At 45.9% G+C, this 72089-nt stretch overlaps 3 protein-coding genes across 3 annotated transcripts; 1 reads left to right on the forward strand and 2 right to left on the reverse strand.

Moving 5' to 3' along the window:
* Positions 1-1651: 1651 nt before the first annotated feature.
* LOC147990061 (F-box protein At5g07610-like) lies at positions 1652-3541 on the reverse strand. The gene is made up of 2 exons (XM_087522036.1): positions 3278-3541; positions 1652-3169 (listed from the first exon to the last, which is right to left on the reverse strand). The coding sequence occupies exons 1-2, from the start codon at positions 3278-3280 to the stop codon at positions 1985-1987; spliced, it is 1188 nt and encodes a 395-aa protein (XP_087378162.1). The 5' UTR covers positions 3281-3541; the 3' UTR covers positions 1652-1984.
* A 7747-nt stretch (positions 3542-11288) lies between these two features.
* Positions 11289-12512, reverse strand: LOC147990062 (F-box protein At5g07610-like). Its single transcript, XM_087522072.1, has one exon. The coding sequence runs from the start codon at positions 12447-12449 to the stop codon at positions 11289-11291; it is 1161 nt and encodes a 386-aa protein (XP_087378198.1). The 5' UTR covers positions 12450-12512.
* A 3907-nt stretch (positions 12513-16419) lies between these two features.
* On the forward strand, positions 16420-22505 carry LOC125546996 (D111/G-patch domain-containing protein). Its single transcript, XM_048711059.2, has 6 exons — positions 16420-17769; positions 18787-18878; positions 19536-19610; positions 19921-19982; positions 21317-21386; positions 21489-22505. Exons 1-6 carry the CDS (start codon positions 16557-16559, stop codon positions 22224-22226), a joined length of 2250 nt encoding a protein of 749 aa, XP_048567016.1. The 5' UTR covers positions 16420-16556; the 3' UTR covers positions 22227-22505.
* Positions 22506-72089: the final 49584 nt, after the last annotated feature.

Below are 72089 nucleotides of genomic sequence, written 5' to 3' on the forward strand. Positions count from 1 at the left end.
TTTGAATGAATTCGGACACCACTTGCACATTGTGTCATGTTTGGCCATTTATCGACCATTTTCACCGAGTAAACTCCATAAAATATAGAACTTGGCAAAAAATAAAACAACTTGACATAGTGACATGAATTAGTGATACAAGGTGATAGAAAAAAAATTAGGGCCATTTGACGGATGTGAAAAAACTGGTGCTCACAAACTGACTCTTCTGACCTACCCAAACATCCTTTGTCTAACATGGTTTTTGCTGGACATGTGAGGAGTGACCACAAATTTTGCCACCAAGGGTGTGTGCCCGTGGTAGGCAATCATGCCTGGTTTGAATGAATTCGAACATCATTTGCACGTTGCGACTGGTCCAACCATTCATATATTGACCCTTGTTGACTCGAAAGCTCAAAATATTTTTTGTTTCAAAAGCAAAATAAATATCTTGCACATAGCATAGATTTTAAAACTGACAGTACAATTTATTTATCAACCAAGTGAACTGCACAATGATAGTAATGAAACAATGTAATTCCACATAAACTCCTTTCCTATGTTTGAACAATGGGGACTTCATTTTGTTCTACAAAACAAATACCCCGTTGAACTGGTTGCTACTTGAAAATTTTGAGTTACCATTAGATAAGTAGGTAGCACTTGTAAGTACATTTGTTTCTGGATTCTTCACAATCCGTCATGTTCTTCACTCCAAAATTCTTCACCCGGATAATAACTTAGTTCTGCCCAACTTTTTGGTGTGGGATTGGAAAAGCTTGTAACAAAAGCAGTACACTTTGCTAAAGAGGCACTTCATAGCGACACTGGGAACCGAATTCAGATTGATAGGCAAGGAGCCTTCTTTTTTTTTTGGCCAAAGGACAGGCAAGCAGCCTTCAATTACTCATGTCCAATATCCAAGTTAGTTAACTCTATAAGCAACATGCCAACTTTCTTTCTGACATCATTCACACTTTTCTGTGTGTATATCATGTGCTGCTTCAATTGAATATATACTTCCCACTGACGATCAAACGATACGGTCTAAAAACGGTTTCTTCACACACATTAACTTTCCCTCCTGCCCGATGTTTCTTTCTTTAAATGTTAATCAAATGAAATAGTCTACAAAGCGTTCCTTGATAAGGGTTCTTTAAATAACAGTTTCCAAAGATTCAGTAAAATTGCTTGTTTGGTCAGATTGTTCTCCAACACAAGGTTTGATCAATGATCACTAACAAAGGTATGCAGTGTTTACTCAGCACTGCACTATCTTCCGCCAAGGTTAATTCATCATGATGTTCATCTACTATTTTCGATAGGAAGTTATTATCAATTCATAGAAATTAAAGCTCGTTTACAACTTTTTTTCCTCTGCACTCTGAGGTGTCCAAATAATTCCATCTTGAACAAGAGAGCCCACATACGTACTAAAAAGAAACAGAGGGCTGACGGAAGAGAAGTAACCTCAGCCCTCGGGAAGGTTCTAAAGAATGGCGGGAGACGTAACTCGTGGTTGTTAACCTCAAGAAGACATGGACTTATTTTCATCCAAACTCCAAAGGGTATGAAAAAGTAAACAAAATCAACCTCACATCATATGAATAGCAAATAAGTAGTAATACTTTTACTAGGCCTGTCAACAAGATGTTTATACATCCCACAACTGCAAATAAAAGACCCAAATTTAAAGTTACAATGATATGCACAGGAGACATGCCTTTTTCCAATCATGATGATGATCCTAGAATGTTTGCTTAAATACTATGGAAACCCAACATGTATGGACCATCTGTGTGAAGAGGCAAGAACACAGAGCAGAACGCTCATACAAATTTCGAATAACAACGTAGGAGCATTAGCCAAGTTAGGTCTAGAATAAACCAACTTTGCTCCAAAAACAAAAGCAGGTAGGCATGCAAAGCCCACTGCTAAATGGCAAGAAGAATTGACTCCTGTTGAGGATCCACTTGGTATAAAGGCACCAATAACCTATGTGTCATGTGTGCAAAGTTTGTAACTCTGAGAACAATGACACATATGGAAGATATGTCTCCCGAGTGTCCTCTCCAAGAGTGCAGATCTCTTGGACTTGCCGACGATCTATATCATAGGACATCAATGTTTTATCCCACTCAACAGTGTAAAAGATCATGTTACAGTCTGGATGAATTGCAACCCACTCAAACTTTTCTGCAAGATTAATATAACTTACCCATCCAGGTTCATATAAACCATGTGATCCAACTACATGTGAGGCTTCAGCAGTATGCTTCAATGTCCATTCTTGCTTGTCATAGTCCTCAAGAACATAAACCACCAGTCGAACCACCTCGTCTTCATGGTCTGCCTCAAAATTGGCGTAATGCAAACGTCCCTGGGACAGCTGAATGAAACCAAACCACTGCTCACCAGGGACAGGGACAGGTATGTTTCGGCAAACTTCCCCCTCGGTGTCCACCACAACTATAGAAGGCTTGTGGGTGAGATAATGCAGACAGTCGTTGAAAAAGACACCTGGCAACCTATCGGGAAGGCTAAAATCATTATCCAGTTCATGCTCTTTACGAACCCGTTCTCCTGTTTCAGATGAATATACTTCCACTCCAACGACCGAGGGGGCTAGGGGCCCAAAGTCTTTGAAGAACTCAAACACGTAGAAGTGGGGTGCCATGGTTGGATTAAAACCCAGACATGAACACCGCCATTTTTCAGCCTGGTTGTGGTCCGGTAGTGCAACCCACTCCTTTGTGGTAGGATTACACACAAACTGATGGTAATATATCATATCCAATTCCCCGGCAGCACAACAGCTGCAGAGGAGAAGGCCGTTGCAGCTGTCCAAGAGAAAAATGCGTTTGTGGACTGGCAGGAAGTCAAGTGAAGGGGAGACAAACGGGAGGCCTGTGCCAGAGACATTGGTGAAATGGGGGACTGACCACAATACAGTTTCACTATCGTGCTTTGTGAAGAAGCCGGCCAGGGTCTGGGGAAGCTTCATACGGTGAACAGGGTGCGAGATGAGGTCCCGCCATGTCGTGGACACGCACTTGAAGCGGCAGACTGATCTGGCAGGGAGGCGAGAGAGGATCTCAACGACGAGGTCATCAGTGAGGTTGGCCGCCGACGCCGAGCACCTCCGTCTCTTGGACCTTCTCCCCTTAACCATCCCGAGCAAGAAGTTCTGAGAAATGCAAATGGAGAAGAGTATGATATACGAGTGACCAAGAAGAAAGGAGCTAGGTCTGAGATCGAGGATGCTATTTTGCTTATCGTAAACAAGTTTGCATACCATTTGCAGAAGAGTGGTGGTGAGGACCTCCCAACTGGATGGTAGAGCAACTGGAACAGAGGCCACGACCAGCAGGGAAGAAGAAATCACTTGGAGCGAGCGAAGAAGACGCCTATGCTCGACAAGAAGGTCAACCCGACCAGTTGAATGCTTCTTGCTCGCATTGATGGCCCATGGCACTTCCGTGCATCACTATTTGAGGGATACCTGTGCCTTCCTATGCACGATTTGAGCACCAATATGATGACGTGCATATGCACGCTATGCTGGAAAAACAAATGTAGTTTGTAGGTCTAGGCTTCGAAAGAAGTTCATTACTTAACTGAAACGTATGACAGGTGACCTAACAAATAAAACTGGGGGCAATAATGGAGATGATCAAGAGCATCAATATGATGAGATGCCTTGGTGGAGTAGGAAATAAACTATTTTGAGGGTCAACTCTTTTAAATAAAGAGAAAAGTATATTTTTCGTCCCTCAATTCTTGACGGAGTCTAGATTTGGTCCCTCAACTCCAAAACCGGACAACTTGCACCCTTAATTTCTAAAACCGGACAAGATTCATCCCTGGTAACGGTTTTGACCGGTTTTGATACTGTCCCACCCCGGTTTTGACCGTTCCGACTCAAATTTGGATACCTTTTCCAAGTCCACGTGATGTTTTCAAATTCGGTTATTTTTTCAAATACGTGAACCTTTTTAAAATTTTTGTACTTTTTTTAAATCTGCGTACTTTTTACAAGTTCATGTACTTTTTCAAATATGCGTATTTTTTTTAAAGTTCATTTAGTTTTTTAAGTTCATTTAATTTTTTAAAATTGATGTACACTTTCAAATTTGAGTACATTTTATTGAAAGAGTTCATGAATTTGAAAATTTTATGCGAACTTGAAAAAAGTACGCGGATATGGACTTCTTTTATGCAAAAATATGTGGATTTCAGAAATTGTTTCATCTTGAAACAAGTATGTGAATTTCAAACAAAGTTCATGGATTATAAATGGAACACGGATTTGAAAAAAATGCGGACTTTGAAAAGCATGTGGATTTGAAATAAGTATGCGAATTTCAAAAAAAGTTCATGGCTTTGAAAAATACTTGGATTTGATAAAATTACACAAACTTGGGAAAAATACGGGGATTTGGAAAAGGTACGTAAATGTTAAAAAATCACGGATTTGAAAAAAGTATGTGAATTTTAGAATAGTTTGCTGATTTGAAAAAAGTATGTTTATTTTTGAAAAAAATATGTGACCTTGAAAAAACTATGCGGAGTTGAAAAGTGTATGTGGATTTCAAAAAGTTCACGGATATAAAAAAATTACAGGAATATGAGTGAGCACGGGTCAAAACCGGGGTGAGTCAACACCAAAACCGGTCAAAACCGAGTCCGGGGACGAACCTTGTCCGGTTTCGGTAGTTAGAGGTGCAAGTTGTCCGGTTTTGAAATTGAGGGACCAAATCTAGACTTCACAAGAGTTGAGGGACAAAAGGTATACTTTTCTCTTAAATAAATAGTGCGCCGTCTTACATTTAAGAATAGAGGTAGTACATTTTTGCTTCAAGTCAAACGAAATCTTCTTTTTAGAAAAAGGAAGATCTAACAAAGCCTGAATGCTAAGATTGGAGTGGAAAACTCTGAATGTATATGTTGATGCATACCTGTTCCCTTTTTCACCATGGAGGTTCGCACTGTTTTCTTATGGAGTAGCTGCTCGGTAGCAAAAGGCCAAAAACAGAAAATCTGGAGTCCTTAGGCTGTCAATGCCCTTTTGAATTCGAAAGAATTCACGGTCCGCGAGAAGGGACCAACCAAAGAATTCTTACCTGGTACAGTGTCCTGGGTCAGTACATCATTCCATTGACTTTGTTGAATTGTTCTTTTTCCTCACAACTGAAGAGTAAAATTTTCTTTTTTGAAATAAGACTGAATTGAATACGACTTGCTCGCACCAAATGATGCATAGCGCTTTATTCTTGCAACCAACTGCAACTTCTAGCTGTTGTTAGGAGTTGGGCACCATCACAAAAATAAAAGGACCTGACAGTCCGACCCACATTTGTCTTAGAGAAACATGGCTAGGCAAAGGCATCTTCACTATTTTAATCTTGCTGCATCGGTGGTCTCGACCAACAAGATACAAGCTTGGAACCAAAACGAATGTATAAGGAGACTGTCAAACATATGTAGCTTAATTTTTCTGGCGTTTTTAGCAAATTGAATTTGAGCAGTGACGCGGGGATTTTACCGCGATTTCTTCAAGTGATAGTCACCAAAGATTCAGTAATATTGGTTGTTTGATTAGATTTTTCTCCACGGCAAGGTTTGATCGATGATCAGTGACAAAGGGATGTAGTTTTCACTCGGCACTGCAGTATGTTCAGCTAAGGTTAATTGATCATAATGTTTTCATTTACTATTTTAGATGGGAGGTTATTTACCAATTCATAAAAATTAAAGCTCATTTATAACATATCTTTTTTTCTTTACACTCCAGGGTGTCCAAAAATTTCATCTTGAACAAGAGTAATACAAAGAAACAGAGGGCTGACGGAACAAAAGTTACCACGGGAAGGTTCCAAACAATGGTGGCAAACTGAGCTCGTGCTCGTTACCTAAGGAAGACATGAACTTGTCTTTATCCAAAGTGTATCGAGAGGCAAAGAAAATCAAGTTCACATCATATGAATAGCAGACAGGTCATAATTTACTAGGTCTGTAAACAAGATGCTTACACATTCCACAGCTGCAAATAGAAGATCCAAATTTAAGTTACAAGGATAAGCATAGGAGACATGCCTTTTTCCAATGATCATCCTAGAATGTTGGCTTAAATACTATGGAAACTTTGCTTTATTTAAAAAGCGGGGCGAAAGCCTTTTTCGGTAATACTATGGAAACCCAACATGTGGATCTACTGTCCTGACAAACCATTTCTGTGAAGAGGCAAGTACATAAAGCAGGTAGTTCATTCCAATTTCGAATAGCAACACAGGAGCAATAACCAAGTTAGCTCTGAAAGATAATGAGCGATCCCTTAACTCCCTCGATGAGGAGCGGGTCGTATATATTGAGATCGGGGCAAGCCTGCTTTGGCATACAAGGAAAGAGTTACAAGAGTTGGAGAAGGATATGAGAGGGGGAAAGTCGGTTGAGATTATACACGTTTTCTCTAACACCCTTCCTTAATCTCAACTATCCTAAATTAAGATTATTCTTGAACTCTTCAAATGGTCTTGCTGAAAGTGCCTTTGTGAAGCCATCTGCTACTTGGTCCTTGGAGGGAATAAATGGTATCTCAAGTTTCTTTGCGGCAACTCTTTCTCGCACAAAGTGAAAGTCAATCTCTATGTGTTTTGTCCTCGCATGAAACACTGGATTTGTAGACAAATACGTTGCTCCCAAATTATCACACCATAAGCACGAGATATGATTTTTCTTCACCCCCAACTCATTAAGAAGTGACTCAACCCAGATAATTTCAGCAGTTGCATTTGCCAAGGACTTGTATTCTGCTTCTGTGCTTGAACGTGACACAGTGGCTTGCTTTCTAGCACTCCAGGAAATAAGATTAGATCCAAAGAATACTGCAAAACCTCCAGTTGATCTTCTATCATCACTGCAGCCTGCCTAGTCAGCATCAGAGAATGCACTAATAAGAGAGGAATTAGACCGTTTGAAATGAAGTCCTATTCCCATAGTATGCTTCACATATCTCACAATTCTCTTGACAGCTGCCCAATGTGCAGATGTGGGTGCATGTAGGTATTGGCAGACCTTATTAACAGCAAACGAAATATCTGGACGTGTGAGAGTTAGATATTGCAACGCTCCCACAGTACTCCTATACCTTGTGCTCTCCTCCTCTTGAAGTGGCTCACCTTCATATGCAGAAAGCTTTTCTAAGGAAGATAAATGTGTGGGCACTGGCTTACAATTCTTTATTCCCATGCGAGACAGAAGCTCGTTTACATATTTCAAGGCAAACTCTGAGCTCAAATCATGTAACAAAGCATTAGTAGCATTTTGTGAAGAACTTGCAACTATGATATTATCCACATATATGAGCACAAAAATGACTACTCCTGCCTTGTTATAAATAAACAAGGACGTATCAGCCTTGGAAGCAATAAAGCCAAGATATTTCAGTTGTAAGCTCAGTCTGGAATACCATGCTCTGGGTGCTTGCTTTAAACCATAGAGTGCCTTATCAAGCTTGCAAACATAATGTGGTAATTTCTTACTCTCATACCCAGGTGGTTGTCTCATAAACACTTCCTCTTCTAGAACACCATGCAAAAACGCGTTCTGTACATCTAGCTGCCTTAGGCTCCATCCTCTGGACACAGCAATAGCCAACACAAGTCTCATAGTTGCAGCTTCACAACAGGACTAAATGTGTCCTCATAGTCAATGCCATAACGTTGCTTAAAGCCTTTTGCAACTAGACGTGCCTTATACCTGTCAATGGAGCCATCTGCCCTTTTTTAATTCTACACACCCATTTACAGTCAATGATATTTTTACCTTTCTGGTTTGGTACAAGATGCCAGGTTTTGTTCCTCATGAGTGCAGAATATTCCTCATCCATCGCCTTTTCCACTTAGGATCATCAAGTGCACTATTCAATGTTGTTGGTTCTCCTGAAATACACAACATCCCATATGGTATAGTTCCATCTTTTCTTATTTTAGGGTTCCGTATACCTTTCTGTAGCCGAGTCATAACTCGTGAAGAAATTTCTGGCTGAACCACTGGAATGCTTGCCACAGAGGATCCGGGCGAATCTGCACACGCTGACACAGCAGGCGAATCTGTCGCCATATGCGCAGGAGATCCTGCGGCCATCAGTATGGCCGCTGCACCTGCAGACACACGGGTGTCACCCGTTCGACCTGGCGCAGGGGATCCGCTGCCCGACCGCACCTGGGCGCGCGCGCGTGACGAGGGGGATCCGGCCCCGCTGCTGGTCCCGCCTGTAGGCGACGTGGACGCGCGGGAGTGGCCCTCCCTGGAATCTGGAGTGGAGCTGGCTGGAGCGCGATCCGATGACGATCTTCCCGCGCGATCCGAGGCCTGCGCACGCACAGGAGTGCCAGGCGCCGCCGGATCTCCTTCGTTATCTGTGCCGGGTTCGTCCTCTTCCTCAGCATGCAATATTGGATCAAATTGAGCCATATCTTCGAAATTTTGATCATTTTGAGCACCGTTTTCTCCAGAAATCTGCACAGGCATAAGAGAAGAACCAGTACCAGCAAAAACATCATCACATTGATTAGTACAATTGTTGTCGCCCCCATGATCAAAAGACCGAAGATGTGGAGGAAGAAGGAGGATTTCTTTACGGAGAAGTGCACCGGCATTTGGATGAAGAGATGCAAAGGGAAACACAGACTCATCAAAGACAACATCTCTGGATATGTAGACCCGACCAGTGGGAACATCAAGGCATTTGACCCCTTTATGCATGGGGCTATAACCTAAGAAGACATATTTTTTCGAGCGGAAAGCGAGTTTACGTGTGTTGTAGGGTCGAAGATTGGGCCAACATGCACAACCAAAGATGCGAAGAGATGTGTAGTTAGGTGTGACACCTAGGAGTCGTGTAATGGGTGTTTCAAATTTGATGACTTTGCTTGGAAGCAAGTTGATAAGATATGTGGCAGTTAAAAAGGCTTCATCCCAAAATTTGAGTGGCATGGACGCATTTGCTAATAATGCAAGTCCCATATCAACTATGTGACGGTGCTTTCTTTCGGCAGACCCGTTTTGTTGGTGAGCATGAGGACAAGAGACATGATGGGATATGCCAAGTTTTTGGAAGAAAGAGTTCAATTTTTCATACTCACCACCCCAGTCACTTTGCATAGCAATGATCTTGGAGTTCAGTTTGCGTTCAACAAGATTTTGGAAACTAATAAAAACTTAGAATACATCAAATCTTTTTTTCGGTAAATAAATCCAAGTAAATTTACTATAGTCATCAATAAAGCTTACATAATAGGAAAATCTACCAACTGAAGTAGGAGCTGGCCCCCATACATCTAAAAAGATAAGTTGTAGTGGGGCAGTAGACACACTAGTAGAAATAGGGTAAGGTAATTGATGACTTTTTGCTTGTTGACACGAATCACAAACTGACTCAACACTAGGCTCATAAGCGAGTTTATTTTTGCTAAGAACATATTTAACTATGACTGAAGATGGATGACCCAAGCGACTATGCCACCTTGAGGATGAAAGCTTAGTGACAATATTTGCTTGTTTATTGGACCATGAAGATGATGATGATAATATGAGTGGGTAGAGGCCTCCCACGCACCGTCCTCTAAGAATGATTCTCCTTGTTCTCAAGTCCTTAACCAAGAAAAAATAAGGATAGAACTCTATAAGAACATTGTTATCAAGAGTGAATCGATGAACATAAATAAGATTTTTTGATGTTTGAGGAACATGCAAGACATTTGTCAGATGTAAATTTTTCACAGGGTTTTCAACAATTGAACTACCAATGTGTGTGATATTCATACCAGAACCGCTTGCCGTGCGAATTTGATCGCCTCCATTATACTTCTCCCGCATCGTCAACTTGTCAAGTTCACCTGTGATGTGGTTTGTTGCTGCACTGTCAGCATACCAATTTGTGTCCACGCCATATGAGGCGGCATGTACCTTCTTTTCTTCTGGCTCGTTCTCCTCATAGCGCCACCAGTAGACCCGTGCACCTCCTGGATGATGCTTGTAGCATACTTGGCACTCAGGATAATCATGCTGCTGGTCACGCACCTGGTGCTGCTGTTGCTGCTGTCGAGGACGCCCTCTGAAGCCGTTGCCACCGTTGGAGGAAGGGGGTTGGCGGTCACCGCGGTCACCACGGCCACGCCCTCGTCCTCCTCGCCCACGGGATCTGCCGCGGGACTGTTCGCGGCCTCTGTAGACCGCGTTGGCAGATGTGTGAAATCCGCCTGAAGAAGAATCACCTAGCATCTCCATCCTTTGATCAAAGGCAGAGATTTGGGCAAAGAGATCATCAGCGGTGATGGTGTTCTTGACAGCGCCGATCGCCGCCACCACGGAGTCGTAGTCGCGGTCCAGCCCGGCCAAGATGTAGTCCACCATCTCCGGATCAGAGATGGGACGACCGGCAGCAGCTAGTTCATCCCCGAGGCTTTTCATCTTCGCCATGTACGCCGAGCTTGACATGCTGCCCTTCTTGGTGTTGGTGATGGCGATCCTCAGATTGGTAATCCGGGATTGTGACTGTGAGGCGAAGAGGTTTGTCACCGTCGTCCAGAGCTCGAAGGTGGAGTCCTTCCCGACGACCTGCGCAAGAATTTTTGGCGACATGGAATTGAGGAGATAGGACAGGACCTGCTGGTCTTTGGCGATCCAAGGCCCGTACAACGGATTCAACTCTAGGGCCGTGGTCTTGTCAGACTTTGTGACCTCCACCATCCTGGGCGGAGCAGCATTTGTGTTGTCGAAGAGTCCGGTCACCTGCGCTCCTCGCAGGGCTGGTAGCACCTGAGTCTTCCAGAGGATAAAGTTTCCTCGTGCGAGCTTCTCCGATGGCGGCGAACCGAGGTTGAGGGCGACACCGACAGAGGAAGCCATGGAGACGATATGATGCGATTTCTGGGTTTTGATTTGTGGGGTATGTGGTTTTCTAGGGTTTTGGTTTGTGGCTAGATGTATGAGAAGAGGCGGTTCTGATGACCATGAAAGATAATGAGCGATCCTTAACTCCCTCGATGAGGAGCGGGTCGTATATATTGAGATCGGGGCAAGCCTGCCTTGGCATACAAGGAAAGAGTTACAAGAGTTGGAGAAGGATACGAGAGGGGAAAAGTCGGTTGAGATTATACACGTTTTCTCTAACAAGCTCTAGAATGAACCAACATTGCTCCAAACAAAAGTAGGCAGGCATGCCAAGCCCACTGCTACATGGCAAGGACAATGACTCCTATTTAGGATCCACTTGTTATAATGGAACCAATCACATATTGGTGTCATATGTGCAAAGCTTGTAACTCCGAGAACAATGGCACATACGGAAGATATGTCTCCTGAGTGCTGGCTCCAAGAGTGAATATCTCTTGGACATGCCGACGATCCATATCGTAGGACATCAATATTTTATCCGACTCAAGAGTGTAGAAGATCATGTTACAGTCTGGATGAACTGCAACCCACTCAAACTCCTCCGCGAGATTAATAGAATTATTCCATCCAGGTTCATATAAACCACTTGGCCATCCAAGTATATATGGAGCTTCAGCGGTATGCTTCAATGTCCATCGTTGCCTGTCGTAGTCCTCAAGAACATAAGCCACTAGTCGAACCACCTTGTCTTCATGGTCTGCCTCAAAATTGGCATAATGCAAACGTCCTTGGGACAGCTGAATGAAACCGAACTCCTGCTCGCCAGGGACAGGGACAGGTATGTTTCGGCAAGCTTTCCCCCCGGTGTCCACCACGGCTATAGAAGCCTTGTTGGTGAGATAATGCATACAACCGTTGAAGAAGACAGCTGGCAACCTATGGGGAAAGCTAAAATCATTGTCCACTTCATTCTCCTCACGAACCCATCCTCCTGTTTCAGATGAATACACCTCACCAATGACCATGGGGGCTAAGTGCCCATAGTCTCTGAAGAACTCAAACACGTAGAAGTGGGGTGACACGGTTGGATTAAAACCCAGACGTGAACACTGCCATTTGCCCGGTAGTGCAACCCACTCCTTTTTGGCGGGATTACACACAAAGTGATGGTAATCTGTCAAATCCCATTCCCCGGTACTAAGTTGGGTTCCGTAACACCTGCAGAGAAGAAGGCCATTGCAGCTGTCCAAGAGAAAAATGCGTTTGTGGACTGGCAGGAAGTCAAGTGAAGGGGAGACAAACGGGAGGCCTGTGCCAGAGACATTGGTGAAATGGGGGACTGACCACAATACAGTTTCACTATCGTGCTTTGTGAAGAAGCCGGCCAGGGTCTGGGGAAGCTTCATACGGTTCACGGGGTGCGAGATGAGGTCCCGCCATGTCGTGGACACGCACTTGAAGCGGCAGACCGATCTGGCAGGGAGGCGAGAGAGGATCTCAACGATGAGGTCATCGGTGAGGTTAGCTACCGGGCACCTCCGTCTCTTGGACCTTCTCCCCTTAACCATCCCGAGCAACAAGTTCTGAGAAATGCAAATGGAGAGAGTTGAAGATACAAGTGAGGACGACGAAAGGGAAGAAGGGATCACATGGAGCGAACAAAGTGGACGCCTATGCTCGACAGTCGACAGGAAAGTCAACTCGATCAGCTGATTGCTTCTTGCTTACATTGCTGGTCCATGACACTTTGGTGCATCATTATTTGAGCGATGCCTGTACCTTCCTATACACGATTTGAGCACCAATATGATAACATGCCTATGTGTGCTATGCTGAAAAAACAAATGGAGTTTGCAGACAAAAAAAATGGGGGCAATAATGGAGACCAAGAGCATTGATATGATGAGATGCCACGGTGGAGTAGGAAAAAAAAACTATTTCACGGGTCAGCTCTTTCAAACAAATAGTACAGTTTGCTTTCAGACCCAAATGAAATGTTCATTTTAGAAAAAGGAAGACCTGATGAAATCTGAATGCTAAGATTGAGGTGGTAAGCTACAAATAGTAGCGTTAAATTTGGACCACATCCCTGTAAATGTCTATGTTGATGCATCCCTGTTCAGTTTTTCACCACGGAGGTTCCCACTGAGTTTTTTTTTTGAGGATAAAGGGAGCCTTGCATTTCATTTATCCAGGTATACAGTCGGACATGATTACATGTTTCACACTATGTGGCACATCAGCTAAGAAAAGGAAATCACCCTGGATTCTAGCATACGTAGCTAACTCATGTGCGGCTACATTGCACTCCCTATAAGTTTTGGTCACATTACAAGACTCAAAACCTCTCATCAATCTCTTTGACTCCTCATAGCTTGCCCACCACCTGGTTCTGCTAATGTTGCCGTCGGAAACTGCAGACACCACGGCAGAGCAGTCAGATTCCACCAGAATATGGTTTAGTGACAAATTGCTAGCTTGTCTTAGTCCAAAGGACATTGCCCAAGCTTCAGATTCCTCCGCATCCGTGCAACCCTGAAAACGACAGCCTGCCGAGAATAAAACAGCACCCAAACTGTCTCTACCAATGGCACCCACAGCAGTTAAACCCAAGGAGGGTATGAAGGACGCATCAACGTTGATTTTAATGTACTTCTCAGGAGGTTTTGTCCAGCCAGTGTCAGGTCGAGGGATACTAGGAGCTGGCACTGAAATTTCATGCAGTTCCCACTGAGTTTATACCAGCTTGATTCCTTCCGGTTGAATATAGGTGTGGGTACTGCATGTCCTCATGATATGCAGTGGCAAAAGGTCAAAAACTAAAGACCTGGAGTTCTTAGGCTATCGATGTCCTTTTGAAATTCGAGAAAAATTAAGGTCCGCGAGAAGGGAGTACAAACGAAAAATTCTTACCTAGTGCTATATCCTGTGTCAGCACATCGTTGTGTTTACTCTGATGAATTAGTGTTTGCCTATAACTGAAGGTAATAAAAGAAGAATTAGAAATTGGACTGAATTGAATACATAGTCGAATTGAATACATAGTCTAGTTGTCCATACGCCACGCCCTGTACTCAATAACAGCTTGCTTCCACCGAATGATATACTACATCCGTGTCTAGACAAATCTAAGACAGGCAATTTGGGACGGAAGTTGTACTCTTGATTGTTGCAACCAACTGCAACTACAACTTGTACCTGCCGTTGGGTACTGTCATCACAAAACAAAAAAGGACCTGACAGTCTGACTCGCACTTGTTTTAGAACAACAAGGTTAGGAAGGCATCTTCGCTGTTTCAATATTGTTCAAAGTCTCAACGAGATAGCTTGATACCAAAACGGTCAAGGAGATTGCGTTTTTAGCCGGTTCAGTGTGGAGGGGTTGCCAATGCATGCGGGAAGTACAGTAACTCTGAATTTGAGTTGATTGAATGATTGAACACCTACTTACTGACTGAAGAAGAAGAAAAATCTATGCGGCTAGGCGCACCCGTCGAGGAGACGCCTCGACGGACTGGTCCTCCGGTCCCGCCGACACTCGCTTGCAAAGTACTCCCTGCGTTCTGAATTACTTGTCGCAGGTATGAACATATGTAGATGTATTTTAGTTCTAAATGTATCCATTTCTGCGACAAGTAATTTGAAACAGATGAAGTACACCGCATCAGCTCGCCGCGGAGTTTCGCCTCTCCATCGTTCTCAGCCGAACTTGCCGCAGCACCAAGCTCCAGACGGGCCTCGAGCCTCGGGACTCGGCCGTCTCACCGGCATCACACCGCCGCGCCCAGAAGCAGATTCGCGCCGCCCCTGCTCACCCCGCGCCGGTCTCGCTCTGCCCTCGTGTGGGCTCCGTCAGCTTCAGCATTCCACCTGCGCAGAGGGTCCTATCTGACGCTAAATGCATCAGATAGTCAACGCCCAGCGGCACAGGTAGGCCGGCCCATCAGCTAGCAATGTAGCGAAGATTCACTATAGCGTGCAGTGTTCTGTTTTCCCTGTTTTTTCTGTTTTCTTATTTTGGTTTCTTCTTTTTCTTCTTTTATTTCGTAAAAAAAATCACAAATTGAAAATTTCCGAAAATTGTTCAGATTTCTAAAAAAATTGGTAAAGAAATGTTCAGAAATTTTCATTATTTGTTCGTCTATCTAAAACATGTTCTTTTTTGCGGAAAAAAGTTCCTATCTAAAAAACAAATGTTCAAATTTTGATTAGGATTTTACAAATTGTTCCAATTTTAAAAAATAAATCATTTTATAAACTTGAAGAAATTTTGCACACACACACACACATTTTCTCAAAATAGCGAACAGTTTTTCGAAAAACATAAAAAAATCAATAAAATAAACATTTTTAATTAAGCATTTATTCAAATGTTTGAACATTATTCGAAAAACATGAAAAATCCCAGAAAAACTTTTGAAAGCGGAAAGTTTTTGTGAACAAATTTTGAGAACAAAGATATTTATGGAAATTCCAAACAGTGTTTGACATTCCAAAAAATTTTAAATTTTGTGATAGTTTTTGAAAAATCCAACCATTTACGAAAAGGGGAACTTTTCAAAAAGGATAAAAACAAGTAACACAAAAAACAGTAAACAGGAAAAAACAGTGAGAATTTTTTGAATTTTCTGAATTTTTTTGGAGATGCAAACAATTTTGAATCTTTGAACATTTATTGAGAAACAAGGACATATTTTGAATTTGAGATTTTTGAACGTTTTTTGAAATACAGAATCATTTTTGGGAAAAAAACAAGAACATTTGTTGAAATTTATAAAAAAAATAAAAGGGAAAAATATAAAACAACAAAACAACAAAAATAAAACGGTCGCATTGTTAAAAATAATACAACTCCCCCTAAAAAAAACCTCATCCTCTAGGTGGGAAATTTTACAACACCCTCTATACCATAAAACCTCATCCTCGCCACCGCCTCCACCGTCCACGGTTGATTCCCAGCCATCCTCACCGCCACCGACCAGCGCTCCACCACGGTGGCGGCTTGGAGGTCGCCCCCCCCCCTGCCTTACCGGGAACAGCCCGATGTCCTCTTCCCTAGCCCACAGCGCGCACGCATCAGAGCTCGAGCGGGGCCAGCATGCAGCTGCACGCGAAGCTCAATTTTTGAGCAGGACCGGTGCATTGGTCGCGGCCGACGTGAACCTGGGGGCGGCCTCGATGGACCAGCTCCTCTGCCCCGGCTACATCGAGCCGAATCGATTTGCTGCATCGAGCGGACTTGAGCAGAACCAGGGGCTGGCCTCAATTATAATTCAATTTTTTTTAGAGTGCTTTATGCTACTCTTTAGGGATCATGTTGTAATTTTTTACAGGATCTGTTCTGCTGCAGCACACATCATACCGTAAAGACCCACCAAAACATTTTGCAATATACCCTAAAACGATTTTACTGTACGAATTTTTAGGGCATATTTTAGGGCATATGCTATATGCTATAGTTGCTCCTGGGCAACCTCGCGGCGTCGGAACCGCCGTGGCCTCTACGAAACCTACACCACAAGTCCACGAGCACATCTCACCCCGACGCGGCAGCCAAGTTTCCGATCCCTGCAAAACTCGGGCCACAAACGAACCGACCCCCCACACGTGCAGGGGCTCCCTCGGCGAGCGCGGGCACCGCACGAATCCCAAAGCAGCCCGTAACCCTAGCCGACATGGCCGGCGGCAAGCGCCGCTACAAGCGCAACCCCACCGCCGGCGGGCCCCGTCACAGCGCCGGAGCCGGGCGCCGCCGCTCGCTCCCGGAGCTCCCTTCCTTCGTCTCCCCCACCTCCGTCGCCGCCGCGTTCGGCCCTTCCTCCTCGGGCGGCCGGGGGCGCGGCCGAGGCGGCCGGCGCGGCGCCGCGGCGGAACCCGCCAACGCCGTCCCCTTCAGCTACACCGCCGCCCTTCGCCCGTGCCCCGCCTCCGCCGGCGGGGCCACGCGGGCGCTGGAGGTGGCCATAGACACCGGCTCCTGCGCCGATCCGGCCGCCTCCGCGTCGATGTACTCGTACGAAGTGGTCGGAGGGATCGGGCTTGGGTTCCACGGCGACGAGGAGGCGGAGGGCCAGGAGGAGGCCGGTGAGGGCGCGCCGCATCTTGGATTGGGATTCCACGGTCGTATCGAGGAAGAGATGGACGCGGAGGTTGAGGAATTGGAGGAGGTCTCCTTCGTGACGCCGAGGCAGGCTAAAGGCAAAGGGAGGCAGAATGGTGGATTTATCTCCATCGGGGGAGTCAGGATCTACAGCGAGGATACCTCATCACCGGAATCAGAGGGGATGGGCGACTCCGATGAGGAATCAGATTCCGATTACGAGGTGAGAGATCGCAACGCCGATGTTGATAGCGGTGAGGAAGATAGTGATGATGATAAGGGGGATCCGGAGTCTGATGAGGACGGTTCGGGGTCAGACTCCGAGGAGGGTCTCAGCATTGGGGACTCATCGGTTGATGATGAGATTGTTGCCGATTACATGGAGGGGATTGGTGGCAGCGAGGAGCTATTGAGCAGTAGGTGGTTGAATGGCATGAAATTGGTTGATTCAGATGATGATGAGATGGATACAGACGATGATGAGGACGGGTTCCTAAAGAAGGGCAAGGAAAAGCTTGAGGGTTATGCACTAATGCGTGCATCTGAGCAGTATGGGATGAAGATGCCCAACTCGGCTGAAAGGCGGAAGGGAAGGAGCTCTAATGGCAGGGATTGTGACAGGGGCCTGGCTAGTATACAAGTTATGGGGCTGGAGGATGTGATGATGGTAAAGGATGCAAGGATGGCAAATCGGTCAAGTAAGGGTTCGAAGGCTTCATCGTCCTCACAGCTCTCCAGGTCCTGGCCCGATGCGGCCAGGAAGAGCAAGAAATATCAGAGGGTCCCAGGTATAAAGCCTTCCATGTTTTGTGCTATTTTTCTTTGTGGTGTGAAGTAAGATTGTTAGGTTGAATTTTATAGTTAATGTGGAAAAACAAAGTAACTCTGCATGCCATGCGTTTAGACTTTGTCTGCAAGTGAGAATCACTACTCAGTGAATTGGAAATTTTGACCTTACAAATATCATTTTATTGTTAATTCTGTAGTTTTTGGCTATCTATTTCGGTATAGAAGAGTTGAAGACTATATTTCAGTATGGATTGAATCTATATTTAGTTTGTATATGGAAGCTAGCTTTGAACTTTAGTATTACATACTCCTCTAGCTCCTAGTTGTAAAAAGGTGGTATGCTCATATAAACCGCAAAACATAGGTTACGTGTTGGGAAACCCGCCTATGCTTTGAACAAACAGTCACTAGGCTGCCCGTAATGGGAGTATCATAGGTAGTATCATGCATGCCAACTAAGCAATTTTGATGAAGTGGCATAAAATTAAATGAAGAAAGAGAGGCTTGAGTATCATATCATAATACCGTATCATATTAAATGATGTGCTACTTTGTGTCATGCATGGCAATAAATGTAGTCTTTTATGATACCAACATATGATACTATGCATTAGACAGCGGTAGACTAGTATCATATGCATGATACTAGTATATGATATTCCCCATTACAACCAGCCTAAAAGACTTGTTTATTCATCTTTGTATTACTACCTCCGTCTCGGTGATTAAGTCATTCGCGTAGTTCTAGGTTGACAATTTAACTATCTAAATATGTATTATATGTGACAAAAAATATATATTTAGAAACTACATCGATGTAGAAATCTAGTGATATACTTTTCATGACATATAACACATATATAATTTCTCAAATCGATGAGCTAGAGCTACGCAAATGACTTATTCACCTAGACAGAGGTAGTACTATATTTATGTGTGTCTGTCTCCTCGTGTGTTTGGATTTTTTTTCTGGATTTTTTTGTACAAAGTCATAATATTTGGCTTATGCGATTTAGGTGAAAAAAAGAAGCACAAGAAGGAACACATTGCAAAGAAACGCCGTCAACGGATGCTAAGTAGAGGAGTTGACTTGGAGCAAATCAATACTGTGAGTCATATAATTAGGCTTTTTTACGGAACTTGGTTATTCTGAAGATCTTTGCAAATTTTATCTGTTTGCTTGTTTCTAAAGCATCATAACTGGAATATTCGTGTTATAGTTTGCTATTGCCACCCAGTTCAAGATCAGTTATATGAGCATTTTATGAACTATATGATACTCCCTCCGTCCCGAATTAGTTGTCTTAGACTTGTCTAGATATGGATGTATCTAACACTAAAACATGTCTAGATACATCCGCATCTAGACAAATTTAAAACAGCTAAATTGGGACGCAGGTAATATAATAGACAATGCTGCTTTATATCAAGTTGCAGAATAGGAGAAAAAAATGGCTCTTGTTGAAACTTAAAACGTCTGTGGTGAAATGCATGAAAGGAGTGCGTATTTACTACTAGTTCTATCAAATCATTTTCATTTTGAGCGCACTCGTGTACATTGGTCATTCGTGTAATTTCATCTTCACATTTGTTTAGAATATACGTGATAATAGTGATGCAGGTGCTGATGACGGTTGTATGTTTCTTGTTTCACTCTTGCTCTGTTATGTCATTATGTAGCTTTTCGAATGTTTTCAACCTGCCCATATTAACTTTGAGCTATCTTGTTTACTGAAACTGGATTACTTCTCTTTCTGATATGCAGAAACTGAGGAAGATGGTTGTCAATCAACTTGATATGTTGTGCTTTCAGCCAATGCACTCTCGGGACTGTTCTCAGGTATGGGTGCCATTCAGTTGCTGGGTTGCTTCTTGAAGCAAAATTGTGACATTATTAAAATATATCTCAAATCAACTTATGTGTGTGATCTCTACAGAAGTGCTACTTTTTTTATCCACATTGACAACAAACTGTATATGCCATTGCTTGGTAGACTGTAATCAACTTACTTGCACTATGAAGCAATTAAAGGGGAATTTAGATAGGACATAATGAAACACTAATACACTGGTGCTACATAAATTAATCAATTTATCATCCTTTTGTGCCCACATGGATTACTTATTATGTTCTTCCTTAATGTTTGTAGGTACAACGCCTCGCATCTATTTATCAATTGAAAAGTGGGTGTCAAGGTTCAGGCAATAAAAGGTAATGCTAAAGTGGAATATGAGCTTTATGCTTTCCATCAAGTAAATTATCACAGTAATAGCACTTCATGTCATCTTGAATCATGATGCATCTGGCTTGTACTTTCATAATAATACATGTTCCCATCTCTTGGATGCTGAATATTGTTAAGCTAAATATCCTTGGGATATGGTTCTGTTGCAGCTCAGTAAGAAAAACACCAAATTGCAGATACCATTTATGTGTGTTCTTGTCTGGTTGGAGTGCCAAAGATCTTTGCATCATTCATCGCCACCATGCCGCCAAGTGGGCATGGAATCAATTGTTTTATTATCTTTTACTTAACAATGCCTGTGCAACTTTGGCAGAAATTACTGGTGTAGATTCATACGTATTTATTGCAGTATGTTATAATCTTGAGGCAGAAGGTGCATTACCTCTCCTGCAATTATCCATAAGTCCTATTGTGGACAATGATAAAGGGATTAGTGGCTCACCAACCACTGTTCTGTATTGCATGGGCATTGATACGAGACGTATGCCACTGACCTGCACGCTGATCGTGCTCAGTGTGAATACTGTCTAATAAGACAAATGCGTAAGCGATGTGTCCGTGAATATAGCAACTACCATAACACGGTTATCTTACCGTAATGGTTATGGGACAGTTTGCTGCAGAATATTGCACCTCCCATTCACAAGCATGTGTTGCAATGCACCTTTTTTTTCTGTGCTTTTCATGTTTAGTCACTTTGTTGATTTCCTTGGTTTTGTTGTTGTTTTATATATCACTTGCGGAAATGTGATTAGATAAGTGTGGAAACATGTTAAATGGTTAAGATCAGAAATGCTGCTTCCTTTTGTCACTACCACATGACCAGGTAAAATTAGTATTACATGTGGTAGCGCATTATGTTTAATATTTACTCCAGTGGTTAAGTCAAGTAAATAGAAAACATTACTCCACCTCTCCATCATTTTACCCTCGATATCATTGAATAGAAAATGCATCGCATGTGCCTACCCGGCTACCCCGGCGTGGCTGCGGGAATTGGTTGCAATATGTAGTGTTAGAATCACTAGCTCTCTAGCTGCTGCCCAGGACTCTCTAAAGAGATGTGCTTCTCACACGCAATGAGCTACCATTAGTGGGAAGCTTTATTAGATATCTCAATTGCTACAAGCTTGCATTTTACATATGGGGTGCTTGCTTCTTATATAGGCTGTAGGGGTGATGCTACAGTAGCTGACCTCCACAGCTCACAGCCTAGCTGTGTGCTCTAGTTATATAGGATTTGTGTCAAATGTTGTTAAAATATTGTTGTTATTCGGTACCAAGTAATCCTGCCTTACAGGTTTGTTACGGTGACATTAACTGGACAGTCTTCGATGCCATCTGCAGATGGTCAAGTTCGACTTGATAAGGTAGGTAGTCTTTATGTTTGCATTGCTGGGACTATAGTCTGTGATATTTCTCTTGTTTCTCAGCTATCTCTTTGCTAATTATGGCTTGTTCACTGATTCCAGCTTTTGGGGACTGAGCCTGAGGACTATAGTGTCAACTGGAACAGCTCCAAAGGTCCAGCAAGAGCGAAGGGTCTTTCAGCTCCAGGGAAATTGGCGAGGCACAGCGATTCTTGTGGGAAGAACGTTCCAACGAAAAAGGTCTCATTTGCGGAGCGTCCTGTATCTTTTGTGTCTTCTGGCACTATGGCGGAAACTGTTACCGAGGCAGTAGCAGTTGGCTCAACTTCTGGCGATGTGTCATGTGAGAAGGTTGTTGGAAGCGACTCCAAGCTGGGCACCTTTGAGACGCACACCAAGGGCTTTGGTTCCAAAATGATGGCGAAGATGGGATTCATCGAGGGCACTGGCCTTGGCAAAGATGGCCAAGGCATATTGCAGCCTGTCCAAGCAATTCAGCGTCCCAAATCTCTTGGGTTGGGTGTAGAATTTGACAGCGAATTGGAGGCAGCCAAAGCAAGGTCAGAGCCACCGGCCAAAGCAAGGCCAGAGCCACCGGCTAATGCAAGGCGAGAACTGAGTAGAACCAGGTCAGAACCGAGGCGCAACACACGGCCACTGGAGATGTACGACTGCGGCACTTTTGAGAGGCATACAAAGGGTTTTGGATCCAAAATGATGGTGAAGATGGGGTTTGTACCCGGTTCTGGCCTGGGGAAGGATGGCCAGGGTATTGTCAACCCCTTGACCGCGGTAAGACGACCGAAATCGCGGGGGCTGGGAGCTACCGACAAGTACTAACATGTTGCGACATCAAGTTTGCTTTTTATTTATGTTCCTGTCATGTACGTACTTGTTGCCTCTTGGATCACCTAGGTGTGTGTATGCAGGGAGAGCACAGCCTGTTGTCTGCGGCAATAGCAGGCGTCAGGGTTTCGATGCCCCTTTGCAGTTCAAGTAGCCATAGGATTTCCCTTATTTACATTGCAACAAGACATTACTGCTGTTGTTTATCATGTTGATTTCGCAATCCTCTTATCAAGCATTCTGATTCAGCTGTGCTATACAACTTTTCTCTTACCAGCCGGTGTCTACTTTATTCTTTTTTGAAACAGAAGCCAGCGAGGGTCTACTATACTCGAGCAATCGAACGCTTTGCTGTGACAAATATTAATATGCAATTCCTTTTTAGAGTTTCTGGTTGCAATGTGCATATAAACTGACAATATACCATAGTAAATAGAGCAGCGTTGCAATTGTTCCTATGAACTGCATAGTTCAGACTTTCATCGAGGCCAGGAGAGTTACAGGACCATTCTTACAACCAGGACGATGTATGAAAGGTGTAGCCATGTCCTAGCATGCTCACAAACTGCATCCCTGAAAAAAAAAGTTGCTCACGGACTGCACACCGGAGTGAATTTCGTTAGGCTAGAAGTAGCTGCACTGAGAACAAAGAATTTCGTTACAGGACCATTCTTACAGGCCGATGTATGGAATGTTGCTCACAAACTGCACCCTGGATTGAATTTTGTTATAGGTATATAAAAGCAACAAACAAAGAGCGCGAACATCTGTTGGTCTCTTGGTAAACAACTGAACGATTTGACTTGACGATCTATATACACTCAACAAATAAAAACATTCAATTGTGCCGCAAGACTGATAAAAAGATGAACATTGAAACATTGATGTATCGTGCTAAATATTTGGGCGGTACTGGGCGCCGGTCGACCGGCCCAACATCTGGTCAATGCCAGCGTCCCCTGTCCTCTCTTCGTCCCTAACCTCTTGCATCCCCATTATTTTTCCTCAAATCATATCAACGAGCAGGGGAGAGAAAAAAGAATGGAGTCACTAGACCCAGCACGACTCCATCGGGTGTTCCCTCGCGAGGCGTGGGCGGCCACGTTCATCGCCGGTGTGTAGTGCCCTCTCTCGCTTGCCATCGTCCATTCCCGCATGGCTGCGTGCCAATCCGGCCCAAAAAAGTGCTACAAAACAAGATGTTGGAACCGGCAGGTGCATTTGCTGGAACCGGCAGGTGCATTTGCTGGAACCGGCGACTAGGAATGTTACAACCAGCGACACAATTTGCTAGAGCCGACGGCCACATTTGCAGGAGCCGGTGACCGCATATGTTGGCACCGACGAAACTAAAAACTGGAAACATCGTTCTCAAAAGCTACTACCGGCAAAATAAAATGCTACAAGCGATGAATAAAAAAAATGCTATTATCAGAAAGGGAATTGTTGCGATTGGCGAAACCAAAAGCTGGAACCAGTGAGGGGAAAAGCTACTACTGGCGGAAAAAAATGCCGGAACCGGCGAATCAGATTGGTGCTAGAGGATGAAATTGCTGTGACCCGCAAAATAAAAAGCTGGAACTGACAAATTAAAAAGTTGCAACCGGTTAACTCGAAAAAAGCGTAGCAGGAGGACGGCAACATGGCAAAAAGATGGTGTTGCAACCGCATGGATGTGCGAGCGTCGTCACCTCGCCCCCCAATCAGCTCCGAGATCTGCCGGATGCCGACGGGCGCGGCGGGCTCGCACGATGCATGGCAGGTTGCCCGGGGCCGCAAGCGCCCTCGCCCGCGTGATCTCCGCCGCCAGCGCCGGGGCGCCGAGGCCCGGCCTCGCCCCCGCCCCTCCTGGCTGCGCGAGGGGGACTGCCCGCGCTGCCTCGACACCCACCCGCGTTCTGAGTGTCGGAAGGACATCCGCTGCGCAAGTTGTCGTTTTTTCGGCCACATAGCTAAGCAGTGCCATCTCCCCCGTGCCGCCCCTCCCTCCGCCGACAGCCGCTCCCCCCTCCTCTCCAGCGTCGCGTCCCCTCCCCGTTGACGGACGGCGTCCGCCCTGTGTCGGCTGGCTCGGCGGCGTCCACCCGCTCCTCGTCCGGGCTGCTCACGCCCGCGTCCTCCGGGCAGGCATGCACCGCCAGCCAACGCCTCTCGTCGACTTCCCCCGCGTCCTCCGGGTGGACCGCGACGGGCCAGCTCGATGACCCCTCGCCGGCGACCACGGCGCCTGCGACGTCCCCGCACCCCTCCTCGCCTGCCTCGGTTGGCTCCTCCGTTGCCACCCCGCTCTCCGGCCACCCCGCTTCCCGCCCTGCAGCGGCTGTGTGCTACCTGTCCCGCTCCCAGGAGGTCATCGACGCCGAGCGCGCTCTGGAGCGCGCGCTCCTGTTAATCGTCGCGGGTCGGCGCACTGGTGTTTCTCGCGATGAGATTGCCGAGGCCCTTCGCTCCCAGTGTGACCTTGCCGACGGCGACTTCTTGCTCCACCGGCACGCTCCGGAGGACTTCCTCATCCGCTTCACCGACCCCTCGCTCCGCGCCCGCGTCGCCACCAGCCGGGTGCGCACGCCCCGCTTCCGTCTCATCTTCCACCCATGGGGCCGGACCGCGGGCTCCGAGCCGGTGAAGGCGCGGTTCCTTGTCTCACTCGAGCTGTTCGGTGTCCCTGACCATGCTTGGCACCGTTCCACCGCCGAGACCCTGCTCTCCTCGTTCTGCAAAATCGAGCACCTCGCGCCGGAAACTAGGGACATGTCCGACATGTCCGTCTTCAAGCTCACGGCCTGAACCATCAACCCCGACACGATCCCGCGCTCCTCCGAGCTGCTCGTGCAAGACGACGACGCGGTGGATCTCGACGCCGACCCGGATCATGCGGAGCGCTTTGCGCTCGGGCTCGCGCGCTTCCTCGTGCGCATTCATGTCGCCTCCTGTCTTGACTACCGCCGCCCGTCTCCACCCCCGCCCTCGCCACCCTCGCCGGCGATGCTGGCTCAGGGCCGAGCTCTCCCCCGCTCCCCCATGTTGGCCGCGGCAACATGACTTCCCTCCCGCCCAACCGGACAACGCGCTCCCTCCTCCTTGCCGGGACGGCCGCCGGCGTGGTCGCTGCCGGACGCACGGGCCTCCATCGTTCTGCGTTTCGGCTGGGATCCTGGGGCCCCACCCCGGCAGTCTCCCACCTTTTGACCGGGTCCCCGCCCGTCAAAGGCTGGGCTCCCCCATCGTCACCACTCTGTCCACGCAGCTGGCCCACCCCGACAACCCACCGCCTGTTGATGCGGCCCACCCGTCCACTCCTATGCTTTCCTGCGGGACCCAGGGGGATGGAGACGTGGGTGATTTGAACGAGCCAATCACTACCGTGCCTTCTCCCCCAAGGTCTGAGGATCGTGCCGTTGTGCCCCTCCCGACCACGCCTGTCTCCAGCTGCCACCCCTCCCCGCCCTTGGATCCCGCGCCGATCCTGCTTGGCTCGGATTGGTTGGCCGGCTCGGCCTCGGATGCCCCGCCTGGCGAGGCCCCAGCCTTCGATGCCGCTTCTGTCGCCGATCGGGTCCCTGGGGCCAACGTGCTTGACCCCGTCGCCTCCCCCCGGGCCCGCGCCCGTCCCGTCGCTGCATAGCGCGTCCCCATGCATGGCGATCGTCCTCTCTCCTGTTGCCACCAACCCCGGCCCCAGCTCTGCCCCGCCCGATGCTACTTTTGAGGCTCAGCCACCCAACTAGGAGCCAACTACGGCTGGGATGGATGACCTAGCCATGCAGTCCATGCAGATGGCCACGAACGACGCCCCCTTGCCTCCTTTGTCGACGCGATTTCCGTCAGGGCCTCTTCCCTCTTGCCTGCTCCCAAGCCACGACGTAGAAGAAAAGAACTGCCAGCTAACTTTACGCCAAGGCGCAGTTTTTGGATCGCCCGCGCTGATCTTGGCCTCAGTTCGGAGATGAAAGCTAAACGGGTGCTCCTCAGGCGCCTTGGCCTCATTGAGGATGATGATTCACCCATCCCCAACGACGTTCTCGACAAGTATGCCCTCCTCTTCAAGCAGCCCCTGGCTGTGGACGTCCTGCAGGCCTTCACGGACTTCTTTGGTTGGCAGCTCCCATCTTCGCTGCCCGAGACCACCCGTGCGGCGAGCGCACAGCTCATCGAGGCTTAGCACCCCTGATCTTGTAACCCAAACGCCTGCATCTTCTTTTTATGGATTACAACTTTAAAGCCATCTTCTGGAACGTTCGTGGCCTCAACTCCGGCGCCAAGTGAACGACTGTTCGCAGCGTGATCACCGCTGCCGCCCCGTCCATCGTTTGTCTACAAGAAATTAAACTCGCGACCGTCACTGATTCCATTGTGCTTGACACGCTTGGCCCATTATTCGAGGATTACTTCTTCCTCCCCGCCACCGGCACCCGTGGGGGCATCTTGCTCGCCTAGCGACGATCGGACCTCTCCCTCTCGAATCATGTTGTTAGACAACGGTGAACCTTCGAACCATGAAGAAGCAATGGTGGGCCCAGATTCCAACAAATGGCTTGAAGCCATGCAATCCGAGATAGGATCCATGTATGAAAACAAAGTATGGACTTTGACGGACTTGCCCGATGATCGGCGAGCGATAGAGAATAAATGGATCTTTAAGAAGAAGACGGACGCGGATGGTAATGTTACCATCTATAAGGCTCGACTTGTCGCTAAGGGTTATCGACAAGTTCAAGGGGTTGACTACGATGAGACCTTCTCACCCGTAGCGAAGCTGAAGTCCGTCCGAATCATGTTAGCAATTGCCGCATACTATGATTATGAGATATGGCAAATGGACTCAAAACGGCATTCCTTAATGGCTTTCTTAAGGAAGAATTGTATATGATGCAGCCGGAAGGTTTTGTCAATCCTAAGAATGCTAACAAGGTATGCAAGCTCCAGTGCTCCATCTATGGGCTGGTGCAAGCATCTCGGAGTTGGAACATTCGCTTTAATGAAATGATCAAAGCGTTTGGGTTTATGCAGACTTATGGAGAAGCCTGCGTTTACAAGAAAGTGAGTGGGAGCTCTATAGCATTTCTCATATTATATGTGGATGACATACTTTTGATGGGAAATGATATAGAACTTTTGGACAGTATTAAGGCCTACTTGAATAAGTGTTTTTCAATGAAGGACCTTGGAGAAGCTGCTTACATATTAGGCATCAAGATCTATAGAGATAGATCGAGACGCCTCATAGGTCTTTCACAAAGCACATACCTTGATAAGATATTGAAGAAGTTCAATATGGATCAGTCCAAGAAGGGGTTCTTGCCTGTGTTGCAAGGTGTGAAATTGAGCTCAGCTCAATGTCCGACCACGGCAGAAGATAGAGAAAAGATGAGTGTCGTCCCCTATGCCTCAGCCATAGGGTCTATCATGTATGCACTACTAGGGAAAAGGCTAGCAGCAGCGCGGGTTTTAGGCCTATCAGCAGCGCGGGTACCCGCGCTACCAATAAGGCGCTACAGCTAACTCTTAGTAGTAGCGCTGCCTGTACCCGCGCTACCACTATTGACTATAGCAGCAGCGCTTTTCAGGAACGCGCTGCTATTACTTAGCTGTAGCGATTTCCCGGTCCAGCGCTACTGTTATATCTTTCACCATTTCCCCATTCCGGCTTCGATAAACTGCAATTTCCAGATACTAGGTACTACTAGATATCAATTTCATAAAGCATTATAGGTACTAGGTAGTACTCCCTCGATTCGAAATTACTCGTCGTGGTTTTAGTTCAAATTTGAACTCAAACCACGACGAGTAATTTGGAACCGAGGGAGTACTAGATAACAATTTCATATATACTCAACATGCATCCTCAAGCAGTACAAGGTGACATCAACGACAATCATCATATTTAGTTCTAGATGATATCGACGGCGATCATCATATGTAGTTCTACATGATATCAATGACGATCATCATATGTAGTTCTAGATGATATAGCCACATACACATATGTAGTTCTAGATGATATCGACGACGATCATCATCCTCAAGCCTAGGCGGTGGGTGTTCCTGATAGTAATTAGGATGGCCTGTCCAGCACGAAGATTCTTGCCAACAAGGAATCTCTTCCACCCAACCGAGTTCAAGTGTGTGCGACCATCTGTGCCCATGCGGTAAGTACATGTGGTGACGGAGCCCCTTGCGGTAAGGCGTAGTCCAACTGAGCCTTCTTCATCAGGCTCGATACCACAACTCACAGATAGGTTCTTTGGCAATCTCTGAATAAGAAAAACATATCAATTAATAAATAGCCTAAGCATGTGATCAGACTCTACACTAAAGTATATCATCGACTAGATTTGTAAGTATAACAATACAACATGTATATATCATCAAATTACTACATGTAGTACGTATAACATACCATTTCATGTCGATCGACCATGGTACTTGTCAGGCGGGTCACGAATGGCACCCCGACAAAGTCATCACGTGGCGGAATTATGTCCCATAGGTTGCACACCTCCTCCTCGCTCAGCCTCATTCTTTGAGCTATGATGGCTTCATGAAGTGGGTTCTCATCATCTTCATTGAGTGGGTCCTCATTATCTTCATCATCTTCATCATCTTCCACTAGGTTGATATAAATGACAACCAGCTTGGGTCTTTCTGCTCTGAAGGAGAATCTGATCAACTCACCACCAGTAAGACGCATGCGAGCGAGGAAACGGGCCCATCCATCTCCTCCAATCTGCGACATATTGCGTCCTTTCTCGACCTCCATAGTGTACGGCCCCCCAGGAGCCTCAAATGTCACACTGTCTCCCGTCAGCTTGTTGAATTTCAACCTCACATTGCATGGGACGATCTGTGTAAGCAAAATGACACAATGCAGTAATGCCAACACTAAAAATAAAATAGTTGTTACATTTCATCTAATTTCTTACCGCCGCATGACGAAAACTCGGATGGAAGTAGATGCCGAACAGCTTGCCAGTTGCAAGGCTGCTGGCGCACCTTGACTTGCATAGTCGACATAGTGGTGCTGGTGGTGGCGCCATTTTACTAAATCAACTAAATCAAAATGTTCTAAATCAACTAGCCTACTAAATCAACTAAATCAACTAGCCTACTAAATAAACTAAATCAAAATGTTTTAAATCAACTAGCCTACTAAATCAACTGAATCATATCAACTAAATCGACTAAATCAACTAGCATACTAAATCAACTAGCATACTAAATCCACTAGCATACTAAATCAACTAAATCAAAATGTTACATATGAAAGCCTACTAAATCAAAATGTATCAGGGAGGAGGGACAAGGAGGGGCGACTCGAGGAGGGAGAAGATAGTAGGACGGAGGAGGAAGGCGGAGCGAGGAGGGGCCGGCCGGCGGCGAGTGGAGGGAGGACGGATCGAGGAGGAAGGCGGAGCGAGGAGGGGGCGGCCAGCGGCGAGTGGAGGGAGGACGGAGGAGGATGAGGTGACAACAACGCAGATCGGGGGAGGGGCGACGGGGGAGGACCGGCGGCGCGGGGGGTGAGGAGGAGACCGTGAGTGTGTGTGAGTGTGATCTATGGATGAGGCTAGCTAGTGAGATCTGTAGTTAATTTAGCAGTAGCGATTATTGCCTGAATGCGCTGCTGCTACGTTACGTAGCAGTAGCGCTGTCTATTTTAACGCGCTGCTGCTATAACTGGCCTCGCGGCGGCGTCGTGGGAATTTTAGCAGTAGCGCCGCTTGGAGTGCGCGCGCTACTGATAAACTTGTTTCAGCAGCGAGTTTCCACAGCCCGCGCTACTGCTACTTACCAGCAGCACCTGATTTTATAGCACGCTGCTGGTAAGATTTTGTGTATAGGCTTTTCCCTAGTAGTGATGCCATGCTGTGTACCAGACCTGATGTAAACCTTGCCGTGAGTTTGGTAGGTAGGTACCAAAGTAATCCCGGCATGGAACACTGGACAACGGTCAAAAACATCCTGAAGTACCTGAAAAGGACTAAGGATATGTTTCTCGTATATGGAGGTGACAAGGAGCTCGTCGTAAAGGGTTACGTCGACGCTAGCTTCGACACAGATCTGGATGACTCTAAGTCACAAACCGGATACATGTATATTTTGAATGGTGGGGAAGTTAGCTGGTGCAGTTGCAAGCAAAGCGTCGTGGCAGGATCTACATGTGAAGCGGAGTACATGGCAGCCTCGGAGGCAGCGCATGATGCAATCTGGATGAAGGAGTTCATCACCAACCTAGGAGTCATACCCAATGCGTCAGGGCCGATCACTCTCTTTTGTGACAACACTAGAGCTATTGCCCTTGCCAAGGAGCCCAGGTTTCACAAGAAGACCAGGCACATCAAGCGTCGCTTCAACTTCATTTGTGAAAATGTTCAAGATGGAGACATAGATATTTGCAAAGTACATACGGATCTGAATGTCGCAGATCCGTTGACTAAACCTCTTCCGCGAGAAAAACATGATCAACACCAGAACTCTATGGGTGTTTGATTCATCACAATGTAACTAAATTATTGACTCTAGTGCAAGTGGGAGACTATTGGAAATATGCCCTAGAGGCAATAATAAAATGGTTATTATTATATTTCCTTGTTCATGGTAATTATCTATTGTTCATGCTATAATTGTGTTATCCGGAAATCGTAATACATGTGTGAATACATAGACCACAACATGTCCCTAGTGAGCCTCTAGTTAACTAGCTCGTTGATTAATAGATAGTCATGGTTTCCTGACTATGGACATTGGATGTCATTGATAACAGGATCACATCATTAGGAGAATGATGTGATGGACAAGACCCAATCCTAAGCATAGCACAAGATCGTGTAGTTCGTTTGCTAGAGCTTTTCCAATGTCAAGTATCATTTCCTTAGACCATGAGATCGTGTAACTCCCGAATGCCGTAGGAGTGCTTTGGGTGTACCAAACGTCACAACGTAACCGGGTGACTATAAAGGTATACTACAGGTATCCCCGAAAGTATCTGTTGGGTTGACACGGATCGGGACTGGGATTTGTCACTCCGTATGACGGAGAGGTATCTCTGGGCCCACTCGGTAATGCATCATCATAATGAGCTCAATGTGACCAAGTGTTTGGTCACGGGATCATGCATTACGTTACGAGTAAAGTGACTTGCCGGTAATGAGATTGAACGAGGTATTGGGATACCGACGATCGAACCTCGGGCAAGTAATGTACCGATTGACAAAGGGAATTGAATACGGGATTGATTGAATCCTCGACATCATGGTTCATCCGATGAGATCATCGTGGAACATGTGGGATCCAACATGGGTATCCAGATTCCGCTGTTGGTTATTGACCGGAGAGCCATCTCGGTCATGTCTGCGTGTCTCCCGAACCCGTAGGGTCTACACACTTAAGGTTCAGTGACGCTAGGGTTGTAGAGATATTAGTATGCGGTAACCCAAAAGTTGTTCGGAGTCCCGGATGAGATCCCGGATGTCACGAGGAGTTCCGGAATGGTCCGAAGGTGAAGATTTATATATAGGAAGTCCATTTTCGGACATCGGGAAAGTTTCGGGGGTAATTGGTATTGTACCGGGACCACCGGAAGGGTCCCGGGGGTCCACCGGGTGGGGCCACCTATCCCGGAGGGCCCCATGGGATGAAGTGGGAGGGGAACCAGCCCCTGGTGGGCTGGTGCGCCCCCCATGGGCCTCCCCTGCGCCGAGGGTTGGAAACCCTAGGGGTGGGGGGCGCCCACTTGGCTTGGGGGGCAAGTCCCCCTTGGCTGCCGCCCCCCTTGGAGATCCCATCTCCTAGGGCTAGCGCCCCCCTAGGGGCCCTATATATAGTGGGGGGAGGGAGGTCAGCCGCACCCAAGCCCTTGGCGCCTCCCTCTCCCCTCGTAACACCTCTCTCTCTCTCTCTCTCTCGTTGGAGCTTGGCGAAGCCCTGCCGAGATCACCGCTGCTTCCACCACCACGCCGTCGTGCTGCTGGATCTCCATGAACCTCTCCTTCCCTTGCCGGATCAAGAAGGAGGAGACGTCTTCCCAATCTACGTGTGTTGAACGCGGAGGTGCCGTCCGTTCGGCGCTCGGTCATCGGTGATTTGGATCACGACGAGTACGACTCCATCAACCCCGTTCTCTTGAACGCTTCTGCTCGTGATCTAAAAGGGTATGTAGATGCACCCCCTCTCCCTTGTTGCTAGATGACTCCATAGATTGATCTTGGTGATGCGTAGAAAATTTTAAAATTCTGCTACGTTCCCCAACAATCCCGTGTTTGAGCTTAAACCGTTGCCTGATACTCTTAAATATGCTTATCTTGATGAGAAAAGATATATCCTGTTATTATTAGTGCTAACCTTTCAGAACATGAAGAAGAGAGATTATTGAAAACTCTGAAGAAGCACCGTGCTGTTATTGGGTATACTCTTGATGATCTTAAGGGCATTAGTCCCACTCTATGTCAACATAAAATTAATTTGGAAGAAGATGCTAAACCAGTTTGTGATCATCAACGACGGATGAATCCTAAAATGAAAGAAGTGGTAAGAAAGGAGATACTAAAGCTCCTTGAGGCAGGTATAATTTATCCTATTGCTGATAGTCAGTGGGTAAGTCCTGTCCATTGTGTCCCTAAGAAGGGAGGTATTACTGTCGTTCCTAATGATAAAGATGAATTGATCCCTCAAAGAATTATGACTGGTTATAGGATGGTAATTGATTTCCGCAAATTAAATAAGGCTACTAAAAAGGAACATTACCCCTTACCTTTTATCGATCAAATGCTAGAAATATTATCCAAACATACACATTTTTGCTTTCTAGATGGTTATTCTGGTTTCTCTCAAATACTTGTGTCAGCTAAGGATCAATCAAAGACTACTTTTACTTGCCCTTTTGGTACTTTTGCTTATAGACGTATGCCTTTTGGTTTATGTAATGCACCTGCTACCTTTCAAAGATGCATGATGGCTATATTCTCTGACTTTTGTGAAAAGATTTGTGAGGTTTTCATGGACGATTTCTCCGTCTATGGATCTTCTTTTGATGATTGCTTAAGCAACCTTGATCGAGTTTTGCAGAGATGTGAAGAAACTAATCTTGTCTTGAATTGGGAAAAGTGCCACTTTATGGTTAATGAAGGTATTGTCTTGGGGCATAAAGTTTCTGAAGGAGGTATTGAAGTTGATAAAGCCAAGGTTGATGCTATTGAAAATATGCCATGTCCCAAGGACATCAAAGGTATAAGAAGTTTCCTTGGTCATGCCGGTTTTTATAGGAGGTTCATTAAGGACTTCTCAAAAATCTCTCGGCCTCTGACTAATTTATTACAAAAAGATATACCATTTGTCTTTGATGATGATTGTGTAGAAGCATTTGAAATACTTATGAAAGCATTGATCTTTGCACCTATTGTTCAGCCATCTGATTGGAATTTACCCTTTGAAATTATGTGTGATGCTAGTGATTATGCTGTAGGTGCTGTCCTCGGGCAAAGAGTTGATAAGAAACTGAATGTTATTCAATATGTTAGTAAAACTCTAGACAATGCTCAGAGAAATTATGCTACTACTGAAAAGGAATTCTTAGCAGTTGTATTTGCTGGTTTTAAGTTCAGACCTTATATTGTTGATTCTAAAGTAACTATTCACACTGATCATGCTGCTATTAAATATCTTATGGAAAATAAAGATGCTAAACCTATACTTATTAGATGGGTTCTCTTGCTACAAGAATTTGACTTACATATTGTTGATAGAAAGGGAGCTGAGAACCCCGTTGCAGACAACTTGTCTAGGTTAGAAAATGTGCTTGATGACCCACTACCTATTGATGATAGCTTTCCTGATGAGCAATTAAATGTTATAAATGCTTCTCATACTGCTCGATGGTATGCTGATTATGCTAATTACATTGTTGCTAAATTTATACCACCTAGTTTCACATACCAGCAAAAGAAAAAGTTCTTCTATGATTTGAGTCATTACTTTTGGGATGACCCACATCTTTATAAAGAAGGAGTAGATGGTATTATTAGACATTGTGTACCTGAGCATGAACATGAACATATCCTACGCAAGTGTCACTCCGAAGCTTACGGAGGACACCATGCTGGAGATAGGACTGCACATAAGGTATTGCAATCTGGTTTTTATTGGCCTACTCTCTTCAAGGATGCCCGTAAGTTTGTCTTATCTTGCGATGAATGTCAAAGAATTGGTAATATTAGTAGACATCAAGAAATGCCTATGAACTATTCACTTGTTATTGAACCATTTGATATGGGACCCTTTCCTTCCTCTAATGGATATACTCATATTTTAGTTGCTGTTGATTACGTTACTAAGTGGGTAGAAGCTATTCCAACTAGTAGTGCTGATCATAACACTTCTATTAAAATGCTTAAAGAAGTTATTTTTCCAAGGTTTGGAGTCCCTAGATATTTAATGACCGATGGTGGTTCACATTTTATTCATGGTGCTTTCTGTAAAATGCTTGCTAAATATGATGTTAATCACAGAATTGCATCCCCTTATCACCCGCAGTCCAGTGGTCAAGTAGAATTGAGTAATAGAGAACTCAAATTAATTTTGCAAAAGACTGTTAGTAGATCTAGAAAGAATTTGTCCAAGAAACTTGATGATGCATTATGGGCCTATAGAACTGCATATAAAAATCCTATGGGTATGTCTCCGTATAAAATGGTCTATGGAAAAGCATGTCACTTACCTCTCGAACTAGAACACAAGGCATATTGGGCTATTAAAGAACTCAACTATGATTTTAAACTTGCCGGTGAGAAGGTTATTTGATATTAGCTCACTTGATGAATGGAGAACCCAAGCCTATGAGAATGCCAAATTATTTAAAGAGAAGGTTAAAAGATGGCATGACAAAAGGATACAAAAGCGCGAGTTTAATGTAGGTGACTATGTATTGCTATACAACTCTCGTTTAAGATTTTTTGCAGGAAAACTTCTCTCTAAATGGGAAGGTCCTTACGTTATCGAGGAGGTCTATCGTTCCGGTGCCATAAAAATAAACAACTTCGAAGGCACAAATCCGAAGGTGTTGAATGGTCAAAGGATCAAACATTATATCTCAGGTAATCCCATAAATGTTGAGACCAATGTTATTGAAACCGTAACCCCGGAGGAATACATAAGGGACACTTTTCGAAATGTTTTAGACTCCGAAAAGGAATAGGTATGTGGTACGATAAGTAAACCGACTCCAAAACAGTTTTAAGGTAATATTTCTTTGTTTTGGAATATTTAGAAAAATAGAAAAAAATAAGAAGCAGTCCGGGAAGGACACGAGGCCTCCACGAGGGTGGAGGGCGCGCCCTACCTTACTGGGCGCCCCCCTACCTCGTGTGCTCTCCGGACTCCGTTTTCCTACACGACACGTATTTTGGTCGGTAAAAATTCATTATATAATCTCCCGGGGGTTTTGACCTCCTTATCACGCAAAAATCTCCTGTCTTTGTTTCGAGCTATCCTGCTGCAGATTTGAGCAACATGTCGTCCCAGGATTCGGAAGGAGAGAGTTATGTGGCTGATTACCTTACAGATCCTAAAGTCTATGGGGATGTGGAGCATATTGTGGTTGGTCTATGGAAGAAGAAGAGGACTATGAACCCAAGGGAAAGGAGGAGACGAGCTCAGATGAAGATGAAGTCCCACTACCTCAACCTGGGGACATGCATGTGGAGTTCAAAAAGTCAAGCCTCCCTGACAGAATAAAGAAACCTAAGATCGAGTTTATCCCTTTTCGCCTCTTGCAGGAAAACAAACAAGAACTATGCAAAAAGATACTGAGCCTGGAGCAGGAGATCGAGGACCTAAGGGACCAAAATTCTGTCCTCAAGCGCAAATTAAAGAAGAAGTCCACTCCATCATCAACAACTCCACCTTCTTCATCAACAAAGGAGACATAATCACATGGGTATGGGCACTCCCCTTGGCAACTACCAAGCTTGGGGGAGTGCCTCGGTATCGTATCACCATCACTTTTATCTTTACCGTTTTCTTAGTTCGATCCTTTTGGTAATATCTTGATCTAGTAGAATAAAAGTTTTTAGTATGATCTAGTCGTGAGTTTTGCTTTATTATCCTTCTATGTAATCGAGTCAGTGAGCTATATAATAAAGATTAGTGTTGAGTCAAGGGCTTGATTATTTTGCCATGATCCTAAGTGAATAAAAGAAAAGAGAAAGAATAAAAAGAAACAAAGAGATCATGTGGATCTTATGGAGAGTAATGAGCTCACATAGAAAAAGTATGATGAATAAAAGTTGTTGAGGGTTGACAAACATAGTTTTGGTCATCGTTGCAATTAATAGGAAGTAATAAAGAAAGAGAGGTCTTCACATATAAATATACTATCTTGGACATATTTTATGATTGTGAGCACTCATTAAAGTATGACGTGCTAAAGAGTTGACGTTGGACAAGGAAGACAACTTAATGGGTTATGTTTTATTACGTCCGAGATAAGTTATATTGTCTTGGATCCTCCAACATGTTGAGCTTGCCTTTCCCCCTCATTCTAGCCAAATTCACTGCACCAAGTAGAGATACTACTTGTGCTTCCAAATACCCTTAAACCAGTTTTGCCATAAGAGTCCACCATACCTACCTATGGATTGAGTAAGATCCTCCAAGTAAGTTGTCATCGGTGCAAGTAATAAAAATTGCCCTCTAAATATGTATGACATATTAGTGTGGGAGAAAATAAGCTTTATACGATCGTGTGATATGGAAGAAATAAAAGCGACAGACTGCTTTTTAAAGGTCCATATCACAAGTGGCAATACAAATTAAGTGACGTTCTTTCGCATTAAGATTTTGTGCATCCAACCATAAAAGCGCATGACAACCTCTGTTTCCCTCTGCGAAGAGCCTATCTTTAACTTTTATCTCCTACCTTGCATAAGAGTCATGGTGATCTTCACCCCTCCTTTTTATATTTTATCCTTTGGCAAGCACAGTGTGTTGGAACGATCCTGGTATATATGGCTAATTGGATGTGAGTCTTCATGAACTATTATTGTTGACATTACCCTTGAGGTAAAATGTTGGGAGGCAAAACAATAACCCCCTATCTTTCTCTGTGTCCGATTAAAACTCCATACCCATAAGTATTGCGTGAGTGTCAGCAATTGTGAAACACTATATGATAGTTGAGTATGTGGACTTGCTGAAAAGCTCTTATACATTGACTCTTTCCTATGTTATGATAAATTGCAATTGCTTCAATGACTGAGATTATAGTTTGTTAGTTTTCAATGAAGTTTACGATTCATACTTGATATTGTGATTGAATTATTACTCTATCATAAGAGATTATATGACAGGAATTATATAAGTTGCTGTTCTAAGAATGATCATGATGCCCTCATGTCCGTATTTTCTTTTTATCGACACCTCTATCTCTAAACATGTGGACATATTTTTCGATTTCGGCTTTCGCTTGAGGACAAGCGAGGTCTAAGCTTGGAGGAGTTGATACGTCCATTTTGCATCATGCTTTTATATCGATGTTTATTGCATTATGGGCTATTATTACACATTATGTCACAATACTTATGCCTATCCTCTCTTATTTTACAAGGTTTTCATAAAGAGGGAGAATGCCGGGCAGTTGGGATTCTGGGCTGGAAAAGGAGCAAATATTAGAGACCTATTCTGCACAGCTCCAAAAGTCCTGAAACTTCACGGAAGACGTTTTTAGAATATATAAAAAATACTCAGCGGAAGAAATTCACCAGGGGGCACACCCTGCCCACGAGGGTGGGGGGCACGCCCCTACCTTGTGGGCCCCCTGGTGGCCATCTTCTGCTATATGAAGTCTTACAATGGGAAAAAAATAATAAGCAATCTTCTCGGACGAAACTCCGCTGCCACAAGGCGGAACCTTGGCGGATCCAATCTAGGGCTCCGACAGAGCTGTTCTGCCGGGGAAACTTCCCTCCCGGAGGGGGAAATCATCGCCATTGTCATCACCAATGCTCCTCTCATCGGGAGAGGGCAATCTCCATCAACATCTTCATTAGCACCATCTCCTCTCAAAACCCTAGTTCATCTCTTGTATCCAATTCTTGTCTTCAAGTCCGGGATTGGTGCTAGTAGGTTGCTAGTAGGGTTAATTACTCCTTGTAGTTGATGCTAGTTGGTTTAATTGGTGGAAGATCATATGATCAGATCCTATATGCATATTAATACCCCTCTGATTATGAACATGTTTATGCTTTTTGAGTAGTTACATTTGTTCCTGAGGACGTGGGAGAAGTCTTGCTATTAGTAGTCATGTGAATTTGGCATTCGTTCGATATTTTGATGAGATGTATGTTGTCTCTCCTCTAGTGGTGTTATGTGAACGTCGACTACATGACACTTCACCATTGTTTGGGCCTAGAGGAAGGCATTGGGAAGTAATAAGTAGATGATGGGTTGCTTGAGTGACAGAAGTTTAAACCCTAGTTTATGCTTGCTTCGTAAGGAGCTGATTTGGATCCATATGTTTCATGCCATGGTTAGGTTTACCTTAATACTTTTGTTGTAGTTGCGGATGCTTGCAATAGAGGTTAATCATAAGTGGGATGTTTGTCCAAGTAAGGGCAACACCCAAGCACCGGCCCACCCACATACCAAATTATCAAAGTACCGAACGCGAATCATATGAACGTGATGAAAACTAGCTTGACGATATTCCCATGTGTCCTCGGGAGCGCTTTACATCATATAAGAGTTTGTCCAGGCTTGTCCTTTGCTACAAAAAGGATTGGGCCACCTTGATGCACCTTATTTACTTTTGTTACTTGTTGCTCGTTACAAATTATCCTATCACAAAACTATCTGTTACTACTTATTTTAGTACTTGCAGAGAATACCTTGCTGGAAACCGCTTACCATTTCCTTTTGCTCCTCGTTGGGTTCGACACTCTTACTTATCGAAAGGACTACGATAGATCCCCTACACTTGTGGGTCATCAACTGACCATTATTCTGTGCATTGGTGTTAGCCACAAAGTCAAAACTATTATCAGCTTTGCGCTTACCGTTGCCTCCCGGGTTATACTGTTGCCCCTTAGTGTTGCTGCTCTTCTTTCCCTTCCCCGCTTTATCTTCATCAGACTCGGGGTCTTTGGTACTATCAGAGTCAGCATATTTAACCAGAGCCGCCATGAGTGTCCCCATATCATTGTAGTGACGTTTGAGCCGCCCTAACTTCTGCTTCAAGGGCATGAAACGACAATTGTTCTCCAACATCAACACCGTTGAGTCGGCATTGATGCGATCTGATGAGTGCAAGATTCTTGAGACCCGACGTACCCAATGGGTCGTTGACTCGCCTTCTTCTTGAACACAGGAGGCCAGATCCACAATTGACATGGGCTGTTTACATGTGTCTTTGAAGTTCTGAATGAACCAGGCTTTCAACTCGGCCCATGACCCGATGGAATTGACAGGGAGCCCCTTCAACCAAGTGCGGGCCGTACCTTCTAACATCAGGGGAAAATACTTAGCACACGCAGCATCGCTGACATCCAGCAACTCCATGGACATCTCATAGCTCTCAATCCATGCCTCGGGACTCAAATCGGCTGTATAGGTAGGCACTTTGCGAGGACCCTTGAAATCTTTGGGCAGGCGCACATTATGTAGATCTGGTCCTAAGCATGCCACGCCCAAGTTTCTAAAGGTTACACCCGGCTCCACCGAGGTGGTTGGACGAACCGGAGTTGGTTAACGAGCTGCATACTGAGCCGCCAGCTCGGCCTCTCGACGGGCTCTTCCTTGATCCACCATATTCTGAGCATCAGCACCACCACCCGCCGGGTTATGCCCTCGCGGCGGGTTATGGTTCCGTCCACTGCTTGACACTGCCGGCTCATCAAGATGTCTGCTGTAACTTCGGCTCGGGCGAGCGGTGGAATGGATCCTATCACGGCTGTAAGAGTAATCCTATTGCTGTACCAACGCTGTCTGAAGGAGCTCTCTAGCCCTCCGTGTCTCAACCGCTGCTGGCGACTGATACGTCTCCAACGTATCTATAATTTTTGATTGCTCCATGCTATATTATATTCTGTTTTGGATGATTAATGGGCTTTATTTACACTTTTATATTATTTTTGGGACTAACCTATTAACCGGAGGCCCAGCCCATATTGCTGTTTTCTTGCCTATTTCAGTGTTTCGCAGAAAAAGAATATCAAACGGAGTCCAAATGGAACGAAACCTTCGGGAGCGTGATTTTTGGAACAAACGTGATCCAGGGAACTTGGAGTGGACGTCAAGCAACCAACAAGGCGGCCACGAGGCAGGGGGCGCGCCCTCCACCCTCGTGGGCCCCTCGTTGCTCCACCGACCTACTTCTTCCTCCTACATATACCTACGTACCCCAAAAACATCCAGGAGCACCACGAAAGCCTAATTCCACCGCCGCAACCTTCTCTACCCGTGAGATCCCATCTTGGGGCCTTTTCTGACGCTCCACCAGAGCTGGCATTGATCACGGAGGGCTTCTACATCAACACCATAGCCCCTCCAATGATGTGTGAGTAGTTTACCTCAGACCTTCGGGTCCATAGTTATTAGCTAGATGGCTTCTTCTCTATCTTTGGATCTCATTACAAAGTTCTCCTCGATTCTCTTGGAGATCTATTTGATGTAATCTTCTTTTGTGGTGTGTTTGTCTAGATCCGATGAATTGTGGGTTTATGATCCAGATTATCTATGAACAATGTTTGAATATTCTCTGAATTATTTTATGTATGATTGGTTATCTTTGCAAGTCTCTTCGAATTATCAGTTTGGTTTGGCCTACTAGATTGATCTTTCTTGCAATGGGAGAAGAGCTTAGCTTTGGGTTCAATCTTGCAGTGCTCGATCCCAGTGACAGTAGGGGAAACGACATGTATTGTATTGTTGCCATCGAGGATAACAAGATGGGGTTCATATCATATTGCATGAGTTTATCCCTCTACATCATGTCATCTTGCTTAAAGCATTACTCTGTTCTCTTGAACTTAATACTCTAGATGCATGCTGGATAGCGGTCGATGTGTGGAGTAATAGTAGTAGATGCAGAATCGTTTCGGTCTACTTGTTACGGACGTGATGCCTATATACATGATCATGCCTAGATATTCTCATAACTATGCTCAATTCTGTCAATTGCTCGACAGTAATTCGTTCACCCACCGTAATAATTATGCTATCTTGAGAGAAGCCACTAGTGAAACCTATGGCCCCGGGTCTATTCTCCACCATATAAGTTTCCAATCTATTTTATTTTGCATTCCTTACTTTCAATCTATATCATAAAAATACCAAAAATATTTATCTTATCATAATTATCTCTATCAGATCTCACTCTTGCAAGTGGCCGAGAAGGGATTGACAACCCCTTTATCGTGTTGGTTGCGAGGTTCTTATTTGTTTGTGTAGGTACGAGGTGACTCGCATGTGGTCTCCTACTGGATTGATACCTTGGTTCTCAAAAATTGAGGGAAATACTTACGCTGCTTTGCTGCATCACCCTTTCCTCTTCAAGGGAAAACCAAAGCATGCTCAAGAGGTACTGGCGCCGTTGTCGGGGAGATCTACGCCAAGCCAAGACATACCAAGTACCCATCACAACTCTTATCCTCCGCATTACATTATTTGCCATTTGCCTCTCGTTTTCCTCTCCCCCACTTCACCCTTGCCATTTTATTTGCCCTCTTTTCCTTTCGCTCTCTCTTTCCATTCACCCTCTTTGTCACTTGTTTGCTTGTGTGTTGGATTGCTTGCTTGTCACGATGGCTCAAGATAATACTAAATTGTGTGACTTTTCCAATATCAACAATAATGATTTTATTAGCACTCCGATTGCTCCTCTTACCGATGCCGAATCTTGCGAAATTAATACTGCTTTGCTGAATCTTGTCATGAAAGATCCATTTTCTGGCCTTCCTAGTGAAGATGCCGCTACCCATCTAAACAACTTTGTTGATTTGTGTGATATGCAAAATAAGAAAGATGTGGATAATGATACTGTTAAACTGAAGCTATTTCCATTTTCACTTAGAGATCGTGCTAAAGCTTGGTTTTCGTCTTTGCCTAAGAATAGTATTGATTCATGGAATAAGTGCAAAGATGCTCTTATCTCTAAGTATTTTCCTCCCACTAAGATCATCTCTCTTATAAACGATATTATGAATTTTAAGCAACTTGATCACGAGCATGTTGCACAATCTTGGGAGAGGATGAAATTAATGATATGTAATTGCCCTACACATGGTTTGAGTTTATGGATGATTATACAAAATTTTTATGCCGGATTGAATTTTGCTTTTAGAAATCTTTTAAATTCGGCCATGGGAGGCACTTTTATGGAAATCACTTTAGGAGAAGCTACCAAACTCCTAGATAATATTATGGTTAATTATTCTCAATGGCACACTGAAAATCTACTAGTAAAAAAGTGCATGCAATTGAAGAGATTAATGTTTTGAGTGGAAAGATGGATGAACATATGAAATTGTTTTCTAATAAGAGTGCTCCCACTGATCCTAATGATATGCCTTTGTCTACTTTGATTGAGAATAATAATGAATCTATGGATGTGAATTTTGTTGGTAGGAATAATTTTGGTAATAACACGTATAGAGGTAATTTTAATCCTAGGCCGTTTCCTAGTAATTCCTCTAATAATTATGGTAATGCCTACAACAATTCTTATGGAAATTATAATAAGATTCCCTCTGATTTTGAATCTAGTATTAAAGAATTTATTAGTTCGCAAAAGAGTTTCAATGCTTTGATTGAAGAAAAAATGATTAAGATTGATGAGTTGACTAGAAACGTGGATATAATTTCTCTTGATGTTGATTCTTTCAAACTTAGATCTATTACACCTAAGCATGATATCGATGAGTCTGTCAAAGCCATGAGAATTTCCATTGATGAGTGCCAAGAAAGAACCGCTGGGATGCGTGCAAAAAAAGATTGCTTTGTGAAAGCGTGTTCTTCTAGTTTTCATGATAATAAGGATGAAGATCTAAAAGTGATTGATGTGTCTCCTATTAAATCCTTGTTTTGCAATATGAATCTTGATAATGATGGGACTAGAGATGAGTCAACTTTAGTTAGAAGGCGTCCCAAAAATTCGGAGTTTTTTGATCTTGATGCTAAAATTACTAAAAGTGGGATGGAAGAGGTCAAAACTTTAGATAGCAATGAACCAACTATCTTGTATTTCAAGGAATTTAATTATGATAATTTCTCTTTGATAGATTGTATTTCCTTGTTGCAGTCCATGCTAAATTCTCCTCATGCTTATAGTCAAAATAAAGCTTTTACTAAACATATCGTTGATGCTTTGATGCAATCATATGAAGAAAAACTTGAGTTGGAAGTTTCTATCCCTAGAAAACTTTTTGATGAGTGGGAACCTACAATAAAAATAAAAATTAAAGATCATGAATGCTATCCTTTGTGTGATTTGGGTGCTAGTGTTTCCACGATTCCAAAAACTTTGTGTGATTTGCTAGGTTTCCGTGAATTTGATGATTGTTCTTTAAACTTGCAGCTTGCGGATTCCACTATTAAGAAACCTATGGGAAGAATTAATGATGTTATTATTGTTGCAAATAGGAATTATGTGCCCATAGATTTCATTGTTCTTGATATAGTTTGCAATCCTTCATGTCCTATTATTCTTGGTTGACCTTTCCTTAAAACGATTGGTGCAATTATTGATATGAAGGAAGGAAATATTAGATTCCAATTTCCTTTAAGGAAAGGCATGGAACACTTCCCTAGAAAGAAAATTAAATTACCATATGAATCTATTATGAGAGCCACTTATGGATTGCCTACCAAAGAAGGCAATACCTAGATCTATCCTTGCTTTTATGCCTAGCTAGGGGCGTTAAACGATAGCGCTTGTTGGGAGGCAACCCAATTTTATTTTTGTTCCTGTTTAGTAATAAATAATTTATCTAGACTCTGTTTTTGTTGTGTTTTTGTGTTTAATTAGTGTTTGTGCCAAGTAGAACCGTTGGGAAGACTTGGGGAAAGTCTTTGCGATCTTGCTGTAAAAAATAGAAACTTTAGCACTCACGAGATTAGCTACAACTTTTTACTGGAGAATGATATTTAGTTGATTCTTTTTGAAGATGATTAATAGATAAATTACTCACGTCCAGAAATTTATTTTAGAATTTTTGGGGTTCCAGAACTTTGCGTTAGTTACAGATTACTATAGACTGTTCTGTTTTTGACAGATTCTATTTTTCGTGTGTTGTTTGCTTATTTTGATGAATCTATGGCTAGTAAAAGAGTTTATAAACCATAGAAAAGTTGTAACAAAGTAGGTTTAACACCAATATAAATAAATAATGAGTTCATTGCAGTACCTTGAAGTGGTGTTTTGTTTTCTTTCGCTAACGGAGCTCACGAAATTTTCTGTTAAGTTTTGTGTTGTGAAGTTTTCAAGTTTTGGGTAAAGATTTGATGGATTATGGAACAAGGAGTGGCAAGAGCCTAAGCTTGGGGATGACCAAGGCACCCGAAGGTAAAATACAAGGACACAAAAAATCCTAAGCTTGGGGATGCCCCGAAAGGCATCCCCTCTTTTGTCTTCGTTCATCGGTAACTTTACCTGGAGCTATATTTTTATTCACCACATGGTATGTGTCTTGCTTGGAGCGTCTTGTATGATTTGAGTCTTTGCTTTTAGTTTACCACAATCATCTTTGCTGTACACACCTTTTGAGAGAGACACACATTGTGACGCCCGGATAATTAAGCTATAGTAAACCTCTGTTAATAATGCCACGTCACCACATTTATTGTTGCTAATCTACTGTTAGGTCAAAACCGATTCAATTTAAATTTAAAATAAAGTTAAATAATAAAAGTTTTCAAAAATTAAAACAAAAATGTTCGGGCGGTGCCATAATTTGCATATGTAATTATGGTGTAATAAACACATTTTTGTAAAATGCCAAAGTATTTTAAAATGAATTAAAACAGAAAAGAAAATAAATAAAAATAAAAACTAAAACTAAAACAAAAAAAAGAAAAGGGGAGAAAGCCCCCCTCAACTGGGCCGACTGGCCCAGCTGGCCACCGCGCCCCCTTGGGCCTCAACCCACCAGGCCGCAGGTCGGCCCACCCCACTCCACGTTTCCTCCCATGTCGGTCGAAACCCTAGGGCAACCACTCCCACTCACCCCCACTCCCCTCGCTCCCTCTGCCCTTCCCCCGATCCTGATGGAGGGGCAGGGAACCTCGGCGACCGCGCCGCCCCACGCCCGGACGTCGGCGCCCACCCCGGTGGCCCCCCTCCCCGCCGGACCGCCCCGTCCTCATCTCCTCTCCGTCGTTCCCCCATCACCGGGCCGCAACCGCCTCGTCGTCGCCGTGTGCCACCACCGCCACCGTCCTCTCCGTCACCGAACCGCCCCCCGAGCTCGTCCCTGTCCTCGTCCCCGCGCCCACTGCCTTTTCCCTGCATCCATCGGTGAGACGCCGCGCCTCCCCTCTCCCCTTGTCGGATGCCATCCACCGCGCCCGACCAGGCCGGTGCTCGGGCCAAGGCCCGCGCTGCTCGCGCTGCGCTCGCGTCGAACGCGCCAGCATGCCGCGCTCCCTATCCTTCGTGCGCGTGCCGCGCCCCACCTCGCTGCAGCAGCCTTGCTCCGCACCCGTCTCCCCTGCGTCGGCCATGGTCACCGCGACCCAGGGCCATCCCTTCCGCCGCGCCCCTCGCCTTGGCCTCACCTGACTCCGCGCTCGTCGCTGCCCCCTCCACCCGCTCACCGCGTCCACTGCCGCATGAGGCCTTGCCCGCGCTCCCGCCGCCCCGTCCGCCGTTGCTTCACCGCCCCTCCTCCGCTATGCTGCTGCGTACGGCGGTCAACGTCGCCGGACCTCGCCCGCGCCCCCTTGCTCGCCGGCCGGCGCCCGCCCGCCCCTGCAGTGGCCGTTGCCGCGGCCCTGGGCGTGCGCTCGTGCGGTCTGGGTGCTCCCCTGTGCCCGCGCCCGTAAACCGTCGCCCGCGTGCCCGCTAGGCCTCCCCAGGCCAATGACAGTGGGGCCCTACCTCCCAGAATGTTTTAAAAGAAAAACATTAAAAATAAATAAATATATAAGTAAATAATAATTAAATGAATTAATTAATTAATGAATTAATTAAGTTAATTAATCTTGTTTAATTAATCTAATCAATTAGTTAAGTTAATTAAACCCTAATTAGACTAAACAGTCAATGACGAACGGGACCCACCTGTCAGGTTGAACAGGTCAACTGCTGACGTCATGCCGACGTCATGATAACGTCAGCAAACACTATTCTAGATAATGGTGAATTAAAATAATTAAATAAATCCTAAAAATGATTTAATTCTTTTAAAATTAATATCAAATAAACCGTAGCTCAGATGAAAAAACTTTGTACATGAAAGTTGCTCAGAACGATGAGACAAACCAGGATATGCAGCCTGTTCGTCCGCCACGCATCCCTAGCATAGCGAACACGCAACTTTCCCCCTCCGGTTTGTCTGTCCGAAAACGCGGAACACCGGGGATATTTTCCCGAATGTTTCCCCCCTTCACCGGCACCACCTTTTACCGCGTTAGGGCACCCCTAGCACCGCTACTTGTCATGTCATGCATCGCTATGCATCTGTTTGCTTAATATTTATTGTTTCTTCCCCCTCTTCTCCCGCTAGACACCGAGACCGACGCCGCCGCTACCCAGTACGACTACTGTGTTGACGACCCCTCTCTGTTGCTAGAGCAACTAGGCAAGACCCCCCCCCCTTGATCACCAGATATCACCTACTCTTCTCTCCACTACTTGCATTAGAGTAGTGTAGCTTGTTACTGCTTTCCGTTAATCCTATTCTGATGCATAGCCTGTCATTGTTGCTATAACTGTTGATACCTTCAATACAAAAAATACACTTCCGTGATGATACATGTTTGTCACAGTAGGTCGCGTTTTTTGTCATGCATGTATATCCATAACAAATTTATGACAGAATCAAGATAGTCATACCTGTGCTGTCGTAGAAGTGTTCCATGACATTACCAAAATTATCATCACAGAAGTGTCCACTTCCATGACGATAAATCGCGCATCACAGAAGTGCTTTCGTCAAGGGTGACTGACACGTGGCATCCACCATAATGGAACGCCGTTAAGCTATCAGGTCAGGTTTTGGATCTGATAACCCGTTAAGAGCCCCGACCAATGGGAATTTTCCACGTGTAAAATCATCATTGGCTAGAGGAAACACATGTCGGCTCATCGTTGGGACAGATGTCATCCACTCATTGAACAGGAGGCGCCTATGATAGGTCGACACGTAGCACGGCCTAACAGTGGCCCATTCCGGTGAAAAAGGCTGGCCCAGTAAAAATTAGCAGGCCGGCCCAATAAGGCCTACTTGTGTCAGGTCCATTTAACCCCACGACCCATACGAGATGTGCCAATTCGGCCCGTTAAAGATTTGACACCATTGTAGCCCATCGTTAGTTCAAGCCCGTTAATAGACCGCTATATATTTGGGCTCAATATCGGCCCGATGAGATTTCGGCCTGTTAAGGGCCCATTTAATGGATGAGCCAATTTTCAGGATGTACATCTTTCGGCCTTTTAGCGACCCATTTAAATGTTGGGCTAATTTCCGGCCCGGTGTGTCTTTCAGCCTGTTGACGGCCCATAAATCTGATGGGCCATTTGTAGTCAGACTTGAGTTTCGGCCTTTTAGCGGCCCATTTAAGTGTTGGGCCAATTTCTGGCCCGGTGTCACTTTCAGCCTGTTGACGGCCCATAAATCAGTTGGGCCAATTGTAGTCGGACCTGAGTTTTGGCCTTTTAGCGACCCATTTAAGTGTTGGGCCAATTCCCGACCCTGTGTGCCTTTCGGCCTGTTAACGGACCATAAATGAGTTGGGCCATTTGTAGTCGGACCTTAGTTTTGGCCTCTTAACGGCCCATGCCCTTCATGGTCCAATACCAGCCCGGTTTCTCTTTCGGCCTGCTAAAGGCCCACAACACAGTTGGGCCGTTTATAATACGACCTGACTTTCGGGCTCTTAGCGGCCCATGCTCTTCATGGTCCAATACAAGCCCGCTGTCTCTTTCGGCCTGCTAAAGGCCTACAGTATAGTTGGGCCATATGTAGCCCAAACTTAGTAACGGCCTGTTAACGGCCCGTGAAATAAATTGGGGCCACCTGTTGCCCGCTTCGATGTCGGCCTATTAACAACCCGGAAGGTAAGAGGGCCGGCCATTAACTTTTGGCCTAGTAACGGCCCATTAACTTAATGGGCCCACTAAAGTTCATTCATGTCTTTAGGCCAAATTAGATAATTTGATCCCATTACAACAAGCAAAGGTACGACATACAGGGAATAACGTTGCACATCCAGAATATATTACAGGAAATTACATCCACTGGGCAATCAAAGATTGATGCCAGTGCAAATAAATGAGCAGAACCTAACCATCTACAACGTCACAATCTGCAACCTCGGCACAGATGACGCCCATAAGCATGTGGGCAAGTTCTTGCTGCTTTGCCACACTGTCTCTGAAAACATTGATTAGTTGTTGTGTCGCACGACTCTGCACCTCTGATTCATCCACCATTTCCATCATTGCTTCAACCATTAATTGGTTCACAAACATACATTTTTTCTGTTGCATTCGAGACAGAGGATACTGAACAGATTCAGATGGCGATTTTGGCAGGCTTGTATTATTGATAGTGGAGAGTGTCTTGACCACTGCATCATAACATAAATTAGGACGGGAACCAAACAGATTAATCATGAGTTATTGCCATATTACCTGGCCTAGATTTACTGGAAAGAAACAATGGGGTTGCCTTGCTGTTTTCAGAGTTTGTCTTCTTATCTTCAGCAGCCTACACAAAATTAACACACTAGCATTGCTATCATTGGCCAAGTCAGATAATAGGAAAGAAACATTGACACAACGAATGTTTGGGCAACTAGCCTACACCAAATTAACACAATATGGCACAGCTATCATCAGCCAAGTAAGGTAATACGAAAGCAACATTGACACAATGAATGAATGGGCAACCAGAGAAGCACTATAATTCAATAATGTGCGTGATATGAGATAGCACATTCATGCAACTCAGTACGCAAAACTACCAGGCAGTTTTCCTTTAAAAAAATCAACATTGGCGCCTTTAACATTTTGCTACAACTAATTTTAGATCAGATAAAGGTTAGATTCACGCCGATTAACAAAATACATGTTGATGTAAAAATATAGTGATATACAACAGGTACTTACATCAGCACTGGAGCACAGAGAATTCCCGCAAGATATTTTCCTCGAATACGATCCCAATGGAGGAAGTCTTGTATCGTTTAAACTTATTTTCTAAAAGAGAGACGGGTAAGAAACATGTAGAAAATATGATCAGAATGCTATAAAATTTCATGATGCGAGGATACACACACGCTTCTTAGAATGGAGTTGACATTCTTTTGCTGGACTGGAGCGGACTAGTTCTTTGGCCACTGGAATCTGCTTATTATCAGTGGGAGTTGGGTTTCTCTGTGCTGGAGCAGTATTTATAAAAACTGGAGTTGGTTTATTATCTCCTGGCGTTTGGATCTTTTGCAAAGGCCTTGTTTGTAACCCTTCAGATTCTAACATAGTCGTCTTCCCCTTGCATGCCTTGTATAGAAGAATAGGTACTGAAGAATAGAAAGGCATGACATATTGACATGTATTCCCTTCATCCGGAAAAAATGGATGGGTCTAGGCGTATTTCAGTTCTAGATACATCCTTTTTATCCATTTCGGCAACATGTAATCCGGACGGAGGGAGTATGGTGTAAGAGCTAGGGATACGACAGGACAACACAACAAAAAAAACACTAGTTGAATGTAAAACTGTATGCTAGCGGAATACATACAGAAATAACTAAGGCAACATACACGTGTATGATTGGGAAAATAAGATGGCATTGCAACAGAGCACTAGAACAGCACTTCAATGTAAAAAACATGGTATGGTAGATAGATGAAGTACATACTGATGAATAACAATGCATAAGATATTCAGAAGCATGATGTCCAAATTAAGCAAATGGCATTGCAATAGAGTAGAATGATAGTACTTGAATTTGAAAACATGTTATCATGAATGGAATATGTACTGAAAAATAGGAAGTCATGACATATTTACGTGCATCATTAGCATGCTAAGCACATGGTATTGCAACAGAGTAGATACACTCCAGGACATTATATGCATGTTGTACCCATATCACAGGCCAAGTTAGAGCAAGGACCTTGTGGGGTGAAGAGGATTCATCATCTTTTTGCAAGTCTTCTAAAGAACTGCCTTTACATGTTCCATCATATTGGGTATCATTGACATCAAGTTTATTGGCCTTTACATTGCTCCATGAGGTTCTTGTGGATATATCAGTGTGTGCAATTATATCTGACATGCATGGAAGACAACTAGTAGTTAGATTTATGTAATGAGTGCCTATAGGAGACGACATAAATAGTAGGACTGGGGTTAACTAGCAGCAACAGGTCTCATAAACTAAAGGGAAAACACAGAGGAAAGCTATAGAATATGTATCGTTTGTACTCGAGATTAACTAGATGGCACATAAAAGTATTAAAGAACAACATAGGAAATACTAGAAGTGGTATAATACTATAATCACCAGCCTGTGGGATAGCATTGGCTGATGGATGATAACTATGGAACAGTGTTACCTAAAGAACAAGTATCTTAGCTGAACTATGGAACAACGTTAACTCCTGAACAAGACCCGTAAGAGATCAGCATGAATATACAGTGAAATGTGATGATCTATTTTCCATGCTTAGATGAATAACAAAGCCATAAATGTTGCACACAAGTAAGATGAGGGTACAACCTATCTAGCTGCCATCCATAGGAGTGAGCATCATGTGCTGACTTGTCGATGGCCCTACAGTTGTTGTGGCTGTGCATGTCGGGCACGCGCATTCGATGCAGGGAACTGTTGAGTGGAGACTATAGCTCCCTTCTGGTGTATGCTTCCCTTGTTGGAGCAGCTGCGGTGAGTCGGAAGACGGTGTGTCTGAAGATGCAGATAACGCATAATGTTAAGAACGAATATCTCTTTGATCTGAAGAAATACACTAAGAGATCAACAGCAAGGTACGAGAGTGGTCACACGTCTGTTGACTGAAGACTATATTGGGGTCACATGATTTTATTTTATTTTGGTACTGTCCGATCTACGCCGGATGGCTGGCCGTCTTGTGCCTCCCGGCTGACACTGTTCGGAATCTTCCCCGAAGAGCCAGCGACCAACGGCAGAGTAGCCTGCCTCCACCGTCCGTGGCCCCAGCCAAAACCCCACTCCCCGCCCCACCGAACTGCCGTGATTGCGCCGCCCCCGGGCCAATCCACAAAGACTCCCCGTCATCCAGATCCGGCAATGGCAGTACCCTCAACCCATGCAACTCTAAAAGATAGCCATCTAAGCGCTGCTTCCGCGGCGAACTTGCGGCCCCGCACCCTTATATTAGACACCAGCCAACCGGCAGCCTAGGAGCTCCGCCGCCTCAAGGGGTGCTGCTTCCCATTGCAAATCGATTGGCCCAGAATAAAAATCCAGACAACTGATGCCTAAATAAAATGATTTGAGATGAGGGTGCGACCTATCTGGCGGCATGGTGAAGTAGGCAGGTCCAGCTGCCGAGTCGGTGAGGCCGGCGCGGTTGCGGTGGCAACCGGCGGCAAGGAAAGAGCGATGTCGCGACGGTCGACGGCTACGCTGAAGCAGCGCCAGGACTCTGGACGGATCCAAAGTTGGAGCCGCTCCGGTGCCGTGAACAACGGCGGGGGTGAATCGGCTCTGGTACGGTTCACGCAGCCGTCGTCGAGGCAGCACCAGCAGCACGGAGTAAGAGGCACACGGTCCAGTGCATGACGGCAAATGGACAGCGTCTCCGGCATTAGGAAGGAGGGCGGCTGTGAAATTGGTGCAGTGGGGGGCGCCATGGAGGTGGGGCTGAGGTTTCGCGGCTCGGGAGAAGGGAGCTTCCTGGGGAGAAGGTGATTTGGCACCCACGAGGTATGAATGGGGGCGGGCGGGGGAAATTGGGAGGGGAGTGGAACCATGTCTTACGGACGCATTTGTCTGAAATGTGAGGGGGAGTTACAGTTCTACCCTTGCCTATAGGCTTCTCAGCTTGGGTCTGTGTACTGAGGGTCGGGGATAGTAGAGTAACTTTGCTTCTCTGGGTGGGAGCGATTTCGGGCAAGGAGGGCGTGTTTTGAACTATAGTGGGCGCGAGCGATTTCGGGCGAGGAGAGCGTGTTTTGAAATAGTGGGCGCGAGCTATTTCGGGTGAGGAGAGCGTGTTTTGCCGACCATGGTTTATGAATTATTCGGCACATGTCATTTAGGCCGAGGAGAAGGCGCGCTTGGATGAAGTTACGAACCTACCCTCGATGTACAACGGGCCAATTGATGCGTGTCCCACATAGGACGGTAATTCCGCGTCTCCCATTTATTTGCTCGGGCGAATTCCACCGAGCAGAGAGAATGTTTAACGGTTTGTTCAAATTTTGGGAGAACGAGCATCCACGTCTACCTTACCAAGTCGATTCGGATCAAATTTTGAAATATTAGCTTGCCACTTCTTTTTTAGATGGAGAGATGATGCTCGGGAGTAATGTGTTTTTACATGCTCGTTGCTAGCGATTTACTATATGACAAATAGTTGACCCACTCAAAAACGCGAATCAAACCCAAAATGAAATATCTCGATTCAATGAAATAGCTCGTTCAGTAGGTCAAAATATTGAACTAAATCCAAAATTGAACACCTCAATCGAGTAGCATGTTGTACAACATTATAGTACTCCATGAACATGTTGAAAGTCAAATTAATGAACTTGTTTGATATACGCATATATCCGTTCATGTGTGGATTGCAGACAACATGTTCTCCAATTTAAATATTTGAATGCAAGTTTATATCAAAACATGGTTTATATCAGTCTTTGATGCATAAAACGCGACCTCCCCCTCTCCTGGACTCCTGTTCTCTCTCTCTCTCTCGCCGACAATCTTCAATTCTGTCACACGCATCCGACACAAAAACCTTGTTCGTCCCTCTCCATTTCTCTCCATCTCTCTCTCTCTCTCTCTCCCTCTCTCTCTCTCTCTCTCTTTGTGTGTGTGTGTGGGGGGGTCTTTCTAGTTCGCATGCATATATACACCATCTATAGGTCTCTCTCGCACACTATGTATGGTACTCTAGCTAGTCCAAGCTAGGTATCTTGGGTGCACTCATCGTACGCACACAGATTCCTTGGCTCTTTGCCTGTAACTCTCTCACGCACCACTATGTCGTCTCGGAGCTCTTCCCCCCTCTCTCAAACTCTCCATCCACCTGGGTCACACATACACATGCATATCTCACTCGCACTCGATAGGCCCATCTAAAACTCTATCACTCCCACTCGTTCTCTCTCCCTCGATCTCCCATCCATATAGTCCCCTCACGATCTCCCATCCATATAGTCCCCTCACGATCTCGATGGGATCTCTCTATCACAAACACACCCTCTCTCCCTCCCCATGCGTCCATGCCATCCATGTGTCCCTCTCGACCTTTGTTCCTTGTTGTCCACGCCTCTATTGGACATGTGCTACAGGGGTGTCTCTCTCTGTTGCAAACAATCACACACTAGCTATCTTCGTGTATCTCCTCGCCTCGCTTTTCCATCTCGGAGATGCATGCGTGATATGTTCGCATAAGAAACAAAAAAACACTCTCTCTCTCTAATTTATCGTTTGTTGTCACTTTCTCTTTCACACACATACTCTTTTTGCACACTTACTCATTCTCCTTCACACGCACTTGATCTGTCTCGACCGAGGCGCTCTCATCGGTCCATAGCATATAGATTTATTGAAAAGTCAAACATCGCAAAGTTTGACCATGTATGTGGAGAAAAAGAATTACATCTAGTACGACAAACATATACCATTAGATTCACCATGAGATGTAGTTTTGTATGATGTATCTTTGGTATTGTAGATATAAATAACATTTGCGTAAACCTGATCAAAGTTTCCAAAGTTTGACTTCTAAAAAATTTACATGCACTGCATTATCGAGCGGATGGAATATATCTTTCCCCCTCTCAGCTATCTGACGCACCACTCAACCTTAGCGGGGATCCTCAATCTCTCTCAAACTTTATTGGTCAGTTTGGTTTGTGACCTGACCCTCATGCCTTGATGGCCGGTACTGCCTGGTGTGGACGTGAGTGTAAAATATTTCTGCCTGGCCAGGCTTGTGTGGTGCTGAAGCGTTTGGTTCATGCCTGGGCTAGGCAAAGTATCAACGTCCCATCAATCAATCCATGCATCAATTATTTAATGCTAATATCTATCCATGTTGCTGTTAGCCTCGTGGCCACACGACCAGGCACGACCAGGCGTTCAAAATCGGTCGCCTGGGCTAGGCTACTTGCAGTGTCTGGAGTTCAGCCAGACTAATTAAAGTGCAAGGGAACCCATGCCAAGCGGGCTTTCTTTTTCACAGGGTAGCAACCAAACAAGCGTGCATGAAATCCAGCCACAACCCCAGGCCAGGCAAAATATGCTCAGGACGCAAGCCAAACTGGCCTTATATCTCCCTGGTTCACACATACACATGTCTTGCTCGCGCTATACATATAGACCCATCTAACACTCTCCGCCCTTGTTCTCTCTCCATGTGACACGCACCCCCCTAAGTACCATAATCCCTCAATCCATCATAGGCGCAAGCACTCCCCCCTCCTAAGTATGATTATCTCTTACTAGCCATCAGGAACACACGTATTGCCTCCTTCCATCCATACGTCTATCTCGATATCTCTCGGGGCATCTTCTATCGCGCACACACCTTGTAACTCGATCCCACACCCATGTAGTCCATCATGATCTCCAGGGGATCTCTCTATGACAAACATACACTCTCTCCTCCCCATGTCTGCATTTTCTCCGTACGTCTCTCTCGACCTCTCTCCCTTGTTTGTCAGACCCCTCTTGGCCACGTGCTAGGGGTCTTGCTCTCTTGATTCCAAACAACCACACACTATCTCCTCACCTTGCCTCCGTTGTCGAAGATGCATGTGTGATATGTTTGCATAAGACACACACGCTTTTTCTCTACTTTTATCGTGTGTTGTCCATGTCTCTTTCACACACGCACACACACTTTTTTCACTCTCTCTCTCTCTTGTTAGGGACTCTGTCACGTCCATAAGCATATGGATGTTTGAAAAGTCAAACCTCAGAAACGTTTGACCAGGTATATGTGGAGAAAAACATTTACATCTGGAACGATCATTAGATTCATCACAACATGTACTTACTTCATACTATCATTTATCTTTGGTATTGTAGATATAAGTAATTTCTTTATAAACTTGGTCAAAGTTTCAAAAGTTTGACTTAAAAAAATGTTGGAACTGCATTATTGAACGAAGGGAGTAGCTCTTTCTCTCTCTCTCTGCTATCTCTCATGGGCCTCCCCTCTCACTCGAACTCTCTATACCGACGGATTATATGCTCACTGTGTTAGCGTATAGCTCCGTATATTGTTTAGTTGACCGGTCAACCAATCCACATGCTGCATTGTCAGCTCCTGTTCTGTATCTTCGTGTGCTGGCCCATGTGGCAGTGGGTGAAAATAAGTAAACTAGAGGCCCATCTGACATGCGGTGAAGTAAACAAAGTTGAAACCACTCGGGGTAGCACCCCGCACGCTAGTAAATTGAGGGCGCGTTGAGGACAAACTTCTTGCACGCGAAGGACGCACTCGCGCACAATTCACCACTGCGCGGCGGCATGCACAGAAGGACGCACTCGCGCACACCCAGCACACAACACACACCAGCACACGTGTACACCGGTGTCGCCGCCAGTTGAGATGGACGGCGAGGCAGCCAACAAGTGGAGGCGGCTCGAGCCAAAACCGCATCCGGCTAGCCTGGACTTCATCAGCAGCCTCCCCGATGACACGCTGCTCATCATCATCGGCCTCCTCCCCACCAAATCTGCCGTGCGGACCGCCCTGCTCTCCCGGTGGTGGCGCCCCCTCTGGCGATGCGCCCCCCTCAACCTCACCGTCGACAGCTGCCTCTGCGATGGGGATTGCAAACGCATGGCCGCAGTCTCCAAGATCCTTTCATCGCACCCTGGGCCAGCCAAACGCCTTGACATCCGCATGTTCAGTACCAACTGCAAGGTCCAACCCAAGTTCGACGAGTGGTTCTTATCCCCCGCCCTAGATCAGCTCGAGGAGCTCAGCTTTGAAGCTGGACGATGTCGCTCTCTGCCTCCGTCCGCGCTTCGCCTCATGCCAACGCTGTGTCGCGCCAGCTTCAGTTCCTGCTATCTTCCCCAGATTAATGCCGCGCCCACTCTTCTTCTCCCTCAACTCAAGCAGCTCGACAACATTGTCATCTCGAAGAAGGCTATGGAGCACCTGCTTCACAGCTATACTGCGCTCGAGTACCTTCATATTGAGCAGATCCACTGGTTCATTAGCCTCCACATCGCCTCGACAAATCTCCGATGGATTTATGTGTCTTGCTGGCCCCGCAACAAGACATCAATTGGGAAGAGATCACTTTAGCTGTTCCACGTTATGGTCATTGAGAATGCGCCTTTCCTTGAGAGATTGCTTGTATCAGATCTAGAAGGTCCAACAAAAATCAGGGTCATTGACGCGCCAAAATTGACAGCGTTGGTGTACTCGTCTGCCAAATTCTCCGAACTCTTTATTGGATCCGTAATCGTTCAGGTACAACGCTCATCTTCTTCTCCGTCTTCTTGAAATTCACATTTTTAAATTTCTTCTTGATGTATTTACGACCGTCTTCTAGAAAATGATTCCCACAAGCTTGACCCAGTCCATGCGCACAGTGAAGATCTTAGCACTAAAATCTATTGGCCCCAATCTAGATCAAGTTGTTGGATTCCTTACATGCTTTCCGTGCACGGAGAAGCTACTCATCGAGGTGAAACTTCTTTCCTATAAGTAAACGGTAATCACAATGTAGCTCAATTTTTTCGTAATTTTCCCAAATTACGATGACAAGTGTAGTGTTCAAAACTGCATCTACGCACTGCACCGAAAGAAATGTTTTTAGTATTTTTTCTCACGTGATCACCTGCATCGTTTTTATGCTGTACTACTATAGTAGCCTAGGCTAGTCATAGTGGAAAGTAACTTAGACTACTCCAGTAACTCTATGGTTACCCTAAGAGCAAGTACTACCTCCGTCCTGGTTTACTCTTCCAATTTTGTAGTATCAAAATTTGACCATAGATTTAACTGACAAAATGTTAATGCATGTCACTAAGAACTATATCGCTGGATTTGTCTTTGAACATAATTTCAAATGGTGTAATTTTTAGTGACATGCATTGGCATTTTCTTAGGTAAATCTATGGTCAAAATTTTATACTAAATATGAGGTAGTATTACAAAAGTGGGCTATGTAGGCCAAAACATGTGCCGAATTCACTTGTGATGCATTTGGCATCGATGCCCCTCCATTGCTGACCTAGTGTCCCAATCTGGATCACCTACTTTGCTCTGGTGCCAAATTAACTCACGCAATGGAAAAACATTGCGTGGGAGAGAGAGGACTGAGGCAATAAAAAACACTTGTTTGCGAGAGTGAGAGGCTGGTGTAGTTGGTTTGATTGATTTGTTTACACATGTGGGTCTGTGTGCACAGCCGTGCCAACTCTCTCGCATCGCGAGAGCGGTGCCAAAATCTTTTGATTTGACATCGATGCGTGTTATGTGGCATACTTTTGCGAAATATGGCATCGGCCACATAGTGGAAGGCAATAAATGCCCAAGCTCTTCACGTGCTCCTAGTTAAATGAGAGGAAACAGAAAGAGAGAGAGAGAGTGAGTGAGTGAGAAAATATCACTAGCCAACCAACCCTATTGTATGAGTGAATGATATTGGTACCTCTTGATGACACGGCAATCTTATGCAGCCAGCTGCTCTAATATGTTCTCTTCTTTTGCAGATAAAAAAAGACCCGAAAGTGAAAAATGTGCTGCATTATAACAATCTCATCGAATGCCTTGATCTCCATCTTACAGAAATTGATTTGATCGACTACCGAGGCAGCACATCTGAGATTAAATTGGCCAGGTTCTTTGTTCTGGAGGCAAGTGTGCTCAAGGTAATGAGGTTTGGCGTTCTCTGGCGCAAAAATGAATGGCGTGTTGATCACCGCCTAAATGACAAAGTCTCCGCAGAAGCTGAATTTGTTTTTGAAACATCAAGTGGCCAGAGACTCAAAAACTTATTTGCCCATCAGTGACTTGTCAGGGCAGTGGATTTTAGTTTGTACGATAATGCTGCATCCACCTAAAGTAACGAAAGTTCTTACGTAAACTTCCTAGTAATTCCCTCTTCGTAGGTGCAACATTACTCCTAACATTTGTAATATCAGTTTGAAACTTGTAATATTGCCGTGTCCTATTCCCGCATTTTCAAAATCCTGCGAATCAAATAGGTCCTGAGTTGGTGATGATGTTGTGCCTCCCATCTTTCACCAATAGCCGTCGGATCTAGATCTGACGCATACAAACCAAGCTTCTCCATTTTTGCAAAAAGATGCCCGCACTTGTTCCCTATGTACAAACAACTCCTTGTCTCTCACAATCAGCCTCATCTCCTCCCCACCACATCTAGGAGTAGAAGGCCGTGGAAAAATCTGGCGCGATGGCCGCTGCCGGAGCCGTCCACCCCCAATCTTGGTGTTCCATGCAATGCACGGGCATCTATGCACGGGAAATTATGTCGAACAGGGCTAGTTGTAAGCAGGCTAGCTCTACAACCCTGATGATAGTGACTGCAGACGGTGAGGCTAACTATGGTATGCCGAACACGGCGCCTATACTCAGGTGTCATCTCCGGCGCAGGGTCTTGTCACTTCACTGTGAGGAGCAACACGTAATAATTTGACCAACGGGTAGTACAGTGCTAGTACTCCTACTACTAGATTGGTAGTACTACTACTAGTACTAGTAGCACCACCGTCTGGATTTAGGAGTACTACCACGTCCATCTGGATTTTAGTATTTGACTAGCAATATCTAGTAATGCATGTCACCAAAAATGTACTACTCTCTCTGTAAATAAATACATATGGTGTTTTATTCCTATCGGCGAGAGAACTTAATGTTTTTTTGCTACTCCTAACTAGAGTACTAATAGGATTACATGCAATGAACTAAACACTGCATGTCATGTTTGGTAGTCTCAAGTCATTGAAAGCATGCACGGCCCACATCTCTCATTGGTTGATATGTCACGAAATAAGAAACAAGAAGGGAGTTAATGCACCGTGCCTAAGTATTTTGGGATTATTTGGTTTTCATAAGGTGACTTACACAACATTTTTGTTTACATGCATTAACATTTTATTAGTTAAATCAAAGGTCAAAACTTGGCGCAAAATGCAAAGGGGACCAATAAACCAGTAAACATCAAACTTCTCTCATTTGGCCCCAACTAGAGGTCCGGTGAGATGACTATACTGCACCGGCACGGAGGGGGACGCAACTTCATTGACTTACGGCAACTGCCTTTGGGTGAATGACACGTGGCCCCAGGGGGTGGCTGGCCCACCTATCATACAGCCAAAGGCAGGTGCAGTAGAGGGCCGAGGAGTAGTATGAAATCCTACGCACCTACGCACGCTAACCAAGGGCTGAGTGATCACTCGAATCGCAAGATCAGTTGACTAGAAGCTACGCTAGACCCATGGAGGCGATGAGCGCGAGCATCAGCCTGCTGTGCCAGATGGTCCACGACGCCGGCCTGCGGCCCGGCACCAAGGAGCGTCTCCAGGTAGTATTGCGTGAGGCCGCCAGGGCGAGGGGCCACTTGGACGACAGCTTCGTCTCCTTGTTCGACGAGGTCCTCGCCGGTTTCCTCGAGAAGTTCACCGTCGTCAAGAAGCTTGCGGACGACATTGACGTAAGCCTCCAGCCGACACGCCCAGGCTCTGCGATGCCCGCCACCCTCAACGGCCACTATGGTGACAACCTCTTCGATGCATTGGTGGCCCTGCGACTGCCCACCGTCGCGCCGGAGAATGTCCACCTCGAGGTCGCGCTCGCCATGCAGCGCCTGGCGCAGCAAGACACCATCGACATAATCACCCACGTCTACGCGCAAATCGTCCACAAGGACTACTACATGCAAGAGGAGGACGATAGGACGCTGGCCTTCTTGGAGCGCAGGGCAACCTTGGACGGCACTGTTCAAAAGCATGTTGAGCTCGCCGCCAACGCCGCTGCTCCTCAAACGTTGGTTGGTGACCCGGCGCACTAGGGCGTGAGGATGTCATTGAACGTTGATGGATCCGTATGTATTTTTATCTTTCCGTCAAATCCATGTAGTAGTATATGATACTACAGTAATTATCTTACCTTTCGCATCAACTTCATAATTTTCGTACGTACTCCATGCATGAATGGCGCCAGAACCAAACTTCTCATTACTCTAGGCAAAATCGTTATTTTCTATCTATCGGTCGCGCCATGGAGCAGAACCAAATTTTACAAGTTACGAGTTCAAAAGGAAAAGCCTGCCGTGTTTGGGTCGCACCCCCACATGGTTGGTCCGGCACGCCGCTCAAGCAGGAATGCGTGCGGTGTTGCATTTTCACTTACAAGTGGGACTGCAGTTGAGCAAACCGACTATCAGGAAACCCCCACCCCGCCCACCATGCGATGGCTGAGAAAACAGGAGGGAGAAGAGATGGCTGTAGCACGGACTCCAAGAAAATTGGTGTCGGATGGGACTCGTGTGGGTGGCGTGTGCCGTACTGCTAGATGTGAATGCTAGTTATGGCCCATGCCACCCCACTATATTGAGCCTATATCGAGGTACATAGAACAAATTTCCTGCAGTCTGTGCTCAACCCTCCTCTATCTCTCTTCTCAGCCAGCCAGCGGATGCGCGGAGCCCATCGTCTGTTTGCTCACATGCGGCCCCACATGTCAGTGAAAACGCAAGAGGACCCACTGAACCTGCACATCTTTTACCTCGATGTGCTGGTGATGAAAAACAAATCCAATAAAGATCTTCGGTGGCTACTTTTGGAGTTACTCAAGAGTAGTAAGATTCTATTTACAGGTTAACCCAAGATGCACATCTCGTGGCTTCAACTACCACTCTATTTTCTTTCATGACACGACCTGGATGCTGGATGTCCCACTGTCGGCAAAAGGAGGAAGAACCCGACCAAATCTTCGGTTCTGCTCTCGGATTAGACTAGTTGTGCTAACTTAAAATTTTTATTGTGTACTCCCTCCGTTCCAAAATAGTTGACTTCCATTTGTCCAAAAATGGATGTACCTATATACTAAGACATGTCTAGATACATATATATTTTGACAAATAGAAGGCATGTATTGTGCAACGGAGGGAGTAGAATGGATGCAAGTTTTTGTATTGGGAAGAAGAGTACATCCATATATTGATAGAGCGCAATTTAGTAGATGTTCTATCACTTTTAGCTAGCACAGACGCAAGATCGAGCCTCCGCAGATCAACAATGAATGCATCGAGAAGGCACTAATCCAACTTACAGGAGTAGTAAAATGTATTCTTGTGGTTCTTGTTTTCTTTGGTCTTGCTTTTCTAGTCAAAATTATCATTGGAGTTCATGCAGAACGGAGGTGCGTTTGGGGTCGTGCGTTGGAGTTGGCCTTACAAGTGGGACCACAGTTAAGGAAACCGACTATCGGCAAACCCCCACCTCACCCGCCGCGCGATGGCTGAAGTTAGAGAAACGACGAGGTTGAAGAGATTGCTCTAGCACGGACTCCAAGAAATAATATGGTGTCAGATGGATGTCGTGGTGGTGGCGTGTGCTGTACTCCTGGACGTGAATGCTTGTTCTGGCCCATGCCACCCTACTATTCCTACTACTTACTCCTACTATATAGTACTAGTATCGAGGATTCGAGGTGCTGGTTACGTACAACGAACACATTAACATATGGCTACAGTAAAAACACCCGCCCGACGCGCGAAGCATGTGAAGCTAGTACAAATAGTGTACTACTATTGTTGATTGGCCTCATCCGATAACCTGTTGCAATGCACATACAATTATGTATTCGGAAAATATTTTTTTGCCTCGTCGCACCACTCACTCAGAGAAGCGACTCGAAAGCCATTCATAAATTTAGTAAGTTTATCACAGCCATATCATTTTATTACATACAACAGGTCATCAACCCACATCGACAACGAGGATACATTATAAATACTAAAGTTTTCACCACACAACAAATAACAAGCAATGAAATGAACTTCAACTCAACCATTCCTTGGCATTGGAAACACTTGCTTTGAACCACAAGTGATTCTCTGGGACGGGCCATTGATTGTCAATCTAGAAACCAACGCAGGACTGATCATCCAGGCTGAAGTGGCCTACTATATCAGTACTAGGGTAGGGAACCACCCAAATGTCCGAGGTATAGACACAATTGCTTCTCATAAATGGTACTGTTAACGTTGTGTCAATAGCAGTTGGATCGCCTTTCACCATCATCGGATAGTTTTGTCCAAGGAAGAGCGAGTTTTCTCCAAGACTATCAATTCTGTACCAGGGAGAAGGAGTTGGCGCTAGCATACTAGTATCCATCCCGAATACCATGCAACGGGTGTTGGAATAGGTCCGGAGTGTGCGACCATGGGAGACTACACCTGCTTCCTTAGTAGTAACATCATCAGTGGGCTGTATACACACAAGAAGAGGTGATCCATCGGAATTAGTTGCCAGGCGCCACTGAGTATATGGGTTCTGCTCGTCCTCATGCTCATGATCATCACCATCGTCATCTCCCCCTTGGTTATAATTTTTTTCAAGTATAGGTGGTGGGATGTTCACAGGACCTTGGAAACACAAGAAGAAGGTTAATTAGTAAAGGTAAACTTGCTAACCCGCATGCATGTGTGAGGGAGTCCTGGATTAGGGGTGTCCGGATGGCCGGACTATACCTTCAGTCGGTCTCCTGGACTATGAAGATACAAGATTGAAGACTTCGTCCCGTATCCGGAAGGGACTTTCCTTGGCGTGGAAGGCAAGCTTGGCGATACGGATATGTAGATCTCCTACCATTGTAACCGACTTTGTGTAACCCTAACCCTCTCCGGTGTCTATATAAACCGGAGGGTTTTAGTCCGTAGGACAACATACAGAACAACAATCATACCATAGGCTAGCTTCTAGGGTTTAGCCTCTCTGATCTCGTGGTAGATCTACTCTTGTACTGCCCATATCATCAATATTAATCAAGCAGGACGTAGGGTTTTACCTCCATCAAGAGGGCCCGAACCTGGGTAAAACTTCGTGTCCCTTGCCTCCTGTTACCATCCGGCCTAGACGCACAGTTCAGGACCCCCTACCCGAGATCCGCCGGTTTTGACATCGACATTGGTGCTTTCATTGAGAGTTCCTCTGTGTCGTCGCCGTTAGGCTTGATGGCTCCTACGATCATCAATAGCGATGCAGTCCAGGGTGAGACCTTCCTCCCCGGACAGATCTTCGTCTTCGGCAGCTTCGCACTGCAGGCCAATTCACTTGGCCATCTGGAGCAGAACGAAAGCTATGCCCCTGGCCATCAGATCAGATTTGGAAGTTTAAACTACACGGTTGACATCCGCGGGGACTTGATCTTCGACGGATTCGAGCCACTGCTGAGCGCGCCGCACTGTCACGACGAGCATGATCTAGCTCTGCCGCCGAACAGTGCCCTGGAGGCCGCACCCGCATCAGCTTCGACCCTTAATTCGGAGCCAACTGTGCCGATCAAGGATGGGTGGTTGAACACCGCCTCGGGGGCTGCGATCCCAATGGCGATCGAGCCGAACACCAGCCCCGCACTCCGCGAGACTCGTGACTCCAAGGAGCCGGACTCCTCTCCAGACTCCGAACCCTCTGCGCCCCTGCCGATCGAATCCGATTGGGCGCCGATCATGGAGTTTACTGCCGCGGACATCTTTCAGCACTCGCCTTTCGTCGATATTCTGAAGACATTAAAGTCTCTCTCTTTATCAGGAAAGCCCTGGCCGGACTACGGTCAGCAAGGTTGGGATACGGACGATGAAGAAATTCAAAGCCCACCCACCACCCACTTTGTAGCCACTGTCGACGATTTAACCGACATGCTCGACTTCGACTCCGAAGACATCGACGGTATGGACACCGATGAAGGAGACAATGAAGAACCAGCGCCTCTTGGGCCCTGGAAAGCCACCTCGTCATATGACGTATACATGGTAGACGCACCAAAAGATGACGACGAGGAGCGGAAGGACGCACCGAAGGCTTGTTCCCTCAAGAAGCAGTCAAAGCGGCGACGCAAGCGCCGCCCCAAATCCCGCCTCGACAGAAATAACGATCACACAGACCCAGCGCTGGAGCAGGGCGAACCGGTGCCGGACAACGACAATCTGGATAATCAAACCGAACAAATTCTATCAAGGATAATGGTCCGGACGACATAACGCCGAACAGGCACCCGGAGCAGCAGAATCCCCGTAAAAGGCTTGTTGCCACCGCGAGGAGTCTTAAAAAGCAGAAGCAAAGGCTCAAGGCTGCGCAAGACACACTCCAAATCAGATGGATTAAAATACTCAACACATCAGCGAGGTACGGCGACAATCGCCCCTCCAAGAGCTACCCAAAGAGAAAGCTACTACCTGAATTCGATGAGGAGGCCTCAGACCCCCCACAACCAAATATCAAAGCAGCCACCTGGCCGGATAAACGACCCCTCTACCAACACAGAGCGGCATACAACGCCACTCACAATACAACACGCGACCCATGCTAGGGATCGCACCCAAAGGACGGCGCAACAAGATCCATCTATGGACCACGCAAGCGCGCCCCAGCATACAATGCAACACAACAAACATTCGAACAACGCGGTACACCCAGCTACAGGGGTGCCGCACACCCCCTATGTTTCACCGATGAGGTGCTGGACCATGAATTTCCAGAGGGATTCAAACCCGTAAACATAGAGACATATGATAGAACAACAGACCCTGGGGTCTGGATTGAGGACTACATCCTTCATATCCATATGGCTCGAGGAGATGATCTCCACGCCATCAAGTACTTACCCCTCAAGCTCAAAGGGCCATCTCGTCACTGGCTTAAAGGCCTCCCCGAAAGCTCCATTGGAAGTTGGGAAGAGCTCGAAGACGCCTTTCGGGCAAATTTTCAAGGGACTTATGTCCGACCTCTGGATGCGGACGTTTTGAGTCATATAACTCAACAGCCCAGAGAGTCAGCCCGAAAGCTTTGGAACAGGTTTCTTACTAAAAAGAACCAGATTGTCGACTGTCCGGACGTCGAAGCCTTGGCAGCTTTTAAGCATAGCGTCCGTGACAAATGGCTCGACAGACACCTCGGCCAAAATAAGCCGAGAACGATGGCCACATTAACAAGCCTCATGACCCGCTTTTGCGCGGGTGAGGACAGCTGGCTAGCCAGATGCAGCACCAGCGACCCCAGTACATCTGAAGTTAGAGATGGAAACGGGAAATCATGGCGCAATAGCAATAACAAACGCCAGAATAAAGAAGACAGCACGAAGGGCACGACAGTAAACGCCGGATTCAAAAGCTCTTGGCCAGGTCAAAAGCCGCCCTCTAAAGGCACCAGGGATGAACTGTCCAGCCTCAACAAAATTATGGACCAAGTATGTCACATCCATAGTATGCCTGGTAAACCTGCTAATCATACCCACAGAGAACGTTGGGTCTTCAAGCAGTCCGGCAAGCTCAACGCCGTACACAAGGCGGAGGATACACCAAGTGAAGACGAGGACGAGCCTCCCAAGCAAGACACTGGGGAACAAAACAAATTTCCACCAGAAGTGAAAACAGTAAACGTGTTACACGTGATCAAGGGAAAAAACAACGTGGCACTCCCAGGAAAATATACCCAAGTGCCTGTCACCGCGAAGTCCTGCCACTGGTCGTCTCAACCAATCACTTTCGACCATCGCGATTACTCAGCAAGTATCCGACGCGCGGGATGGGCTGCCCTGGTATTAGACCCAGTAATTGGCGGATATCACTTCACACGAGTCTTGAAGGACGGTGGTAGCAATATAAACCTAATATATCAAGATACAATCCGCAGGATGGGGTTAGACCCAACAAAAATTCGCCATAGCAATACTACCTTTAAAGGAGTAACGCCAGGCCCAGGGGCTCGTTGTACGGGCTCCCTCCTACTACAAGTTATATTCGGCTCCCCCGATAACTTCCGTCGCAAGCATTTAACCTTCCACATCGCTCCGTTCCAAAGTGGCTATCAAGCACTGCTCGGACGCGAAGCTTTCGCTCGCTTTAATGCAATACCACACTATGCCTCCCTCACACTCAAGATGCCCGGTCCACGTGGCATCATTTCAGTGAACGGAAATATCAAGCGATCTCTGCGCGCCGAAGAGAGTGCGGCTGCCTTGGCAGCTGCACACTAAAGGTGCCCGGACCAGCGAAAGCATCCAATAGGTCGTCAAGACCTCAGACACAACTAATCAAGTCCAGCACCGCTATTTATACCGAATAAATGGTCACACCCCTATTTGTCAATACAAGGGGCTCAACGCACGCACACAAGTGGCAATTTCTTCTCATCTTGAATTATACATGGTTTCTTTAAAAACTATCTTTTTGCACGACAACTTTTTCACCTAAATTCCTCTTTTTTACATACGATCATCGTGCTACACCCGTCCAGGATACGGCACAACGGAGACACAGGCGCAGACGTGTAGCAGGGACCCGCTCCAAGGATTCTTTTTAGATTAAGACCCTGCGTAAACCTTTTTTACTGTCTCTTGTTGATACAAATCCACCATTGAGAAAGATGCTGACGTCTTGGCATGTGGCCACGCCAGAACAATGCACGTACCTGGACACAAGGGGCTTCTTACAAAGGCCATTATTTAGGCCCGGTTTATACCACAAAGCCGAATACCTTAGGGAGTGTTCGGCGTCGCGAGTTTGGCCCTATATGCATCAGCTCCGAATCATTGTCTTTGGTCAAATGATGGGTTTGCCCGGCTCCTGTGTTTTGGTGCCTTACGTTCTGCTTTACCGGCTAAAGTAGCACCAGGGGAACTACTGTGATTGTGCCCTGGTTCATCCAGACGAGCACCTCAGTAGAGAAAGCCGAAAACTGACTGTCATGATATAGCGTGAGACTGGTCAACCACTCGATGACCTATTGGAATGTTAGAATTCCTCCGCCTTAACGAAGGGCCGTTTTCCGGCCAGGCATGTACGCACCCCGGGATCGGGAGAGTGCGGAGCCACCAGGGGCTATCTAGTAGCCCCACTGTCAAACTCCTATGGCTAAGTGAAAGTGCTAAAGCATTATAGTCCGGTTGCCTCGCTCGCTCCGCTATCACCTCCTTAATAGGACCAAGACGTTGGGTTAAGTGTGAAAGCGTGTTTTTTGCAAGCACCTCTGCATTATATGCGTGGGGGTTGAAGCCGACGGCTGCAATCTTTCAGGTTGTACACATGTATACATAAACGGCCGCCCAGGAGGCATCATATTACTTTCGGGCAAAAGTATAAAAATAGCCTTATAAAAATTTATAAAAGCATTTCGCTTACAATGAGATTACATATCACTCAAACATAATATTTTTTGAGCACTGGGTCTCTATCAAACGAGCACCCTCAAGAACTTCTTCAAAGTAGTGCTCAGCAGCCATTCGACCTATGGCCGAATCCCGCGCTGCAATAGTGGTAGCATCCATCTCCGCCTAGTATGCTTTAACACGGGCAAAGGCCATCCGTGAGCCCTCTATGCACGCCGACCTCTTCATCGCATTAATGAGCGGCACCACGTCAAGGAACTGCTGCACCAAGCTGAAATAGCTGTTCGGTTTTGGCCTTTCTGGCCATAGCTGATCCACAACAGACCTCATGGCGAGTCTGGACAACCTATTCAGTTCGGCCCATTCGGCTAATTGGAATTGTGTCCAAAACAGCTGGTCCACTTCACGGTCCGTCTGACCCTGGAAGTACTTGGCCGCATGGCAGCGCTCGCCGCCAAATCCATATACACATCCTCCGAACTCCACAGCCGATCCAGAGCGGCATACCGTGGATCTCCGAACTTCCTCCGCAACATAAAGGATTTCCCAGCTACAATATCCCCGGCTTCCCGCAGCTCCTCCTTCTTCGCCCTCATAGCAGAGCGGATGTCTTTTCTCGTCGCAGCAGCCTTCTCAAGGTCCGGTGCCTTTGCTAGGTTTTCCTTTTCATGAACCCGGCAACGGTCGGCGGCGGCTTTTAATTCTATGGCCATCTTCGCCATCTTATCTCGGCTCTCGCTATGCGGGGCCCTCTCGGCTTTCAACTCTTCGGCCGCCTTCAAAGCAGCCGCATTACCAAACCTCGCTTGTTCCTTGGCTCGGGCAAGTTCTGCCCACAGGGCTTCAACAGTGGCAGCTCCATCTGCAGTCACAACATATTAAAGATACTGGCATCATGCTGCTCTTACTATGTGGCGTTTACCAGATAATGACACTTACCCTGTGCCTCGTCAAGCCTTTTGTTAACAAGCTCGATGTCGGCGTCTGCCGCATCCAACCGCCGTTTTAAATGGGCAAACTCGCTAGTCCGGCTAGCCACCGGAGCTTCCATCACATGCACATAGAGGCAGTATGGTTATTACCTGGGAATATGATCCTCTATTCGTCGTTGTTTCCGACGACAACCAGAATCTCAGGGGCTACTATCTACACAGGGCACACCTAGCATGTGCAGGACTATCATACATTATTTTATGTACCTCAAAGCCTGTCAGTAGACTCATAAAAGCTTCATGCAATCCGCTTTTGGCGGACGAAATTCTCTCATCACCGTATTCATCAGCACACGGTGTTCATCTGAGATGGCCGCTCGCCCCACCAACTCCCTCAGAACATCCGATCGCACACCAGACGGTGCCGGACTCTTTTTTCTGCTCTCTTCGGGAGCCGGACACTGGGAGCTTCGGGGGTCAATGGGATTATCTTCTAGCCTCACCGGACTGGGAGAGGCCCTCCGCGACGACACTTCGAGGTCGCCCGCTTCCGGAGCGGAGGAGTCCGGAGGAGGCGTTTCGCTCTCCATCATCTCTAGAAGAAGATCCCCTGAAGACGAGCTCATTTGAGAGGGGCTAAGGCCCGAACTGCAAAGATATATGCGGTGGTTATTTTCTCAGAAGAAAAAGATGGCATACCTGTACTATTAAAGTATTTCGGGTCACTTACAACTCGCTGGAGAATTGATCCCCCCGCGGACTTTGTGCGGTAAAGGCACCCCCCAAGGTAGGACCCTCTGTGGGAGACTTCTTCTCCCGTTTGGAAGCTTCAGCTTTCGAATCCCCGGGCGCAGTCCTTTTCCTCCTCTGGTCATCTTCCTTCATGGAGACGCTCGCTCCCTCGGTTAGAATGGGCAGCGTTGGGGGCCGCGTCCGCGCGTATTATCCTCCCCAGTATCTTCCTTCAAGGGCTCCGGGCAAGGTGCGACCTGGAGCATCTTTTCCAATACCGGATTGTCCAAACCCTCAGGGAGGGGGCCGAACACCGAATCAACTTCGCCTTTGTCAGCCAGTCCTGGTCAAAAAGCGAACTCTCAGAAATAACTTCGTAACAAATGAGAGATAGTATGTTCGGCCAGAAGATTCCTTACCTGTTCGGCGGCGCGGTTACTGCTCAGGCCCGCGTCCTCGGTGATTTCCGGACACTCTACCTGAGGTTCGAAGAATGACTTGTACATTTCCTCGTGCGTCAGGCCGAGGAAAGTTTGAATGACACGCGGTCCCTCGGGATTGAACTCCCACAAGCGAAGGGGCCAACGTTTGCAAGGCTGGACTTGACGAACCAGCATAACTTGTATTACCGCAACCAAACTAAAATCTCCATTGAAGAGATCTTGAATGCGGCTTTGCAGTATAGGCACGTCCTTGGCTGGACCCCAGCTCAGACCTCTACTGATCCATGACATCAGTTGTGGTGGAGGGCCCGAGCGGAAAACAGGGGCGGCCTCCCACTTGGCACTTCTAGGAGCCGTGATGTAGAACCACTCCTGTTGCCACAATTCAGACACCTCTGGAATGGAACCTTTGGGCCATGGAGCTCCCGTCATCTTGCATATTGAGGCACCTCCACACGCTGCATGTTGCCCCTCGATCATCTTCGGTTTTACTTCAAAGGTCTTGAGCCACAGGCCAAAGTGAGGGGTAACCCAGAGGAAGGCCTCACACACGACAATAAATGATGTGATATGAAGAAAGGAGTCCGGAGCTAGATCATGGAAATCTAGCCCGTAATGAAACATCAAACCCCTGACGAAAGGATCCAGAGCAAGGCCTAGACCTCGGAGGAAGTGGGAGATGAACACGACGTTCTCGTTGGGTTCGGGGGAGGGAATGGCCTGCCCTCGGGCAGGCAGCCGATGCAAAACCTCGGCGGTTAGATATCTGGCCTCCCTCAACTTTTTGATGTCTTCTTCCGTGATGGAGGAAGGCACCCATCGGCCTTGAAGGCTAGATCCGGACATGATTGAAGGTTCGGAGCACCGGACTTGAACTTTGGGTGTTTGAGCTTGAGGTGGGGGAAGGATTCAATTGAGCACGGGAGGGAAAAAATAAAAGCCTTGTCCCTTTATAAAGAGGGTGAATATCAAGCGTCCTCTCCGCGGCCGTTTGGACTTGCCTATAGTCTAGGAGTCCTAGAAGCGGTTGGGTTACCCACGCCCGTATTGATGAGAATCCCGGAATAAGGGGACACGGTCTCTGCTTCGACAAGACGTGCCAAGGAAACCGCCTCGCACGACACGCTGAGGTGGGATAATAAAACGATTCGAATAAAGGCTTGGCCGTGGTGTGATGTCACACTACGGAATACGTCAACAGATTAGATTTGTGTAAATATTATTCTCTCTATGGCAATATGTGGAAACTTATTTTGCAGAGCCGGACACTATCTTTGTGTTCAAAATCTTCTATGAAGTACTTGGAGGAGGAACCCGCCTTGCAATGCCGAAGACAATCTGCGCGCCGGACTCGTCATCATTGAAGCCTGGTTCAGGGGCTACTGAGGGAGTCCTGGATTAGGGGGTGTCCGGATGGCCGGACTATACCTTTAGCCGGACTCCTGGACTATGAAGATACAAGATTGAAGACTTCGTCCAGTGTCCTGAAGGGACTTCCCTTGGCGTGGAAGGCAAGCTTGGCGATACGGATATGTAGATCTCCTACCATTGTAACCGACTTTGTGTAACCCTAACCCTCTCCGGTGTCTATATAAACCGAAGGGTTTTAGTCCGTAGGACAACACACAGAACAACAATCATACCATAGGCTAGCTTCTAGGGTTTAGCCTCTCCAATCTCATGGTATATCTACTCTTGTACTACCCATATCATCAATATTAATCAAGCAGGACGTAGGGTTTTACCTCCATCAAGAGGGCCCGAACCTGGGTAAAACTTCGTGTCCCTTGCCTCCTGTTACCATCCGGCCTAGACACACAGTTCGGGACCCCCTACCCGAGATCCGCCGGTTTTGACACCGACAATGTGGATGAAACAATTATAATTACGGTGGAAGACAAACGTACCGAAACTACGAGGATCCCATGCAAAAACAGTGCCACGAGTGGTGGCAGCAAACACAAGGCCCTCGTATTGAATTGCATCACAATACTCATCCATGTAC

Source organism: Triticum urartu, chromosome 1A (genome assembly GCF_056163025.1).
Source record: "Triticum urartu cultivar PI428250 chromosome 1A, HENAU_Tu73, whole genome shotgun sequence".
Classification (NCBI taxonomy): domain Eukaryota; kingdom Viridiplantae; phylum Streptophyta; class Magnoliopsida; order Poales; family Poaceae; genus Triticum; species Triticum urartu.

Excerpts from the sequence above, each read along its gene's own strand:
- LOC125546996 (XM_048711059.2), top strand. The coding sequence starts at position 16,557 with ATGGCCGGCGGCAAGCGCCGCTACAAGCGCAACCCCACCGCCGGCGGG. Across the intron at positions 18,879-19,535 it reads ACTTGGAGCAAATCAATACT|AAACTGAGGAAGATGGTTGT; the intron begins GTGAGTCATATA and ends TCTGATATGCAG. Across the intron at positions 19,611-19,920 it reads ACTCTCGGGACTGTTCTCAG|GTACAACGCCTCGCATCTAT; the intron begins GTATGGGTGCCA and ends TAATGTTTGTAG.
- LOC147990062 (XM_087522072.1), bottom strand. The coding sequence starts at position 12,449 with ATGGTTAAGGGGAGAAGGTCCAAGAGACGGAGGTGCCCGGTAGCTAAC.